The sequence below is a fragment of the Hemitrygon akajei genome, chromosome 6 (assembly GCF_048418815.1).
Source record: "Hemitrygon akajei chromosome 6, sHemAka1.3, whole genome shotgun sequence".
Taxonomy (NCBI): Eukaryota; Metazoa; Chordata; class Chondrichthyes; order Myliobatiformes; family Dasyatidae; genus Hemitrygon; species Hemitrygon akajei.
The window spans coordinates 138,615,782-138,687,870 of NC_133129.1; positions in this window are offsets into that span (position 1 = coordinate 138,615,782).

The following is a 72,089-nucleotide window of genomic DNA, read 5'->3' on the forward strand; positions in this document are numbered from 1 at the left end:
GAGTAATGAGCCAAGTACCTATCCATCAGCCCCAACTGCCCCTTCTGAGGAAATGTTTGAATTTCCCACAACTCACCTCAAAGCCAATAGAGTGCAATGTTGGCATCTTGGGGACTGTCTGAGAAGACAATGGATATTGCTAACCTACCAAATCCCCTTTCCCCACTAAATGTTTTCCTCCACATTCATTCTATTTATATTGCTGGTCTGGTTTTTCATGTTGCACAATCATAGCTTTCTACAAAATCAGGACTTTAAAATCAATAGGTGCCAATTCTATTGGTATTTCTGTGCTGGCTAAGGAGAACTTAAGGAAGAGGCGAATGTGTAGAATTTCTTTCCATTTCTCTACTATTCAATAAAATCATGACTGGTCTGCCCTCAGATCTCCACTCCACATACCTGTACACCAATAACACTTGATTCACCATTAGTTCAGCTGTCTATATCTGGCTTGGATATGCTTAAGCACTCAGCATTAATATAACTCTGGGGTAGAGGATTTCATCACCTTGGTCTTATTCTGACATAATGCCTCATAATGTCTACAGTCTCCCAGCAGAAGAAACATACTCATGGTATAAATATTCTCAAGCCCCTTCAGAATTGTCCATCTTTCAATAAAATCATCTCTCAGTCTTCTAAACTATAATCCAAAACTGTTCATGCTTTCTTCATAGATGAATCCTGATCTGATGAGCCTTCCTTACAGAAAAGGACAAAATTGAAGCAAAATGCCATGTGTGCTCTTTCCTAAGCCTTTATGCAGTTATAGCAAGGTTTTCCTACTTTTGTGCTATGTCCACTTTTGAAACAAAGACTATTACTCATTTGACTTCCTAATGATGTGCTGTATATATAAACTAACTTCCCACTTCTCGCTACTACCATTGGACAAGGAACTACAGAGGCCTTAGGTCCCAGACCAGTAGGTTCAGGAAGAGTTCTTACCATACAACTACCAGGCTCTTGAGCTGACATGAATTACTTCAATCACCATTGCTCTAAATGACCTACAGAGTCACTTTCAGGGACTCTTTAAAACTCATGTTCTCAGTATTATTTATTTGCACAGTTTGTCTTCTTTTGTACATTAGTTATGTGTCAGCCTTTGGCTGGTTATGTATAGTTTTTTTCTCGTAATTTTCGATTATATTTCTTTTTTCCTGTGAATGCCTGCAAGAAAATGAATCTCAAGATAGTATATGGTAATATATATGCACTTTGATAATAAATTTACTTTGAACTTCAAACTTAGCACTTCCTGTGTTTCCTGGACTAAATATGCTTGCATCATTTAAATGATGTCCTGCTTTTCTATATCACATACCAAAGTGAATAAAGATAATCTTAAATGCCACACTGAGTATATGGAAGTTCATTAGTCGCTGAAACGTCATACATTGAGCACATAGTCATCACACACGATCTGTAATATACTGGGGCATACTGCACTTCCCCAACTCTACTTGATTCTGGCACCATTACCTACCCATAATTCTTCTTTGTTTTGCTCTCCTCCTATATCTTTCACACACTTCTCCCTTTTCCTCAACACTAATATTCCTAAAATGGGAGAAGTGGTGCACATTTTATGATGGACAGTGAGTGGTCCCAAGTATTTGGAGTGGATATAAAATCCTGGCTAAATCTTTTCCTCACCAGAATTCCACAATAGAGCAGTTTTCATCTAACTATGATTGTAAGAGGAATCCTGACCATATTTTCCTTTCTGAACCCAAGAGACGCTGGCTCCATATAACCATATACCAATTACAGCACGGAAACAGGCCATCTCGGCCCTTCTAGTTTGTCCCACTGGCCCGCATTCAGCCCATAACCCTCCATTCCTTTCCTGTCCATATACCTATCCAATTTTACTTTAAATGACAATACCGAACCTGCCTCTACCACTTCTACTGGAAGTTCGTTCCACACAGCTACCACTCTCTGAGTAAAGAAATTCCCCCTCGTGTTACCCTTAAACTTTTGCCCCCTAACTCTCAAATCACGTCCTCTTGTTTGAATCTCCCCTACTCTCAATGGAAAAAGCCTATCCACATCAACTCGATCTATCCCCCTCATTATTTTAAATGCCTCTATCAAGTCCCCCCTCAACCTTCTATGCTCCAAAGAATAAAGACCTAACTTGTTCAGCCTTTCCCTGTAACTTAGGTGCTGAAAGCCAGGTAACATTCTAGTAAATCTTCTCTGTACTCTCTCTATTTTGTTGATATCTTTCCTATAATTCGGTGACCAGAACTGTACACAATACTCCAAATTCAGCCTTAACAATGCCTTGTACAATTTTAATATTACATCCCAATTCCTATACTCAATGCTCTGATTTATAAAGGCCAGCATACCAAAAGCTTCCTTCATCACCCTATCCACATGAGATTCCACCTTCAGGGAACTATGCACCATTATTCCTAGATCACTCTGTTCTACTGCATTCTTCAATGCCCTACCATTTACCATGTATGCCCTATTTGGTTTATTCCTACCAAAATGTAGCATCTCACACTAATCAGCATTAAACTCCATCTGCCAAACTTCAAGCTTCAACACTTGAACTGCCTCCCTGCCTGAAATTGACTAATCAGCAAAAATAACAAAAGAACATTTTCTTGCTAGAATTGTGTGTGTATTGCTGTTGAATGAGTGGATAACAGAAATTGTATTTTCAATCATTTCACATTGTTCTGGATCTCCAGAGATGCCAGCTTTGTCGTCCTGCTTTTGCAGTATTAGCAGGTAATTTATATCAGCATATATTAAAGTAATATTACAAAGTCTTGTAATTATTCCCTTAATTTGATGTACAGCCTGATATCTATTAAAGTAAGCATAAACTGTTGAAATAATCACATTTCAAATCATTAAATTAATTGATTTTGTAATTAAACAAGAAATGCTTTTATTTCATTTTGATACACTAGTCACATCCTTGTCCATGTTTAATGTAGAGCTAATTTCATTACTTTTAACAAGTATTGCCTTTGTTTAAGGGACTTCTTGATTGTTTCACACAAGCCCTTGTGCTAATTTTGGGTATGTATTGCATTTTTAGGAACATCTGCACATATTAATACTCACATTCATCATGTAATCCATGTTCTGCATTAACACATAGAAGGTGTTACAGAAAAGATAACTGACACAATGAAACAAAAACCCAGTTCATTACTGCTTGGAAGTGTTCTTAACATAAAACAGAACATTGGAGCAGGAATGAGTCTTCCAGCTGTTCAAGGGCACTCTGCAATTTATCAGTATGTGACTGATTTTTCACCCCAGTACTATTTTCTAGCACTATCAGTATATTCCTTCAAGCCCTTAACTTCCAGAAATCAATTGCTCACTGTTTGGAATGCCTGCACTTTCAGAGTCATTTGGGGGGAAAAAAATTCCAGCCACATGCTGAGTGTATGATTTATCTTCCATCTTTCCGAAAAGGCTACCTTATTTTTTCAGCTAATGTGTTGGGTTCTTGAACGATATAGGAAATTTTGATGTGATTCTCTAATTCTTCTGGATTCTTCAGAATGCAATTGTTTCACATTCAGTAAATCCTCCATTCTTAGAACAAGTCCACTGAATCTTTCTTGCACACCTCAATGTCAAGTACATCACTTCTTAGATGTGGAGACTAAAAACACCAAAGTGATTTAATTGAATCCATTTACAATTGCAATGAGCCCTGCTCCGATAAACAATCAGTCCAACTGAGAAGACGCTGGAGGTGGTGTGACATGGCATGGGTGCTTGGTTGGGAGCTGGCCTCTCTCATTAGTGCTGCACTCCAGTGCTTAAGCAGTGGAATCACAGGCTGTATTGCTGGAAGCTGTACCATCAATTTGCACGTCACTCAGGGATTAGACTATACATATGTTTTCTTGTGTAACAATGTGTGTTTTTTCCCATCTCTCACTACTTGGAATGTATGTAATGCACCTTTGCCCCAGAGGAACGCTGTCTTGTTCGACTATATCCATGTATGGTTTGAATAATAATTAAACTTGAATTAATTTGATTTGATGCTGGCTAGCATACCATTTCTCACAAACAATGCTGCAACTGCATGTTGTCTGTCAGTTGCCCTTATTTATTTATTTGCTTTGAAATACAGCACAAAACAGGACCTTTCAGCCCAATGAACAGTACCGCACAACAACCCACCCATTTACCCTAGACTAATCACAGTAAAATATACAAAGACCATCAACCTACTAACTGGTACGTCTTTGGAATGTGGGAGGAAACTGGAGCACTTGGTGGAAACCCAGGCCTTTAGAGGGAGGACGTATAAAATCTTTACAGACGGTGTCGGATTTGAACTCTGAACTCTGAGCCCCAAGCTGGGGTAATGTTGCATTACAGTGCCGCCTATATTCAAACACACCTAGATTCTCTGAACATCAATACTACCCAGCTTTTCACCATTTAACAAATTCTGTGCTTTTCTGTGTTCTGCTTCAAAGTGGTGACCTCACATTTCTTCACATTATATTCCATCTGGCATGTTCTTACCTGGTGACACAACTTGTCTATGTCTCTCTGACTCAGCTAGAGCAAAGTATTTCAGACCTAGTCATTTATGATGAGACAGGATTAATGCAGAGTCTCTTTGGGAGAGGATCTCTGGCAAAGAGCAATTGTCACAATTTAGAATTTAATATTCAGCACAAGAATCAGAAACTGAGGTCAGAAGAAGATTCTCAAGCTAAAAAAAATAGTTACAAAGCTATGAGGGCAAAATGGGTTGAAGTGTACTTAGGGAAGAGAAAATATAAAAGATAAGATACTCAAGATATTTTAAAACTCTCTACAAAAATATATTCTATAGAGCAATAAATACCTTACAAGAACTATATTCCATCTATGCTAATTAAATTGCAAAAATAAAAGACATGCAATATTTTGAAATTTGTGGTACTTCAGAAAATCGGTAGAATTACATAAGATGGCAGAGGATGACAAGAGTAAGCAGGGTAAAGATAGATTATGAAAGTAGACTAACAAGAAGTATTAAAAATTGGTATCAATACGTTCAATGCATATATAAAATGGAAAAGAGACGTTATGGAAATCTTTGGTCCACTAGAGGAAAAGATTGGGGAATTAATGATGGAAAGTAAGGAAATTGCAGAGAATATATTTCAAATTTAAAATAATATATTTAATATGTATCCAAAAGAAGACCACAACCTTGTCATAGGTTTTGGAGGCTTGCTTGCCTTAATGGCCCAGAGCGCTATGTTAACTGGAGTCAGAGCTTTATGCCTTGGCTCTTGGTGGGGTCACCCATGCCAAACAGGTCAAAGGGGAGAGGCCAAACTAAGAGTGGTCAACCGAATCTCCAAGTTCAGGGGTTCAGCTCAGGGCTATCAACTCTGACTGGTAAAACAAAATTATTACGGAAACGGCAATGAAGAATCCTTCCACATCCGAGTGTGATGGTATTCCTGAGTCTCCACCTGGAACTTGACTGACTAACAGCAGAGAAAAGCAAGCTACTAACATGATGAAGAAGGTCCTCTGCACACTGACAGAGTTGGACGACCTTCGTCTCTGCCGTAAACTCCAGTGGTATAGCTCCAGTTAAGAAAAGAGCAAAAGGGAGGGAGGAAGTCAAAACTACCTCTATTATTAGAGAAAAAGTACAAGGAAAAGTAATGTGATTACAGGCCAAGACATCCTTTGGATCTGACGGCTTGCATCATGGGGTATAGACAATAGACAATAGACAATAGGTGCAGAAGTAGACCATTCGGCCCTTCGAGCCTGCACCGCCATTTTGAGATCATGGCTGATCAATTACTATCAATACCCGGTTCCTGCCTTGTCCCCATATCCCTTGATTCCCCTATCCATAAGATACCTATCTAGCTCCTTCTTGAAAGCATCCAGAGAATTGGCCTCCACTACCTTCCGAGGCAGTGCATTCCAGACCCCCACAACTCTCTGGGAGAAGAAGTTTTTCCTTAACTCTGTCCTAAATGACCTACCCCTTATTCTCAAACCATGCCCTCTGGTACTGGACTCTCCCAGCATCTGGAACATATGTCCTGCCTCTATCTTGTCCAATCCCTTAATAATCTTATATGTTTCAATCAGATCCCCTCTCAATCTCCTTAATTCCAGCGTGTACAAGCCCAGTCTCTCTAACCTCTCTGCGTAAGACAGTCCAGACATCCCAGGAATTAACCTCGTGAATCTACGCTGCACTTCCTCTACAGCCAGGATGTCCTTCCTTAACCCTGGAGACCAAAACTGTACACAATACTCCAGGTGTGGTCTCACCAGGGCCCTGTACAAATGCAAAAGGATTTCCTTGCTCTTGTACTCAATTCCCTTTGTAATAAAGGCCAACGTTCCATTAGCCGTCTTCACTGCCTGCTGCACTTGCTCATTCACCTTCAGTGACTGATGAACAAGTACTCCGAGATCTCTTTGTATTTCTCCCTTACCCAACTCTACACCGTTCAGATAATAATCTGCCTTCCTGTTCTTACTCCCAAAGTGGATAACCTCACACTTATTCACATTAAACGCCATCTGCCAAGTATCTGCCCACTCACCCAGACTATCCAAGTCACCCTGAATTCTCCTAACATCCTCATCACATGTCACACTGCCACCCAGCTTAGTATCATCAGCAAATTTGCTGATGTTATTTTCTATGCCTTCATCCAAATCGTTAACGTAAATGGTAAACAGCTGTGGTCCCAATACCGAGCCCTGTGGCACCCCACTAGTCACCCCCTGCCATTCCGAGAAACACCCATTCACCACTACCCTTTGCTTTCTATCTGCCAACCAGTTTTCTATCCATGTCAATGCCTTCCCCCCGATGCCCTGAGCTTTGATTTTACCCACCAATCTTCTATGTGGGACCTTATCAAATGCCTTCTGAAAATCAAGGTACACTACATCCACTGGATCTCCCCCGTCTAACTTCCTGGTTACATCCTCGAAAAACTCCAACAGATTAGTCAAGCATGATTTACCCTTGGTAAATCCATGCTGGCTCGGCCCAATCCTATCACTGCTATCTAGATATGCCACTATTTCATCCTTAATAATGGACTCTAGCATCTTTCCCACCACCGATGTCAGGCTGACAGGTCGATAGTTCTCTGTTTTCTCCCTCCCTCCTTTCTTAAAAAGTGGGATAACATTAGCCATTCTCCAATCCTCAGGAACTGATCCTGAATCTAAGGAACATTGGAAAATGATTACCAATGCATCCGCAATTTCCAGGGCCACCTCCTTTAGTACCCTAGGGTGCAGACCATCTGGACCTGGGGATTTGTCAGCCTTCAGTCCCATCAGTCTTCTCATCACCGTTTCCTTCCGAATGTCAATCTGTTTCATTTCCTCTGTTACCCTATGTCCTTGGCCCATCCATACATCTGGGAGTTTGCTTGTGTCTTCCTTAGTGAAAACAGATCTAAAGTACTCATTAAATTCTTCTGCCATTTCACTGTTTCCCATAACAATTTCACCCAATTCATTCTTCAAGGGCCCAACATTGTTCTTAACTATCTTCTTTCTCTTCACATACCTAAAAAAGCTTTTGCTATCTTCCTTTATATTCCTGGCTAGCTTGCATTCGTACCTCATTTTTTCTCCCCGTATTGTCTTTTTAGTTAAGTTCTGTTGTTCCTTAAAAACTTCCCAATCATCTGTCCTCCCACTCTCTTTAGCTCTGTCATATTTCCTTTTTTTTAATGCTATGCAGTCTCTGACTTCCTTTGTCAACCACTGTGGCCCCTTTCCCCCCTTTGAATCCTTCCTTCTCTGGGGGATGAACTGATTTTGCACCTTGTGCATTATTCCCAAGAATACCTGCCATTGCTGTTCCACTGTCTTTTCTGCTAGGCTATCTGTCCAGTCAACTTTGGCCAGCTCCTCCCTCATGGCTCCATAGTTTCCCCTGTTCATCTGCAACACTGACACCTCCGATCTGCCCTTATCCTTCTCAAATTGCAGATAAAAACTTATCATATTATGATCACTACCTCCTAATGGCTCCTTTACTGCCAGATCGCTTATCAAATCCTGTTCATTACATAACACTAAATCCAGAATAGTCTTGTCCCTGGTCAGCTCTCGTACAAGCTGTTCCAAGAATGCATCCCATAGGCACTCTACAAACTCCCTCTCCTGTGGTCCAGCACCAACCTTATTCTCCCAGTTCACCTGCATGTTGAAATCCCCCATAACTACTGCAACATTACCTTTGCCACATGCCAATGTTAACTCCCAATTCAACTTGCACCCAATATCCATGCTACTGTTTGGTGGCCTGTAGACAACACCCATTAGGGTCTTTTTGCCCTTACTGTTCCTCAGTTCTATCCACACAGACTCTACTTCTCCTGATCCTATGTCCCCCCTTGCAAAGAACTGAATCTCATTCCTCACCAACAGGGCCACCCCACCCCCTCTGCCCACATTTCTGTCCCTACGATAGCACGTATACCCTTGTACATTCATTTCCCAGGTCTGATCTCCCTGCAGCCATGTCTCTGTTATCCCAACAACATCATAGTTACCCATTCGCACCTGGGCTTCAAGCTCATCCGCCTTATTTCTGATACTTCGTGCATTCAGATATAGAATTTTTAACCCATTTCTCCTCTCCCTGTTTGAATCGCTGCCTATTGTGCTTAACCCAGCTCCCCGAACTCCCATCGGGCTATACGCCCCTAGAATTTTGTTGTCCTTCCTAAATTTACTTATTCTTTCAACACATTTAACTCCATGTTCCATCAGAGCATCCTTCTGTACATGAGTCCTCCTTATCACTTGTTCCGCCCCACCTTCCTCAACTACACACTTAATATTCCGGAACCGTGTAGTCCCCACCTGTCCTTTATTCTTCCTCTCGCTATCCTCTCTCACATTCTGGATCCCCGCCCCCTGCAAATTTAGTTTAAACCCCCCCCAGGAAGCACTAGCAAACTTCCCTGCAAGAATGTTAGTACCACTCCAGTTCAGGTGTAAACCGTCCCTTTGGAACAGATCCCACCTTCCCTGGAACAAAGCCCAATTATCTACAAACCAGAAGCCCTCCCTCCTGCACCATCCTCTCAGCCAGGTATTAATCTGTATAATCTTTCTGTTCCTTGCCTCACTCGCACGTGGCACAGGTAGCAATCCTGAGATTGTTACCCTGGAGGTCCTGCTCTTCAGCTTTGCACCTAACTCCCTGAACTCCCTACGCAGGACCCCCTCACTCATCCTACCCACGTCATTGGTCCCTACATGGACCACAACATCTGGATTCTTGCCCTCCCTCTCGAGAATAACCTGCACCCGATCTGAGATTTCTCGGACCCCGGCACCAGGGAAGCAACATATCATCCGAGACTCCTGATCTTCCCCACAAAATCTCCTATCCGCCCCCCTGACTATAGAATCCCCTATCAATACCGCTCTCTTCTCTTCCCTCCTCCCCTTCCTAGTCAAGGGTCCAACCTCAGTACCAGAGACAGGACCACTGCAGCTTGTTCCTGGTAGGTCATCCCCACCAACAGTATCCAAAACGGTATACTTATTTTTGATGGGAACGGCCACAGGGGTGTGAAAGAAGCGGCTGCAAAGAAAGTTAAGATACTTATTATAATCTTTTAGTATTCCCGATACACACAGATTGGAAAACTGTTAACCTATCATCTCCTATTGAGGGAAACATAAAGGTGGAAAAAAGATAGTAAGCCTGACATTTGTCAATGGGAAAAATATGGGATTCATTATCAAGATGGTCTTAGCAAAATGTCCAGCAAATCATAATACAACTTTAGCTAAGTCAGCATTGTTTTATAAAAAGAACGATGTGTTTGGTAAATTTGAGAGGACTTTGAAGATTTGATGAGCATGGAAGAGAAAAAGAGAGCCAGAATATGCAGGAATGTTTTCTGTCCAAGTGCTGTCAATCTTTGGAAATCTTCACACAGAGAGCTGTGGTGAAACATAGAAACATAGAAAATAGGTGCAGGAGTAAGCCATTCGGCCCTTCGAGCCTGCATCACCATTCAGTATGATCGTGGCTGATCATCCAACTCAGAACCCTGTACCTGCTTTCTCTCCATACCCCCTGACCCTTTTAGCCACAAGGGCCATATCTAACTTCCTCTGAAATATAGTCAATGAACCGGCCTCAACTGTTTCCTGTGGCAGAGAATTCCACAGATTCACCACTCTCTGTGTGAAGAAGTTTTTCCTCATCTCGGTCCTAAAAGGCTTCCCCTTTATCCTTAAACTGTGACCCCTCGTTCTGGACTTCCCCAACATCGGAAACAATCTTCCTGCATCTAGCCTGTCCAATCCCTTTAGAATTTTATACGTTTCAATAAGATCCCCCCTCAATCTTCTAAATTCCAGTGAGTATAAGAATTACTGAATATAAAAAAAGGTTGATTTTTGGTCAGGCATTAGAGTGATCAAGCTGGAAAGCTGAATTGGAGGTAGTCTTAAATTTGCCGTGATCATACTGAATGGTGCAAGAGGCTCGAAGGGCTGTATTGCATACACTTTGTGGAGTTTTTTAAGTTCCTAATATAGAAACTGTAAATGTGTGACAGGTATGTTTGTCATATCTGCACATGGGCAGTACAGTTGGAGAGATGAATGAAGAAGGTGCATATATTCTAGTGGTTCTTTGCGTCACTGTGATTCACATTATTTCCCACATTGCTTGCAATTACAGTGAGAACCATATGCACAAACACATGAATTGCACTTATGTAATCCTAGGTGGTGTTGACTAGCAAGTTTTAGCATTGTGATCTGACAATGATGACAGTAATGTTTTAAAATTAGGATGGTGTGCAGCTTGGAAGGGTTCTGGCAGGTGGCTGTGTTCCTTATTGTTTGTTTTTTTTTCCCAGATGGTAGAGGCTTTTCTGGGTTTTGGAGCATTGTGCAAACTTTTTATTTATTTACTTATTTATTGACTTACACTGCAGAATAAGTCCATCCAGCCCTTTGAACCACACTGCCCAGCAACCCCCAATGTCATGCTGGCCTAATCACAGGATAATTTACAATGACCAAATAATCAATCAAGCAGTAGGTGTTTGGACTGTGGGAGAAACTGGAGCACCCAGAGAAAACTAACGTGTTCACCAGGAGAACGTACAGACTCTTTACAGGTAGAGGCAGGAACTGAACCTGGTCACCTGTACTGTAAAGCGTTGTGCTAACCATTACGCTACCGTGCTGCCAGAGTACATTGAGGCAATGATGTGCAGTTCAAAGTTCGAAGTTCGAATTGGTGGTTCAAAGTTCAGTTAGTTGGGAATTATATACATAAAGTGATGGATGGTTTGTTAGCTATTGTGGCCAGTTAGTCTTGAAAGTGCCAGGAGCTGCACTGATCCAGACAAATGGAGAATTTTCCATCATACTGCCCCAGTGGCTTCATGGTCCAGACAACCAATAAAACTGGAAAACAGAAAGGTTGGAAAAACTCTGCCAGTCAAGCAACATCAGTGGAAAGAGAAAACATTTTGGGTCAGAAATTGTTTCTCAGGAGAATCTGAGAACAGGTCCCTGACCCAAATCAGTAACAAATTTCTCTTTCCATGGATGTTGATTAGCTGGCAGAGTTCTTCCAGCATTACTCTTTTAGCTCTAGCTTCACAGTTAGCATTAGTCATTACAGTGTAATTGTACATTACAACGTTATGTAATTTAGCAGGTTTATCAACATTGTCTGAACTTTAAGGTAGGATCTGTCCTTGAAGCAGAATGTTACTCTGTATAATACACGCAGGCTTTATGAGGCTGCTTGAGTTCTATTTTCAGACGGCACCTACTTTGCCCTCACAGGTGTCATGACAGACAACGACAGATGGCTGACATGGGCGATCGAATCACGCGGATGAAACTGCATTGCTACTTTATTCTATTGTCAATGACGTCAGCTTGTGCATTTTTGCACCTTGTAGGGGAACTACAAGCTGATGAGCCTTAAATACAACCCCACAATATAAACAGCGTCCCAGGGTGTGGTCCTATTATAAACATAACACAAAAGAACACGTAACATATCGTATAAATGATATGCAAGAAATGATAGAGCTGCATGTATTTTAGCAGCCAGGGATCTAAAAATAATATAGTGATTAAACTAAAATGATTGTGATGTGTTATGTTAACAAAGAACTTTCAGACAGCTGATTGGAAACAGGTGGCCATTTTCCTCTTCAGTTCACACATACGATCTTTATTTGTCAACTCTAATGAAAAGGTAAGAAAACTGCTGTTAAAGTGAAATTTCTGTGTGATACACACAGACCATGTGAAGCTGAAGGAATGCATTCCACCAACAGTAAACAATAACCTAACTACCCTTCTGTCCCATTTTTGGAAAATTGGATGAGATCACATTCAAATTTATTTCAATCCCTATTGGATGAACTTGAATGAAATCTGAATCAAATCAGAATCTTAATAGTGTAGGTTTCCACAAATAAAGGCATCAGAGGCATTTTATGTTTAAGTCAAACCATAATAACTCACTTTTTGTAATCCAAAACACAGAACACAAAACGTGGTAAAAGTCCTTCACGTAATTATGTCATCACGTCAGACCAGTCTCTTAAAGGGAACTCGGCTCAATGTTGTTAGTTGTGAATCACGTATGCTTCCACCAACTCTACAGTCAGATGATAGCAGTTTTGTGAAAATCATATTTCTTTAACATACACAGGGTGTTTGTGCTAGGGACCGACAGTATAAATGGCAAGGGGTTGTCAAATAAGCCTGCAAGTTCCAGAGACAATAATTCTGTTTCTCCACAGATACTACCTGAATTGCAGAGTACTTGCAGCATTTTTAATTTGAGTTATTTAATTATTCAATGAACCTGTTAGTTTATGGTCATCTTCAAATACTGCTTAGAAATGTCATACTGCAGGGAATATACCTTCACACAGTGAAACTTTTGCACTGGATTGAGGTTAAATATTATTTGTTCACTTCTAGAGATTTAAACACAAATACCTAAATGCACAAAAGCCACTGATGTGCAAATAAATATATTTGCAGTTTTATGTGGCTTTCAGACTTCTCCAGATGAATTGAATGTTGTACCGTCAAAATCAGAATCAGGATTAGTAACACTGGTGTACATCATGAAAATTGTTGTTTTGTGGCAGCACTACATTGCAATGCATAATAATAAAAAACTATAAATTACAATAAGAAATATATATACAGTATATTAAAAATTAAATTTAATATGTAGTGCAAAGTGAGGGAAAAAATGTGAGGTGGTGTTCATAGATTCATTATCCATTCAGAAGTTTTATGGTGGATGGGAAGAAGCTGTTTATAAAAAGCTGAGTGTGTGTCTTCAGACTCCTGTACCTCCTTCTTGATGGTAGTAGAGAGAAGAGGGCATGTCCTGAGCGAAGGGGATCCTTAATGAGGAATTTTGAGGAATTATATTTTGAAGGTGTCCTCAATGCTGGGGAGGGTAATTCCCATGATGGAGCTGGCTGAGTTTACAACTTTCTGCAGTTTTTCCAATCCTGTGCAGTGCCCCCCCCCCCCGCTCCAGACGGTGATGCAGCCAGTTAGAATGCTCTCCATGGTACATCTGCAGAAATGTGTGACATACCAAGTCTCCTCAAATGAAATATGGCCACCGTGTGCCTTCTCTATAATTGCATCAATATGTTGGACCTGGGATAGATCTTCAGAGATGTTGACACCCTGACGAAGGGTCTCGGCCCGAAACGTCGACAGTGTTTCTCCTTATGGATGCTGCCTGGCCTGCTGTGTTCCACTAGCATTTTGTGTGTGTTGTTTGGTAAAATAATAATGTTGGGAAAATGTGGAGGAATCACTTCAGTCTGATACAAGATGCACATACACTATATTTTTCTGTGTGGCATGATCCAAGTTCATGAAAGATAACGTGTATTGAAGAGAAGAGAAACATGAGAATTGCACGAAGTCCAGGATTTTCAGTCTGAGCCCACCAAGGGGATGAGCTGTGGAATCATAATTGGAATAACAAGCTCAACATCAACCAGAACAGTGCACATCTCACTCACTGCATAAAGCCAGCATATATTGGAGTAAATCTCAGCTGCACTCTTCCATAAAAGCTTAATTAAGAAGAGAAATAAAGTCAGTATCTAAAGTATTAGACTAAAAGACTGTAAGATATAGGAGTAGAATTAGGCTATTTGGTCCATCAAGTCTGCTCCACCACTTCAGTATGGCAGACTTATTATGAGCCTGATCTAAAAGGTTATATTGCTTAGGATACACTAGGAAGCTAGTGAAATTGATTCAGAATTGGCTTGTTGATAGGAAGCAGAGGGTGATGGTGAAGGTTGATAGATCTGTAACAGAGGTCACTGAACCTCTGTTATTCATTTTTATGTAAATGATTTGGAAATGAATGCTCATGACCCGAATAGCAAGTTTGCTAATTTATTAAATTAATCTTACTAATTGCTGTTGATGGTCAACCATTACAATGAACTACAGAGTCTTCTTCAGTTACAGAGATGGGCTAAGGAATGGCAAGTGGATTTCAACGTAGATAAGTGTGGGGTGATACATTTTAATCAAAGTAGGATGCATACTATGAATAGCAAGGCACAACAGGCAAGTTTTGTAGAGCAGAGCAATCTAGGAGTACAAGTGCACAGTTTACTGAAAGCAAGCACACATGTCAACAAGATGGTGAAGAAGGCATTTAGCATGGACATTAAGTTGCAGTTATATGTTGTTGGGAAGACTGGATTTGGAGTATCGTGGACAGTTTTGGTCACTCTGTTTTAGGAAAGACATTGCCAAGCTGGAGAGGATGCTGCCTGGACTAGGGGGCCTGAGCTTTATGAAGAGATTGCTGTGCTGGATCTTTATTTCTTGGCCCGGAGGAGAATGAGGGGTGATCTCACAGAAGTTTAGAAAGAGTCCAAAGCTAGGGGCATAAATACAAGATAAGAGGAGAGAGATTATAAGAGACCTGAGAGGTAACTTCTTCACACAGACAGTGGTGAGTACCTGGAATAAGCTGCTGAATGAAGCGCTCAAGGTGGATGCTGTTGCAAACTGTAAGAGGTATTTGGATACCTATGTGGAGGGAAGGGTTTTGGAAAGTTATGGGTTGAATGTGGGCATCTGGGACTAGCTGGGGGATGCTGACGTTGACATGGACCAGTATGGCCAGATGGCCTTTTTCCATACTGTACTGCTAAATGACTCAATGAAAATGGAGCCAGTTGCACTGTGATAATGAGAATTAAAGGAACAACAATCTTAAGTGGCCATTACAGCAGATTCGTAACAATACATTTCACTCAAAGTCATCCCCTGGGGACCCAGATCGCTGATAGTTTTATATCCATATTTGACTTATGTTGCTGTTTCTCTCCTCCCGTCTTGAAAAAAGAAGCCATCACTTACCTTGTTCTCCAACCACTCGGGTGTACTGGTTCAAGGATGGGAAGACAGGAGTGAAGGAATTCACTTCATAGAGCAAGTACTTGAGTCTGTTGTAAAGGTAAATTACTTAGGAGGAACCTGCTGAGACAAAAAGATAATAGCACCAAGCAATGCAACTTGTGAGATTCTGTGGCTTTTTTTCAGTCAGCTGTCTCTTCTGATTTCTAGTTATGTGTACAGCCATCCAGTGTTGCCAGTAAGATTGCACACAACTGTTGAAAAGGCTAGTCTGATGACCTCACTGACTGGCTTGAGGATATTTATGTATCATTTTCTTAACTCTAGTTCTTTTGGGACAAGTAGTCAGTTCAACATGAGCTTTTGTTTCAATTCACTCTGTTTTTTTGTCACCAGTGAACGCAACTGGCACCAATGTTTCCCCAGAAAAAATACATGGTCTAAGATCCTTGGAAAAGAGTAATCAATACAGGGCTGGCAGGCAGGTCAAGCTGTAAGGAAGGATGTGTGTACCACCTGTCAGCCTTTGCACAGACCCAGGATGAACATCTCGCAGTTGACAGGTGATTATTGCATGTTGACTCTGCAGCTCTGTAGGAGGTCATGTTGGTAAGCCTGACGGCATACTTCTTTGTGAAAGCCTAACTCGCTGTTATGCCTGCTGGTTACTTTGAAGCACTCTAACCGCAGTAAGTCATGCTTCACATGCACATGATGAAAGAAGGCATGCCAGAGTAATAATCAGCCAGTGGAACTTGCCAAGACACCACCAGGCACACAAGCAGGAGTTGTCTAAATTCCACAAGAACAAATGTAAGAAGAGTAATCATGGGGTCCGGGGCAGCACGGGCAGATGCAGAGACATTGCATTAACATTATCAGCCTCCTTTCAGATAGAGCTCTGGGGCCGTTGGCATGATGTAAAGCAGGGAACTGTCACTCCTGTAGCCAATGAACATGACGCCATTTGTACTGGAGCTTCAGGTATTGAAAGTATCTGCCCAGGTCTGCACTTGCTTAACAGGCTTGATGACCATTTGAAGAACATCTTATGGCAGGGTTTTAATTGTGTCATTATTGCAACTATGTTCCATCTACCGGTCATCACTATTGCTCAAACCCTTCTCAACTCACCCCCTCATACTGGCTATCTCCCATTCTACTCTTTCAGTCCAGATGAAGCATCTGAGCCCAAAATGTCTGTCCATTAACCTCCATAGATGCTGCCAGACCCATTGAGTTCCTTTAGCTGTTCTTGTTTTTGCTCCAAGTCTGATCATCTGCAGTCTCTTGTGTCTCTTATTAAAAAAAACACCACTTATTCTTCCTTGCCAAACCTTCAGATGAGATTGGCTTCTTTTGCTAATTCTAAAGCATACTTCAACTCTCTCATCAAGACCAATCTCATCTCTGAGTTCTCTGTTTCTTGTACTCAGATACACAGAAAATTCTACATTTTATAAATCAACATTAATTTCCAGCTGCACCAATTTCTCTGTAATGCATTGACCAGTAGGTGGTTGAATTCAATCTTAGGCCTCTGAAGGTCATTAGGCTCACATATTGTGCTCTCCGGGACCACTACAGTGCATGAGTCACATTTGCCATTTTTATGTGTGTATATCAGATACTCTTGTATTCTAGTGACTGTGATGGATAAAGAAGATTAAAGAGAAGATTGAGATGCTTTGCCTTAGAGATTTCAGCTCTCCAGCATTAAATACACACAAGACAATTGATTGTGAAGTATGGGCACTGCTTCTTGGTTTTTCAAGTCACACTTTGGCACTCAATGAATCTCATCATCTCCCATGAAAGCATTTATCTTCCTTTAGTGTGCCTTATCAAAATGATTGAGGGTAATCTCGGGACTGGAACCCTTTGGCTGGCAAGGAGCAGCTCTGCGGAGCTGAAACTCTGAAAAGTTTTACCTAAAGTTATGTAACACCAAGATGTGTCCCAAGTCTAATATTTGAAATGTGTTGTACAATAGCAGAAATACTCCAGATTAGCACAAAGGCACAATCAAAGATCTTGGTTCACCTAATTTGTAATTACACTTAAGGTATAAAATATGAATTCTCATGGGCCAAGGACATTAAGAGAAAAGTCTGCTTTTTAAAAGATAAGTATCCTGGAATATCTGAGCTGGCCTGTGACCTGTTTTTCATGCAGAAACTATTTAGACTTCTTTAAAGAAAAAAATGTATTGCTTCTTTTAAACCTTTTCGCAGATGCACTAACATTTTTGCTTTATCCCTCCAACTCCCCCACTACAATCTCCTTTAGTTTTCATTCTCAGTACATCAATGATGTGCTGTCTTGCCTATCATTCTGTGTATATTTAATCCCTGTGCATTGAAAACAGCTTCTTTCTTGAGTTAATGATTGCTTCAGTGTGTGCCTGAGGTGATGAAGCCTGCCCTTCATGTCTCTACTAATGTCATAGACATTGATGGGCATTACACAAGGTTCAAGAGTTGGCTTTGGCAAGCTCCACTTCTCTGTAGTCCAGTGAGTGGATGACCTAAAGACATTGCACAATCTGATTCTTGCCACACTTGCAGGCCTCAGGTATTGTAGTATTGCCCATGTTGATTCTTGATTGGTCAGCTAGTGTGTCAAGAAAGACTAGGACCATCTAAGTTAATGGTTTAAAATCCTGAATGTCCATACTCAACCTATTGTAAAGATCTCCAAGTTGCCCTTGCCCTATTGGCTACCTGATGTGTTATGAGTTAGCTCCCGAGTGGCTTTGTGTTTCTCTGCTGTGGAGTAATCATGCTGAGCAGATAGGTCACTTTCTTTTAGATTGGCCACAGTGCTCCAGTTGCCTGATGGTGCTAATCTGGTAGGCACCAACCTATGTTTTATTTTGTGAGTTTGCTGTCCCCGTATGATGCAAGTATGTTCAGCTCTGAATTAACAGAGGACAAGAACTGAGGATCTAAAGGTGGGTGCATCTAAGGCTATGTCCACACTACGCCGGATAAATCCGTAACAGAAGCTTTTTCTCTTCGTTTTTACCCTCCGTCCACACTGAAACGGCGTTTTCATCCCCCAAAACTTTTCAGAAAAGCTCTCCAAAGTGTGTATTTTTGAAAACGCTGGGTTGGCCGGATCAGTGTGGCTGGGGTAACCGGAGACTTCTGAAAACGTTGTCAGACGGCAGCGCGCTATTTCATTGTTTTCTTGAATGCAACCTAACAATTTCAGAACAGGCGGCAACGAGACTGACACCAGAAGAGTTAGAAATGTACTCACCAAATACTTTGACCCATAATTTACTGAACAAATAAGTATACTCACTTTGCCCTGTTTTCTGTCCTTGCTCGTATGAAGGTGGTTTACCTATTTATGCAAGTACTTCTCTGACAATAGATGTGTAACAGCCTAATGTAACATTGTATGGAAATACAAGATAACACTGATGCAGACATGTTTTATACATTTAACAAGGTGCTTTATTAATGCAACAGAGTTAGTCAGTTTTTCAATGTTCGTCGTCAGCCAGGTCAATCTGTCCATGAACTCCGTCGGTTGCCTCCGTAAGCTCCAGTATTTGCTTTTTTTACTTTTAAGTTCTCTTGCGCGAAAGCCAACAGCTGTCCACCATTTTAAGCTTTTCTAGTCTGTAACTATACAAATGTGTACTTTTACGGCGAGATTCGACACCAAACATGTCGCTTGTTTTCAGTAGAGGTGTCCTGCGCATGCACAGGAGGAGGAGATTCGCCAAAATCTCAGTTTCAATGTGGATAGAGATATTTTGAAAAACGCATAGTGTGGATGCCTACCATTTTTACGCAAAACCGGCGTTTTCAAAATTATCTGGTCTAGTGTGGACGTAGCCTAGCATTCATTTGAATTTGCAAGCTTATTGAGAATGTTAAGTGTGATAAAACTGTGAAAATTATTGCCTCAGATGACTGTGGAAGCCAAGTTATTGGCTGATAGACTCTTGATTAGTATGAGCGCCAAAGGTTACGTGGAGAATGCAAGAGAAAGGCATTGAGAGGGATGACAATCAACCATGTTGGAATGGTGGAACAGATTTAATGGGCCAAATGGCCTAATTCTGCTCCTACAAGTAATGGTCTTTTGGTCTTATGTTACATCGGACACTGATTTTATTTCTCTTCTCTTTTAAGCTTTAGTGGGAGAGTGCAGTTCAGGTTTACTCCAATGTATGCTGGCTTTATGCAGTGTGTGAGATGTGCACTGTTCCAGCTGATGTTGAGCTTGTTATTCCAATTATGATCGCACAAGTGGAAATGGCTGACCTCTGATTTCCTTAAGTTTACTTCCAAGTTAATGAGCAACATCGTGGTCAAACTGTTTGGTCCATGAAATGGTTATGATATGCTTGATCTGGGCAAATTTTCAGTTTATGTCTGACCTGATTAGTATTTCCAGCTTCTTCCATTGCCTGTTAACTGCTGTTATCCTGCACAAATAAACTACCCTCCTGGGCAATTCCTGCTACCTAACCATTAACAACTCATTACACCAACCACTAAATTGTAAAATTGGCTGACAAATGTCCCCATTAGGCGATTTCAACTACTCCTAACACAGATATTCCCTTTGTTCTACATATTTCTTCCTTCACCTACTCTGACTAAAGTCAATCTTGCAGCTCCTTTTTTCCGCAGTTGTTATGAAGGGTTGCAGACCCAAAACATTGTCTTTCACTATTTACAGGCGGTGCAGATTTTTCCCCAATATTTTTCACTCTTTGTTCAGTTGCTGGTGTAGATAAATGTTATTATTAAAGAGCATGGTGTTGGTGCAGTTCTTTTGGTTCATCCACTGCTTTGCCATGGATTGTGTTTCCCTTTGAGTTTAATCTGAGATTGGCAATCTTCCATGTGTTTGGATCACATGGATATTGCTTTAGAACAGAGAAGAGGAGAAATCTCTTCAGCCAGAGAACTGTAAATCTTTCGAATACAAGGACATCTCTTTAGGACAGAGGTGAGGAAGATTTTCTTTAGTCAGAGGGTGGTAAAGCTGACTGAGAGTGTTGTATGCCTCTGAGAGGACAATAAAAGCCACAGGAGTGATTAGGTTTCTATCAAAGCCATTGTTTGGATATTGGGATTCATTCTGAGTTCATCTTCCTGGAAAGGTGTAATAATTACGGAGTTGTCATGATGGGAGATTTTAATTTCCCAAATATCGATTGGTATCTCCCTAGAGCGAGGGGTTTAGATGGGGTGGAATTTGTTAGGTGTGCTCAGGAAGGTTTCTTGACACAGTATGTAGATAAGCCTACAAGAGGAGAGGCTGTACTTGATCTGGTATTGGGAAACGAACCTGGTCAGGTGTCAGATCTCTCAGTGGGAGAGCATTTTGGAGATAGTGATCATAATTCTATCTCCTTTACAATGGCATTGGAGAGAGATAGGAACAGACAAGTTAGATAAGCATTTAATTGGAGTAAGGGGAATTATGGGCTATCAGGCAGGAAACTGGAGGCTTAAATTAGAAACAGATGTTCTCAGGGAAAAGTACGGAAGAAATGTGGCAAATATTCAGGGGATATTTGTGTAGAGCTCTGTACAGATATGTTCCAATGAGACAGGGAAGTTGTGGTAGGGTACAGGAACTGTGGTGTACAAAGGCTGTAATAAATCTAGTCAAGTAGAAAAGAAAAGTTTACAAAAGGTTCAGAGTGCTAGGTAATGTTAGAGATCTAGAAGATTATAAAGTTACTAGGAAGGAGCTTAAGAAGAAAATTAAGAGAGCCAGAAGGGGCCATGAGAAGGCCTTGGCAGACAGAATTAAGGAAAACCCCAAGGCATACTACAAGTATGTGAAGAACAAGAGGATAAGACGTGAAAGAATAGGACCTATCAAATACGACAGTGGGAAAGTGTGTATGGAACCAGAGGAAATAGCAGAGGTACTTAATGAATACTTTACTTCAGTATTCACAATGGAAAAGGATCTTAGTGATTGTAGTGATGACCTGCAGCAGACTCAAAAGCTTGAGCATGTAGATATTAAGAAAGAGGATGTACTGGAGCTTTTGGAAAACATCAAGTTGGATAAGTTGCCGGGTCTAGATGAGATGTACCCCAGGCTTCTGTGGGAGGCAAGGAAGGAAATTGCTGAACCTCTGGTGATGATCTTTGCATCATCAATGGGGACGGGAAAGGTTCCCAAGGATTGGAGGGTTGCAAATGTTGTTCCTTTATTTAAGAAAGGGAGTAGAGATACCTAGGAAATTATAGACCAGCGAATCTTACCTCAGTGGTTGGTAAGTTGATGGAGAAGATCCTGAGAGGCAGGATTTATGAATATTTGGAGAGGTATAATATGATTATGAGTAGTCAGTAAGGCTTTGTAAAGGGCAGGGTGTGCCTTATGAGCCTGATTGAATTTTTTGAGGATGTGACTAAACACATCGATGAGGGAAGAGTAGTAGATGTAGTGTATATGGATTTCAGCAAGTCATTGACAAGGTACCCCATGCAAGGCTTATTGAGAAACTAAGGAGGCATGGGATCCAAAGGAACATTGCTTTGTGAATCCAGAACTGGCTTGCCCACAGAAGGCAAAGAGTGGTTGTAGGCGGGTTATATTCTGCCTGGAGATCGGTCACCAGTGGAGTGCCTCAGGGATCTGTTCTGGGACCCTTACTCTTCGTGATTTTTATAAATGACCTGGATGAGTAAGTGGAGGGATGGGTTAGTAAGGTTGCTGATGACACAAAGGTTGGAGGTGTTGTGGATAATGTGGAGGGCTGTCAAAGGTTACAGCGGGACATTGTTAGGATGCAAAACTGGGCTGAGAAGTGGCAGATGGAGTTCAACCCAGATAAGTGTGAAGTGGTTCATTTTGGTAGGTCAAATACGATGGCAGAATATAGTATTAACAGTAAGACTCTTGGCAGTGTGGAGGATCAGAGGGATTTTGGGGTCCGAGTCCATAGGACGTTCAAAGCAGCTGTGCAGGTTGACTCTGTGGTTAAGAAAGCGTATGGTGTATTGGCCTTCATCAATCATGGAATAGAATTTAGGAGCCGAGAGGTAATGTTGCAGCTATATAAGACCCTGGTCAGACCCCACTTAGAGTACTGTGCTCAATTCTAGTCACCTCACTACAGGAAGGATGTGGAAGCCATAGAACGGGTGCAGAGGAGATTTACAAGAATGGTGCCTGGATTGGGGAGCATGCCTTATGAGAATAGGTTGAGTGAACTCGGCCTTTTCTCCTTGGAGCGAAGGAGGATGAGAGGTGACCTGATAGAGGTGTACAAGATGATAAGAGGCATTGATCGTGTGGATAGTCAGAGGCTTTTTCCCAGGGCTGAAATGATTGCCTGAAGAGGACACAGGTTTAAGGTGCTGGAGAGTAGGTACAGAGGAGAAGTCAGGGTTATGTTTTTTACTCAGAAAGTGGTGAGTGCGTGGAATGGGCTGCCGGCGACCGTGGTGGAGGCGGATACAATAGGATCTTTTAAGAGGCTTTTAGATGGATACATGGAGCTTAACAAAATAGAGCACTATAGGTAAGCCTAGTGATTTCTAAGGTAGGGACATGTTCGGCACAACTTTGTGGGCCAAAGGGCCTGTATTGTGCTGTAAGTTTTCTATGTTTCTATCTTTGAAATGATTCCGTTTGTCCTATTCTTCCCATTGTAGATTCCTTTCCTGCTGTTTGTTATTTTAGTAATGATTCTGATGAATATATTGGCCTGAAGTCACATCCAGCTTATTTGTGAGTAAGAAATGCATCTCTGTGCTACTCTATGGCGCATTTTGCCGCAGCTTCCTCTTCTTAAAAAATTAGATCTGACACAGGTTCGTAAGATTCCTGGCAGTGTTTGAAAATTAGCTTGAGAGATTTAATGCTACCTTCAGAGGGAATTGGATAGAGATTCTTGCAAAATAGATTAGTAATCTGGAACACAGCCATTCCATGTATATGTTCGGGTCACTGTGATGCATAAAACTATCACAGTCTAGGTGAGGCAATTAAATTACAGACTATTATCCATAGGTCAAGTAGGAAGGGACTAGGGATCATAATGGCAGGAAAAAGAAAACAGTAAGGCAAGCATTAGAAGGATACCGAGTCCCTTGGAAGAGATATACATTGGACTTTAAAGATCATCTTAAAATCAAAATGAATATTTGCTAATTAGAGGCGACTAAAGATCTGCTGGCATAGGAGATCATGGGAATGATTCCAGGAATGGAAGTGTTAACATATGAGGAGTGTTTGATGGCTCTGAGCCAGTTCTCACTGGAGTTGAGTGAGGAGGAATGAGGAGGAAATATCACTGAAGCCTGTTAAAAATTGAAAGGCCTAGACAGAGTGGACATGGAGAGGATGTTCTTATTGTGAGCAAGTCTAGGACCAGATGGCACTGCTTCAGAATAGAGGGATATCCATTTAAAACAGAGATGAGAAGGAGTTTCTTTGTCCAGAGAGTGGTGAATCAGTAGAATTCATTGCCACGGATGGCTGTGAAGGCCAAGTTATTGAGTATATTTAAAATGGTGGCTGATAGGCTCTTGGTTTGTCAAGGCATCAAAGATTAAGTGAAGAACGCAGGTGAATGGGAATGAGAGGGTTAGGGCCTGATTAGTAATGATGTAAAAGGTTATGAAGAAAGAGTAGCAGAATGGGATTGAGAATGGGAGACAGGATTGAACATCTCCTCCAGTAGTACAGGTACACCAGAAGGCTGTGTAATTAGCCCCCTCCTAGACACTAGAACACTAGAACACTACAGCACAGTACAGGCCCTTCAGCCCTCCATGTTGTGCCGACCCATATATTCCTTAAAAACAAGTACTAAACCCACACTACCCCGTAACCCTCTATTTTTCTTTCATCCATGTGCCTGTCCAAGAGGCTCTTAAACACCCCTAATGTTTTAGCCTCCACCACCATCCCTAGCAAGTCATTCCAGGCACTCACAACCCTCTGTGTTAAAAACTTACCCCTGATGTCTCCCCTAAACTTCCCTCCCTTAACTTTGTACATATGCCCTCTCCTCTAATCACTTTACACATATGACTGTGTGGCTAAGCAAAGCCCCAATACCATATTCAAGTTTGATGATGTCACCACAATTGTGGACCAAATTAGCATATAGGAGGCAGATTAAAAGTCTGGCCAAGTGGTGCCATAGCAACAACATCTTACTCACTGTCAGCAAGACGACAGAGCTGATTATTGACTTCAGGAGGAGAAAACCAGAGTCCTCATTGAGCGATCAGAGGTGGAGAGGGTCAGCAACTTTGAATTTCTTGGTGTTATCATTTCAGAGGACCTGTCCTGGACCCAGCATGTAAGTGCAATTATGAAGAAAGCGTGGCAGCACCTCTACTCCATTAGCAGTTTGTGAAGTTTTGGCATGACCTCTAAAACTTGTAGAAATATCTATAGGTGTGTAGCAGAGAATATATTGACTGGCTGCATCACAGCTTAGAATGGAAATACCAATGCCCTTTAATTGAAAATCCTACAAACTGTAGTGGATATGGTCAGGTCTATCACGGGTAAAGCTCTCCCCACCTTGAGCGCATCTACATGGAGCATTGTCGCAGGAAATCAGCCTCCATCATCAAGGACCCCACCACACAAGTCATTCTTTCTTCTTGCTGTTGCCATCAGGAATAAGGTACAGGAGCTTTAGGGATCACACCACCAGGTTCAGGAACAGTTATCACCCCTCAATCATCAAGCTCCTGAACCAAGGAGATAACTTCACTCAACTTCACTTGCTCTATCACTGGAATCTTCCCACAGCCTATGGACTCACTTTCAAGGACTCTTTATATCACATTCTCAATATTTGTCGCTTATTTATTTACTAATTATTTTTTCTTTCTTTTTATATTTGCACTTTTTGTTACCTTTTGCACGCTGGTTGCTGTCCTACTGGTCTTTCATTGATTCTAGTATGGTTATTGGATTTATTGAATCTGCCTGCAAAAAAAAATCTCATGGTTTTGTATATGGTGACATATATATACTTAGATAATAAATTTGCTTTGAACTTTGATAAAGGTATTAAATCAGCCATGATGGAATGGAGGAGTAAACTTAATGGGCCGAATAACCTTATTCTGCTCCATGTCTGATGGTCTTGTTTTTAAAGCTAGATTGAAGATAAGTTAACTTAATATATACTTTAATTCTACGATAATTGGCAAAAGGAAACTAATTAAAATCAATGATACAGCTTTATGAATTTACTCAACGTAAGTTAGACAAATTGGTTATTAAAAAGGATCTGGTGCTTTCCCTGGTGTATATGATGAATAAGCTCTACTCAGGCTCCAGCCAGGTACAGGTGTTGAGTTTAATTGACTTTCTGATGGCAAACTCTGCCACCTTTGTCAGGGATGATGACTGGGCATGTCTAGTCTGGTGGTATTTATACCCCGTCATCCATCCCTCCCGATTGGGTAATCCTCGTCCAATCAGGTTTCCTTGTTTCCAATCGAATTCTAGGACTGCAGGGGTAAAATACCACCAGACTAGACATGCCCAAGCATCATTCCTGAAGAAAATGGCAGAGTTTGTCAGTGAAACATTGGTTATAAACAATACCTGTAACTGGCTGGAAGCTGGAGAAGAATTTATTCATCAAATTGATTATTAGTTTATATGAAATACTGTAGTGCAGCAAAACAGAGGCAAAATTCAAAATGAAGTGATTCATACTTCAAACACAGAATGTATACTGGTCAAGTTGGAAGGACATCTATTTTTCATATCTATTTGTATATCTACACTGGATATACCACCAAGGACATTAAGAATCATCAATTTAACATTGCTATTCCATATTGTGCACACTTAATGAAGGCCAAAAGTATTTACTACAAATTAGTCTATTTTGCAACCTAGTGAAAGTTGTTTCCTAAGTTCTGCATGCTAAATTATGCAATATAATAGAGGGACAGTTTCCGTGGGGAAAAGAAACATTTGTATCTCATGCCACGCCTTTATCTGATTCCAAAATATTGCCTACTTTGGTTGCCGTGCTCAGACAGTGATTATAATTTAGAGATGATAGACAGAGTATCTTCCTAATCTCATTCAGAAAAAAAATTGTACTTGTGAGGTCTGCTTCAGTAATACTTAAAGTGGACCTGCTATGCAGAAACCAGGCTGTGGAATCTGCCAGAAGGAACTCATCTCAGAAAAGTTCCTTTTAAGGAACGAGTATTTCCAATAGCCCTCCTTCAGCTGACAAAGCTTCCAATATGACAAGGTCCTCAGGCAAACCATTCCATCCCATGACCTGACACTGTGGATCCCCGACACTGACCAGAGACATTCTATGTTGACCTTTACTCTAGTTACTCTAACTGACTCCTGCATAACGCTATTTCATAGAAAGGTAACATATTTACCCTGATCAATACGTAAACTTCAATTAACAACACTGAAAAGAATGCTGCCTGATCTTTAACTATTTTTTCTTGCGTAAGCTTGCAGTGCAAATTGTCTGATGAGTGTTCAGCGTTTTTTTCCAAGGCATTTCATTGACTGCTAGATATTTTGAGAGGTCCTGAAGGTGTTGTTATAGATGCAAGTCTTCCCATTTTTGTACTACTTGTAATAATCACTACTCAGTCAATATTGGTTGAACTAATGGTGTTCAAATCATATTATAGTTATCATATGCCTCCTACTGGTGAATACATGGAAGAACAACGATAAGGTGATGCAAGCTGAAGGAATCTCAGGAATGAAAAAGAAGAAAGATTAGGAGTTTCAGCAAAGATTAAATAATGAGGCAGAAAGGAACACATTTCATGTTGCTTCAATTGCCTTTTGTTGCTCATAATTTTAGAACTGCAGTTTTATAAAACTGGTGCCATTCATTAGGTTAGACAGCATCTATGAAAAGAGAAACAGTAAATGTTTCTTTCTGAACTGTGGCCTCCCCTCTATTATAATAGGCAGAACCATTGTCTGCATTGCATTTTTGCAACACTCTCGTCCTAGACAGAGCAAGAACAGAGTTTCCCTGATCCTTACCCTCCAACCCATCAGCCTCCACATTTCACGGATCATTCTTCCCCACTTTTGAAAGCTCCAATAATATTCCACCATCCGACACATATATTCTCTTTTTCCATGGTTCACTCATCTGTTACTACCTACTACTTTCAATCTTACATCAGTGTTATGGCACTTTCCCATGTATCTGCAGGAGTTGCAACATCAGTCTTCCCTTTTCACCATTCAGGGACCGAAAAGTGAAGCAGTGATTCACTTGTATTTCTTCAAATCCAGTGTAATTTAAATACAGTAAATCCAGCATTTAGTGTTCACAAAGTGGCCCACTACTTTGGAGAAACCAGATGCAGATTGGGTGATCATTTTGGCTTGAAATTTCTGTTGCTTGCCAGATTAATTTATCACCCCAGTCCAAACCTAGCCTTCCTGCCTGTGGCCACTTATTCTGTTACCAGGCCCAGCACAAACTTGAGGATGTGATGGGTATTCATTGTCCAAGGCCCACAAGCCCTTTTGCAAAACTCAGCTTTCTAACATGACAGCTGACTCTTCCAGGGATCAAAAAGTTGTTTTTGTCTATGTTAAACCTCCAAACAATATTCCTTGCTCAGCTTCTTATCATAAGCAAGAACTAGTCATCAGTTCTTAAGTAAATTGGCAGCAATAATCCGGTTAAAATTGAAGTGACAGCTTTGCAACAAACTTCACTGACTCTAGTGTGCAGGCTGCTGGCTGCTAAGAGATGCAGTGTATAAAAATGGGGTTATGTTTATTGTACCTGCATCAAACCAGATCATTCTGGCTAAGTTATTTGATTCAAGGAAGCTTGCAGACCAGACTGATACAATCATTTTGCAAATCAAATAGCTGATCTTTCAATAGTTGGGAGATTTGTTTTCTCTGAGAGTCACAGCATTCATTGTGGGTGCTTCAGATCTCTGTCACCAGAAGCTTTTAAACCATCTGTGTGAAGTCACCAAGTAGCAAAAAGCAAGGGATCTGTATAAATGTGAGAGAGAACTCAAGTTTGTTGGGAGAGGTCAGGAATGAGAAGAAGAATGTCAGAAAAACAATGTGACTAGAATCCATTCCTTTGCCTTTGATTTCTGAGACAGATGGCGTGTTCATCTATAACTTGTCAGTGTGTCTTGTTAAGGTTTGTATCTATGTTTTGGAAATCCTTTATGTTTTAGAAATAATTTAGAACTTGGAAATCTTTTATTCAATAAGAAACTTCTGTGAACTTTAATTCTGTTTTCAGAATATTATCTAAACTTAAATGTGCATATATAAAAATAAATGAGCCGTTCTTAAACTACTTTGTTAGCTGGAAGTATTTCCTCCTTGGTTGGGAGAGGCCCTGACAGCTCAAATAGTGGATATTGGCTGCTAAAATCACTGTGAAGGATAAACAGGAAGTGATCTAGCCTTTAAGGAGTAGCTGGCTATAGTGTAACCATTTAGTGAGGACACACATAACTGACTATATCAGATAGGGCTTAAGTTCTTCATTTGAGTTTGGAACTTTTCAGACAGTAAAACCAAACGTCATCACAAGGAACAAAACCTCATTTACCATCTGGGGATATGGCAGCCTTCAATATCAAGTTATCTAATTTCAGGTAATTTGCTCTTTTTTTCTTCTGCCTGTGTCAGAACTTGCTATTTCTGCTTGTCACCATTTTGACCTGCCGGGCATACCCCACAGCCTTACTATTACCAAGAATTTACACAAAGAAGCATAATGCGCTTTTAAACTGCACTGCTGGCCCCACCAGCATACTCAGCCTCTTCCTATTAAAGATATACCATTTGCATTACAGCTTGATAAGCAGACTTGCTCTGCTCAAGAGTTTGTGGGCAGAGCTCAGTCCATCACGAAAACCAGCCTCTCCTCCAGGGACTCTGTCTAGACTGCCCACAACCTTAGAAAACAGGTAACTAGAATCAGGGACCTCCCAGCCCAGACATTTTCTTTATTCCCTTCTTCCAAGGGACAAAGCATAAAAAAGCAAGCAAATACACACCACCAGGTTCAGAGACATAGACACATAGAAAACCTACAGCGCACTACAGGCCCTTCAGCCCACAAAGTTGTGCCGAACATGTCCCTACCTTAGAAATTACTAGGCTTATCCATAGTCCTCTATTTTTCTAAGCTCCATGTACCTATCCAAAAGACTCTTAAAAGACACTATTGTATCCGCCTCCACCACTGTTGCTGGCAGCCCATTCCATGCACTCACCACTCTCTGCGCAAAAAACTTACCTCTGACATCTCCTCTGTATCTACTCCCCATCTCCTTAAACCTGTGTCCTCTTGTGGCATCCACTTCAGCCCTTGGAAAAAGCCTCTGACTATCCACACGATCAATGCTTCTCATCATCTTATACACCTCTTTCAGGTCACCTCTCATTCTCCGTCGCTCCAAGGAGAAAAGGCTGAGTTCACTCAACCAGTCCTCATAAGGCATGCACCCCAATCCAGGCAACATCCTTGTAAGTTTCCTCTGCACCCTTTCTATCGCTTCCACATCCTTCCTGTAGTGAGGTGACCAGAACTGAGCACAGTACTCCAAGTGGGGTCTGACCAGGGTCCTATATAGCTGCAACATTACCTCTCGGCTCCTAAATTCAATTCCATGATTGATGAAGGCCAATACACCATATGCCTTCTTAACCACAGAGTCAACCTGCACAGCTGCTTTGAGCGTCCTATGGACTCAGACCCCAAAATCCCTCTGATCCTCCACACTGCCAAGAGTCTTACTGTTAATACTATATTCTGCCATCGTATTTGACCTACCAAAATGAACCATCTCACACTTATCTGGGTTGAACTCCATCTGCCACTTCTCAGCCAAGTTTTGCATCCTATCAATGTCCCACTGTAACCTCTGACAGCCCTCCACACTAACCACAACACCCCCAACCTTTAATCCTACTGCTACAGCCTCTAGTATAATAAAATAAGAACTCTTGACGCTGTAATCTACCACATCGTGGCATTGCACTTTATCGTTCACCTGCACTGAACTTTCTCTGTAAATGTAACACTATTCTAGTATCACGGGTTCTTTATGTACAATCTCACTATTCTTATGCTTTGAAATGATGTGTACAGATGCAATGTAAAGCAAGGTGTGCATCCAGTACATAATAACAAATCAGCAATGACCTGTTAGCAACTATTCCTGTTCTACTCATTTCCTTCCACCCCCCCCCCCCCCCACCTCGCCTGCTTCTGAAAACTAACTTGTTTTCTCTCTTTCCTAGTTCTGATGAGCGTTTTTGGATCTGAAGTGATAACAGTTTCTCTTTCAACATATGCTGGCTGACTTGCTGAGTTTTCCCAGTATTTTCTGATTTTATTTCAGTTTTCCAGTATCTGCAGTTTGCTTTTGATTTTCAATAACATTCAGCAATTGATAGCAGTAATAGAACCACGCCAACAGGACATAATATAATGTCTGATAGACCGCAGTTGCCACATACCTGTTTCCAGATGTTAAGTTACTCAAGTGAATAATTGTGCAAAGTGTTGAAGCATTAAGTAAAACCCCTTTCCCAGTTTATTGCAGGGATGCCAATGAAGAGTTGAAAGTTGGTAAGAAGACTTACCTGATCCATTTATTTCAGGGAGCAGAGGTAAGCCTGTCAGTTAAGAAAATGATCAAAAGATCCTCAGCTTCTTACTTAGTTTCTCCACTCCCACTCACCCCACTTCTTCCTCACCCGGTTTCACCTATCACCTGCCATCTCCCAACCTCTTCCCCTGCCCTCACCTTCCTATTCGGCTTCTGTCCTCTTCCTTTCCAGTCCCGATGAAGGGTCTTCACCCAAAATGTCAACGGTCCATTCCCTCTGTATATCATGCCTGACTTGCTGAGTTCCTCCAGCATTTAAGACCGTAAGATATAGGAGCATAATTAGGCCATTTGGCCCATTGAGTCTGCTCTGCCAATTCATCATGGCTGATCTAATTTTCCTCTCATCTCCTGCCTTCTCCTCATATCCCTTCATGCCCTGATCAATCAAGAATCTATCAACCTCTGACTTAAATATACATACAGACATGGCTTCCACACTGCCTGTGGCCACGAATTCCATAGATTCACTGCTCACTGGTTAAAGAAATTCCTTCTTATTGCTGTTCTAAAAGGACATCCCTCTATACTGATCCCTCTGTCCTTAGATTCTCCCACCATAGGAAACATCTTCTTGTCATCCACTCTATCAAGGCCTTTCTCCATTCAATAGGTTTCAATGAGGTCACCCATCATTCTTCTGAATTCCAATGAATACAGGCCCAGAACCATTAAACACTCTTTATATGACAAGCTGTTTTCTATGTGTTTTGTGTGTGTTGCTCAAGGTTTCCAGAGTCTGCAGAATATCATGTGTTTCTAATCTTATGGTGTGTTTCTTTAGGAAAGTTCTATGTTATAAGGCTGCTGTTAAAGTGACACCAATGGCAGATCATATCTCCTCTGGAATATTTGTGCAACATTTATTCAGGCTTCATGTCACTGATTACTGATGGAGTCTTACACATAGAGTCCATAGATCATTGGAAGATAAAATGCCACAGAAAATGTCAAACTTTTTGACATTAACATAACTTTCACCATTATTGCAATCCTACCTTCATAACAACATTGCTCTTGAGTACCGGTTAGAAGATGCCCGTGATTATTGGCTCTGCATTCACCTGACTAGAATAAAGAGAAACAGAGGTGAAAACTTTGTATTATCATCTTTACCACACTAAAAGTAAGTACTAGTTTTTGACATGCACCAGCAGAAGATTTACACGAATTATTTCAGTACTGTATATAAGAAGCTTACCTGTGTTTAAAAGTCAAATAGGGGTAAGCTAAGCCAGAGGCTTAGGCATAGATATGTGTATTGCAGCAGTGAGGTACGTAAAGATCTCTGGTTCATTTTCTTATCTTCCCAGCAGTAGATTAGTTGGGAATTTGTAATCACCTTCAATTCTTCAGGACTAGGGAAAGGTAAAAATCGGTTTGGATTCCAATTCCTGATACTATCCAGATATTCCAGCCGAAAGTGAGGAGACACGAATGGCACCATTCTAATTAACTGCAAATATTATAGTGTGAGATTTTAACTCTGAAACTAATAACTAATATCAATCTTCTGAATTCATTGCTGGTCTCCCGCACAAAACTAGTAAGTTTTAATTGAAACCTTCTCTCAACATAGAGTTGCAGAGCCATGACAGAGAAAGCTATTTGGCCTGTGGAGTCTGTGCTGACTCACTGTAGAGCAATCTCCTCTGTTTCTATGTACCTTGTAAATTATTCTCACTCAGGTTCATAACTTATTCTCTTTCCAAAACTTCCATTTCCACCACCCCAACAGGCAGTGAGTTCTGGATCATAACTATTCTGTATGCAAATAAATTTTTTTTCTCTCTCAACATCTGTAAATCTTTTGACTATTGCTTTAAAATGCATTATTTAGTTCTGACTTCATTGGGACCTAATTTATTTGAGTAGAGCTGGAAAGGAGAAGTTGATTCTGTGCTTTACAAACTGCACAGGCTCCAGTCCACCAACTGTTTTATTTTTAAAATTCTCATTGCTTGTTCATAATATCCCACAGGTTTGCTCCTTGCCCTCTCAGTAACCCTAGGGGGATTACAGCAACACTGCTACATCATGATATTGAACTGCACGGATTAGACTTGTGTTCTCTTGAATTTAAAATTCTTCTTTGAATATTCACTCTAGGATGTTGCCAGTACTAACCAACATTCATTGCACATTCATAATTATGCCCTAAGTTTATTTGCTTACCAGACTATTTAAGAGATCATTAGAAGTAATGTGTATCAGAAACTATGTGCTCTCATATAAGATCTCCTTCCAGCAGATTTGATTTTCCTAAAGGGCGTGAGTGAATCAGATGGGCTTACACATGATCATTACCAATACCATCTTTCTCAATCCAGATTATGTTTAATTGAAGTTAACTCAGTAATATAGCTGCAGAAACTCTGGCATGATCCGTCTAAACAGCAGCAAAGTCGGGCAACCAGCAAAGTCCATGCCTCACCATGCCAGAGATCTGGGTTTAGCCTAGACATTGGGAGCTGTCTGAGTGACATGCGCACATTTCCTCGTGACAATTTGGATTTCCCCTGAATGCTCTGGTTCCCTCCAACAGCCCAAAGACAGGCTAATTTGTAGGTTATTTGGTCACTGTGAGAATCGCATTAATGGGTAGCAGGAAAATCAGGAGCCGTTGATGGGAATGTGAGAGAAGGTAGATTACAGGGATACGAACAAGACCTGACATAGATTTGATGCGCTGAATACCCTCTTTCAGTGTTGTACAGAAATGTGAATAAAATATGGTGAGGTCTGGATTAATAGGCCCAGTTTCTGTATATAATCTGGTGAGGTAACCATTACACTCACATTCCCAAAAAAGATAATGATTAAAAATACATGTGTCTTGATGAGGCTGTTTATTTTTTTTGTAATTCAAATTTTTTTAAATCTTTTTATTAATTTTAAGAAAAACATAAGTTGAATATGAATACAAAACATTTGAGAGTACATAATTAATAGTTTAAATAGACAATCAGATATATAATAATCAATATATAAGGCCCCCCAAACTCATAGTATTAATGTAAAAGAATCGAAAAAGAGAAAAAAAAACCCAAAAAAAACTAAAAGAAAACTTTTAAAAAAACTAACCAACATGGGCAATTGCATAATGTTAAATACATACAGTAGTGCCGATAACTCCGAACCTCCGTCCAAATAATTAAGGATAATAACAGTAAGGTTTAGGATCAGACCATTTAACTCATATGAAAATGTTGAATAAATGGTCTCCAAGTTTCCTCAAATTTAACTGAAGAATCAAAAACCACACTTCTAATTTTTTCTAAACTCAAACAAGAAATAGTTTGAGAAAACCACTGAAATACAGTTGGAGGGTTAATTTCTTTCCAATTCAGTAAAATAGATCTTCTAGCCATTAAGGTAACAAGTAATTCAAATTTTTTATTATTATTTATTCTTATTTTACAAAGCAGCACAGCATATCATAGAGCAGATACAGTACAGCATATTTACACAGCCATCCCATGACAGGAAAACAAATAAAACTTAGAAACAGAAATAATTCTAATTTAAGATTAAATTAACATACAACCAAAATTGATCCTACGCGTCTTGCACTTTTCCTTCACTGTTAATTTTTCCCAATATGTGTTCATATGATGAAATCTTAATCATTTCCTCAGTCCATTCCTTCACAGTGGGACATATGGGTTTTTTCCAGTTTTGCAATATAATTCCTGCAGTTGTGATGAGACCCACCTTTAAAATAGTAAATTTGTCATTGTTTACATTAGGTATCATCGTCCTATCACCCAGGAGACAAAGCCGTAGGCACAAGGGCAGTGTAGAACCCGACTAATTCCCCAACAAGTCAAGAACTTTACACCAAAATGGACGAACCATGGAACATTCCCAAATCATGTGAAAATATGTGCCCAGCTCATTTTCACATTTCCAGCATAAATTATTATCAACAATCCCCATTTTGTAGAGTCTAGTTGGCATCCAATAATATCTGTGTACTATCTTATACTGAATAAATTTCCTTCTCGCTTCCCTAATATGCCTACTCACATTTGATAAAATATTTGACCACTCATTATCTTCAATATCGCTTCCAAGATCCTTCTGCCATACTGCTTTGAGATTGTTACACAGTTCACCCACAGAGTGCATGAACATTTTATAAAACACTAATGCTTTATGAACTTCCTGTGGTAGTGTAAAGTACACAGTTAAAGGGTTACTTTGTGGGCCACCATTCTTGAATATGCTACTAACGCAATGTCTTATTTGTAAATACTTCCAAAAATTCCCTTTATCTACAAAGTTATTTTTCCTCTGCAGATAAAATAGGTAAGGAGAGATTATTTTTTCTACTGGGAATCCAGATCAAAAGTGTATAATCTTAAAATCAGATTTGAACCATTCACAGGTAGTTTTCCAAGAAAACATCTACTCACACTAAGGGGTTTTGAAACAGAATTGTGTATTTCCCAGAAAAACTGTGGAAACTAGGCCAATTAAAAGTCTCAAAACTTCCTCTGGCCAAACCCTAATCTTGGAATTTATTTCGTAAGCCTTTCCACTTTTCTTCTTATGGTTCCTTTATTTAGTTCTGAGACACACCCATTACATTTGATCCTTTAGTCCAGGTTCAATTCGTGGCTTATCACACTGCTAAAAACTGACTTCAGATAATTTACTATTGACCTTTCCACATGAAGGCAGATGTTGTAATACCACTCCTTTCAGGAGCAACTTGAGACTTAATTCCAAAAAAGAGATTTACTATTGCATTTTTAATTTCTGTGTGCTGGGAGAAGTAGCAACAGTGCTCCTCACATCCTAGACCATCTCCGTGTCTTTAGACAACTTGATATCAAGGCCAAGAAAGCTTACCTTTCAATTCACGTGGAAAAGAAAGTTAAATGCTTGCATAACAGGCAAACAGTCCAGCACAATCCATTTTACATTAGTGTCATACTGTGGTAAACTATGTGTATACCTGTCTGGACACGCCCCTCTGCTGACTGCTCCTGTGGCTCCTCCCACAGACCCCTGTATAAAGGCGATTGGAGGCACTGCTCCTCCCTCAGTCTCCAAGATGTTGTGGTCAAGTTCGCAGCTAATAAAAGCCTATCTTTTGCCTCCCGTCTCCGAGAGTTATTGATGGTGCATCACATACATTAAATAAGTCTCCAGAGAGTGTTTATTAAAGACATTGATGGTTAGACTCTATCCAATCCTGCTAACAATTTGAGGCTGACTAACTCAACAAAAACTAAAGATTTAACTTGGACATTCTGCCATGTATAGGTTAGCTACCCTCTGATTATCATTATGCTACATTGCACAACTTCTCCACATTTGGCTGTATTCCCTGCAGAATAAAGCATCCCACAAAGTAACCCAGAAACAGTTTTTGAAAATTTTGAACGTAGAACTAAATTTAATAGTACTCACAATGACTGTGAGTATAAATGAAGAATGACTCACTTTGCTACTACTTTTCTTCATCTTAATTCTTTTGTCTTAATAATTGATCATTACTACTTCAAATTTCTGAACTTCTTCCTATTTCATTATATCTAGCTATTGTAATACAGCTTCCCAAAAAAGTCAATTCACCTGTTTACAAAGTCACAAATTATAAATCACATCTGAAAATAATTTATTTGTGATCACTAGGCATGGTGATTGTCACAGGGACTCAGATCTGCTATTGCCTCAGAAGAATTTTATGAAACAAAGTCATCCTTTCCTTAGATAGCTTTAGTTTCCATAGCTACCTGATGGACATGTCTTTTAAAACTCTGCTTTATATGAACTACTCTCTGTAATGAAGAAACAGTAGGATAAGCATCTCAGTCAATTTTAAATCTGGACATAAGAGCCCTATTAGAGACTGATCAGGCTGTGCAATCACCACTCGGTTTATTGATTGCTTTTCTGGAGATCAAAATCATCAAAAAAACCTTTTGAACTTAAATAATTAATGTTTCCACAATGTAAGATATGTATGTAAGAGGAAAGATTTAGAAAATCGCTGCATTATCCAAATGGATAACAGCACTCTGTACTGAGCACTTAAAGTCTGTAATTAAGCTATGTGAATATTCTTGAATTAAAGCTTAATGCATTGATGAGGACTGACTGCTTTTGTAATGGTGTTACATTTCCAACCCCTTAGAACAACAGTGCCATTGTGCAAAGTCATGGGCTAGAAATTCTATCACCCTGCACGTTTTTTAAGCGCAATGTGGGGTAAGGCATTTAGAATAGAGATGAGGAGAAATTTATTCACTCAGAGGACTTCCGACTTTCAAATTCAATCCAGCATAGATGTAGAGGACGAGTCACTAAACACATCTAAAAAGGAGGCAGAACAATTCCTGGATGCAAAAGAGATCAGTTGGAACTTGTCTTGCATCCACACCACACCTGAGGTGATCAACCACTTCAAGTTTTGTTGGAGCATCAGGCAAACATCAGTTGAGTACTTTCAAGAACCATTCCTCCTCCCCTTATTTCATAGAGTCATAAAGAGGTACAGCAAGGAAACAGGGCCTTCAGTCCATCAAACGAATACTGACTATTAACAGCCAATTTTCACTAAGCCTTGCTTTTATTCTTGCAACATCCTTATCAATTTCCCCTAGATTCCATAAACTCTTCTACACAACAGCATCACTTTACAACAGCCAATTAGCCTAACAACCCACTTTGAGATGTGGAAGGCACCAGTCACGGGAAGAACATGTAAACTGCACACAGCATCTGAAGTCAGGATTGTTCCAACGTCTCTGCAGATGTGTCACTGTGCTGTTGCCCAAGATTCTATAGAAGCCAGTATCCTATCTCTGTTTCTTGAAGGAGAAATGCATTTGGGCAAAAAAGGGTTTTTTTTTTCTGGTGCCCAGAAAACTCTCAGTCTCCATGCATAAGCAGAGGACCTTGACTGGCTGGATTGTCCACAGCAGAACTGGTGTCTCACCAGGAACTGACACAGCAGATGCTCTAGTTAGTTCCTGTTCTGGCTGTAGCTAACAAGTGTCAGGTATCCCACCACATGTCCGTATTCTACCCTCCCCATAACAAGAGCCAGATTACAACTGGGGAAGGAAGTTTTAAATGCTATCATGCAACATCTTCCTTTTTCTTCTTGGGCTCCAGTTGCAGGGGACATCTCAGTGAAACAGTCCACAGTTCCCATAGGTTTCAAGGCAGCCACTATCATCCTAGAACCCAAGAGAGCAACATTAACCTGCCTTAACGACTACCATTCAGTGCACTGACCCCAAAATAATGAATTGCTTTGAAAGGGTGTCCATGCATTCATCAAATCTTCCTGCTACATTGGACCAATTCCAGTTCACTTATCAGTCAAATCGGTCCATAGCCTCCACACTCCATATGACGCATCATGTCCTATCTGGATAATTGTGTCTCATATGTCAGGATGCTGTTTATTAGTTTCAGCTTGGCATTGAACATTATCATCCCTCAGAAGCTGGTGAGTAAACCGTCCTTGTTGGGTGTCAACACTTTACTCCTTAACTGGATCTTGGACTTTTTGACAGAAAGACCACAGTCAGTCTGTGTAAGCCGAAGCATCTCTAGCTCCATCACGTTGAGCCCAGGTGCTTCAGGACTAGGTGCTCAGCGTGCTGCTGCTCACACTGCTGACACATGACTGTATTGCTAGATCCAGTTCAAACTGTATCATGTTTGCCGATGACACAATAGTGGTTGGCCTCATCAAATAACGACGCTCACAGAGAGGGGGTGGAGTGGCTGGTAGAATGGTGCAAGCACAACAATTTGACTCTCAATGTGGACTAAGTCAAGGAGTTGAGAGTGGACTTTAGGAAGGTGCAGGCTGACCACTCCTCACTGCACAGAACTGGATCTTCCATGGAGAAAGTTAGGAGCACTAGGTTTCTGGGAGTGCACATAATGGGTGATCTCACCTGATCTGTCAACACCACCTCTTAAGTCAAGAAAGCACAGTGGCGTCTCCACTTCCTGAGGAGATTGAGGTGAGTAAGGCTTCCTCCCCCACATTCTAACCAATTTTTACAGGAACACCATCATGAGTGCTCTGATCAGTTGCTCAACTGTCTGAGAGGATCAAGGAAACTGAGATACTCAAGGATATGAAGACTAAAGCCTGTAGAGTGAAGTGTGGCAATTTCTTACTTATTGCCCATTGTGTCACTGATGTTTAGGGCAGCAATGGAGGTCCTCCATCTCTGGTGGTGTTCTGGGCTCCCTTCATTGTATCATTAGCTTGGATTTCACTACTGTCAGTCAATCAAGTTCTGGGTAGAGACTCAGGTATAGCATCACACTTAGATGTAGAAGGATTATTTATTGCTGTTTCTGTAACAACTTTGTTTTACTAGACAGGGTTGTTAATTAGCCCTGTGCTGATCCCCCAAACCTGGAGGACCAATGGACCACTTTTAGTCTGGCCTGTTCTCTTTGACCTGTTATGCATAGGTGACCTTACCAAGAGCCGAAGCACAAAGTCCCAGCTCCAGCCAACTTAGCTCTCTGGGTCATCAATGCACACAAGCCTCCAAACCAAAACAAGATATCCTCTTGGATGCTAGTGTGGGAATAAATGGTTGGGTACTGGTGATTAGCTGTACTCTGTTGGGGTTGGTGTTGGGACCACTTCTTTTCACATTATATGTCAATGACTTGGATGATGGATTTGCTGTCTTTGTGGGTAAGTTTGAGGAAGAATCAAAGATAGGCAGATAGTGTTAAGGAAGCAAAGAGTCTACAGAAGGTCTTTGATTGATTAGGAGAATGGAGAAAGAAATGGTTGATGGAATACAGTGTAGGGAAGTGTATGGTGATGCACCTTGCTAGAAGGAATAAAGGCATAGAATATTTTCTAAACAGGGAGCAAGTTCAAAAAGCAGAGGTACAAAAAGGTACAAAGGAACTTGGGAGTCCTCGAGCAGGATTCTTGAAAAGTTAACATGGGACTTCAGTCGGTGGTAAGGAAGGCAGGTGTAATATTAGTATACATTTCGAGAGGACTAGAATTTAACAGCAAGGATGTAATGCTGAGGCTTTGTAAAACATTGATCAAATTGCACTTGGAGTAGCATGAGCACCTTTAGTCCTGAATCTAAGAAAGGATATGCTGGCATTGGAGAGAGTCAGGAGAACACTAATGAGAATGATCCAAGGAATGAAAGGGTTAACATATGAGGACCGTTTGATGGCTTTGTGTCTGTACAGGTTTGAGTTCAGTAGAATTAAGAGGGAGGGGGCAGATCTCACTGAAATCCATTGAATGTAGGTAGACATCGGAATATGCAGAGAACCGAGGGATATGGATTAAGCGATGAGATTAATTGCATTTAATACGATAGCCAGTATATATATTGTGGGCTGAAGGGCCTTGTTCCTGTGCTGTACCGTTCTATTTTCTATGTTCATATTCATCATTTTTATTTTGCTTTACTGGACAGATACAATGCTTCTGAATATATTCCCAAGAGGGTAAAGCAACAGACAAATATTTAGTAATGAAAGGCAGAAAGTACTTTCAGAATATTAACCACAATCACATGCCCTAAAAAACTTAATTGGTTTCTTATTCTCAGTGATATTGCAAAATATTGAGAAAACTTATTAACAATATTTCATGAAACATACTCCTGTTAGTGTTGAAACAAAGAGAAAGCCATAAACAAACTACAAAAAGTTTGTTTGAAATTTGTAGATTAAATGCCCTTATTTTCTCTTTTATACAGTGATTTCCTAATCCTCCAGAGAATAATTGAAAGAGATGCATAATACAAGCTGGCAGAGTCACCTACAGGTCCAATAGAAGTTTGGAGACAGCAGTTCCCTGAGCCACTGCATTAAAAAGAAACATGATAGGAACTTCCCCAGCTCCAACCAGTGATTGACAGAGAAAGAGAGAGATGGTTGTGAAGTTTTTGATTGAATCACAACGAAGAAACGTAAATGCAAGTAGATCAAAGGAAGAAGAAATCAGACTGAAAACATAAAATAAACTAAACAGATAAGTCTGGAAGTAAAAATGTAGTGCCTGAAAAAAAACAACAAATATCTTTGATAACAAAATTTTTCAAGAGGCATTTGAAATCACTTATTAAACTGAAGATAGATGCAAATTAAAGCATGGAAGTGTGCTCATTTTTACATTGAGGGTTCAAAATTATGCTTTATTGCAAAAATTAGGACAATATTCATTTTGTACTTAGCCCTCTTTTTGCTGCATTAGTCCAGCTGATTTGGGGGCAAGGACAGTTCTGAGGCTTGTGCGGAGAATGTGATACATTCAGCACTGTTAGAGACTGATGGCACACATGGCAGGATCAGATACTTGAAAATTCCTTTGCCTATCTTCTCAACGTATTGCATTATTATACTTACAACAGTTTTGTATTCAAGTTCTTGCTTCTTGACTCTGGGTATGCACTTACTGAGCTGTGTTGAGCTTCTGTTTTGAAATCTGTACTTGGATAGCTTCCTGGATTTCTATGGATCGATGATATGCTTGACTTAACTAGTTGCATTCACTATGGCAATCAGCCCCATGAGTTCTTTTGCGTTTCTTAGGAACAGCAGGTGGTTTTTATATTGTGCAGTCTAACTTCAACTGATGTTAACCACTCTTGAAATTTTAATATGACTTTGTTCATTTCATATGAAAGCAGAGAACTGAGTGGGCATGGGTTACTTTTGCATTGTGATAACCATTTTTCAAACTGTTTTTCATAACAACATACTGTAGAAGGAAACTGTTCAGCCCACTGAGTTTATGTTGTGTTTCAATGCATTTCCAACACTCCTTATCCTTCATTAACTAGCTGTAACATATTCTCATTCATATTCTCATTGACACTATTTGATGAATCAGTCAGGTTTAATATCATTAAACATAGACATCAGACATAGGAGCAGAATTAGGCCATTCAGCCCATTAAATCTGCTCCACCTTTCCATCTTAGCTGATTTAGTATCCCTCTCAACCCCCATTTTCCTATCTTACCCCTCATAAACTTTGATACCCTGATTAATCAAGAAGTTATCAACCACCACGTTGAATATACCCAAAGACTTGGCATGCAGATCCATCTGTGACAATAAATTCTATGGATTCACCACCATCTGGTTAAAGAAAATTTTCCTCATCTTTGTTCTAACTGGACATCCCTCAATTCAGAGGCTGTGCCCTTTAGTCCTGGACTGCCTCACTATAGAAAACATCCTCTTGAGATCCATTCTATCTCAGCCTTTCAATATTCGATAATTTTCATTGACATCCCTCTTCATTCTTCCAAACTCCACTAGTACAGGTTTAGAACCATCAAATATGCCTCATATGTTAATCCTTTCATTCCTAGTATGATTCACGTGAAGCTCCTCTGGACTGTTTCCAATGCCAGCACATCTTTTCTTAGATAAGGGACCCAAACCTGCTCACAATACTCCAAGTGTGGTCTGACTAATGCTTTATAAGTCCCCAGCATGAAATCCTTGCCTTTATATTTTTGCCTTCTCAGAATTAATGCTAACATTATATTTGCCTTCCTTACCACTGACTCATGATGTTAGTTAACCTTTAGGAAATCCTGTACCAGGACTCCCACATATCTTTGCACCTCTGATGTTTAAATTATCTCCTCACATAGAAAAGAGTCCACACCTTTGTTCCTTCTGCCAAAGAGCATGACCATGCACTTCCCTACATTATATTCCTTCTGCTATTTCTTTTGCCCATTCTCTTAATCTGTCTAAGTCCTTCTGCAAATTTCCTGCTTCCTCAACAATACCTGCACCTCCATCTATCTTTGCTTCATCCACAAACTTGGCCACAAAACCATCTATTCCTTCATCAAAATCATTGACATACAGTTTAACATGTAAAGAAGATGTTCCAGCACCAACCCCTGTGACATACAGTCACTGGCTGCCAACCAGAAAAGGTTCTCGTTATTCCCAGTCTTTGCCTCCTGCAAGTTAGCCAATCTTCTATTCATGCTAGTGCCTTTCCTGTAATATCATAGGTTCTTATCTTGTCAAAGGCCTTCTGAAAACCCAAATAAACAACCACCACCAACTCTCCTTTGTCTATCCTGCCTGTTATTTTCTCAAAGAATTCCAACAGATTTGTCAGGCAAGATTTCCTCTTTTGAAAACCATACTGACTTTGACTTATTTTATCATGTGCCTCCAAGTAACCCAAAGCCTCATCCTTTAATAATACACTCCAACATCTTTCCAACCACTAAATCAGGCTGACTGGCCTAGAATAATCTTTATTTTTTTCTGCCTCCTTCCTTTCTTAAGAAGTGGTATGTAATTTGCAATTTTCCAGTTCTCAAGAACCATTCAAGAATCTAATTATTCTTGAAAGATCATTATTAATGCTTCCACAATCTCTTCATCTACCTCTTTCAGAGCCCTGGAGTGTAGTCTATCTGCTTAAGGTAACTTATCTACCTTCAGACTTTTCAGCTTTCTAAGCATCTTCTTCTTAGTTATAGCAATGACACTCACTTCTGCCCCAAGACATTCCCGCATTCCTGGCATTCTGTTAGTGCCTTCCACAGTGAAGACTGATGCAAAATAATTATTACATTCGTCCACCATTCCTGTGTTTTCAACTACTACCTCTCCAGGGTCAATTTTTAGTCTCATCTCTCTTCTTCTCTCATCTTTCTTTTACTGTTTACATACAGTAGCTGAAAAAAAAACTTTTTGTATCCTCTTTTATATTATTGGCTAAATTTGCCTTCATATTTCATCTTTTCACTCTTTATGGTTTTTAGTTGCATTCTGTTGTTTTTTAAAAGCTTTCCAATCCTCTACCTTCCTAACTTTTGCTGCACAGTCTTATATGTGCTCCCTTTTGCTTTTATGCTTTCTTTGACTTCCCTTGATGGCAACACATATCACTTGCATTTTTCATGACATTTATTGTTTAGCAGCAGCAGTACATTGCAATACATAATAAAAAAAACTATACACTCCAATAAGAGGAATAAATAAATAACATACAGCAAATACTGGAGGAACTCCGCAGGTCAGGCAACATCTATGGAAATAAACAAGCAGTCGAAGTTTCAGGCTGAGACCCCTCTTCTCAACTGGAAAGGAAGGGAGAAAGTGCCGGAGTAAAAAGATGGGAGCAGGTGAAGGAGAGGCTAGCTAGAAGGTGATAGGTGAAGCCAAGTGGGTAGGAAAGGTAAAGGAGAGGAAGGAATCTGATAGAAGAAGAGAGTGGATCATAGGAGAAACAGAAGGAGAAGGGGACCCAGAGGAGGTGAAAGGCAGGTGAGAAGAGGTAAGAGATCAGCGTAGGAATAGAAGAAAAGGGAAGGGTTAGGGATTATTTTTTACTGGAGGGAGAAATCGATAGTCATGCTATTTGATTGGAGGCTACCCATTTGGAATATAAGGTGTTGCTCCTCCACCCTGAGGGTGGCCTCATCTTGGCACAAGAGAAGGCCATGGACCGACATGTCTGAATGGGAATGGGAATCAGAATTAAAATGTTGGGCTACTGGGAAGCTCTGCAGTTGGCAGATGGAGCAGAGATGCTCGACAAAGCATCCCCAATTAATGACTGATCTCACCAGTGTAGAGGAGGGAACACTAGACACAATAGACGACCCCAGTAGATTTGCAGGTGAAGTGCTGCCTCACCTGGAAGGATTGTGGAGAATGATGAGTTGGATGTGGAGGCTCATGGGATGATAGCTAAGGACAAGAGGACACCTATCGCTGTTGAGGCACCAGGAAGATATGGTGAGTGCGTACGTTCAGGAAATGAAGAAGATGGGGGTGATGGTAGCATCAATGATGGAGGAAGGGAAAATCTGATTTTTAAAGGAGGACAACTCCGATGTTCTGGAAAGAAAAGCCGCTTCCTGGAACAGATGTGGCAGGAACGAAGGAACTGAGGAAATAGAATAGCATTTTTACAAGAGACCAGGTGGGAAGGGATATAGTCAAGATAAACATGGGTTGATAAAATATGTTGGTCGACAGTTTGTCTCCAGAGCTGTATCAATTAAATAAGTAGTGCAGAAAAAAAGAGCAAAACAGATAATGAGGTGCTGTTCAGGAGTCTATTGTCCATTCGGAAATCTGATGGTGGAACATGAACATGTAACAGTGAATGTGTGTGTTCACACTCCTGTATCTCCTTCTTGATGGTAGCAATAAGAAGAGGGCATGTCCTGGATGTTTGGGCTCATTTATGATGGCTGCCTTCTTTTTGACATATTGCCTTTTGAAGGTGTCCTCAGTGCTTGGGGCGGGGGCTAGTGCCCATGATGGAATTCACAATTTCCTGCAGTTATTTTTTATCCTGTGCAGTAGCCCCTCCACACCAGATGGTGACGCAACCAGTCAGAATTCTCTCCAAGGTACATCTGTAGACGTTTGTGAGAGTGTTTGATGACATATCAAGTCTGCTCAAATTCCCAATGAAATATAGCCGCTGTTGTGCCTTCTTTGTAATTGCATCAATATGTTGGGCCCAGAATACATCTTCAGAGATGTTGACACCCAGGGACTTGAAACTGCTCACCCTTTCCACTGCTGATCCACCAATGAGGGGACTACTGTGTGTACCTTGACTTCCTACCATCAGCCCACAAGAGAGGTAAATTACAGTTGTCAAATATCTTTCAAGGCCTCATTGAGATGTGGGAGGAAACTAGGGAAAACACATGAGATCAAAGCGTGATCATGTAAAAACTAGCAAGACAACAGAGATTAGGACGGGACCAGGCTTGCTGGAACTGTGAGGCAGTAGCACTCTGCTGCTCCATTATGCCATGATGTTTTTCCACATTAAGTCACGATGACACACAGTATCCGCGCAGGAGTTAGCTTGCTCTTGTGCATCTCTACACTAGCTGTTATACTTAGCAATATTAAACAACAGCCTTGATTGTCTGTTTAGCTTTGTGTAAAATTCCCATAGAAAAACATCCTTTGGACTAGCTGATGCGCTGACCTTAAATAATCCAACTTTCCTCCAATGCTGTTTGACTGGATGAGCAATAATTTGGCCTTAGACTGATCTAATATGGACAGATAGAAATACCCTTGCTCCTAGCAAAATAGCTCTATGCTCCAGTTCTTCCGTTTTCATCTGAACAGGAATCTGTTCCTCAGGAGAAAGTGCAGCAACATATTTATCTCATTCTCATCTAATACTTTTATTCTGAATAAGAAACTATGAGAGAGGTATTCTCCATTTTCTCCATATGAATTCCTGTATAATTCTTTTTCACAATAACATCTAGCCAGTAGGGACCATGCTACGGTATCTACTGTGTTCATGTTCTGATAAATGATGCTCTATGTGAAGAACATGCAAATTCCTTTCTCATTGAACCTGTTGGTCTTATTGGCGTAAAACAATATTAATGTTTTGTGTGTGAGGTGATGAGAATAAATCTAATAAGTAGTTCATATTTGTAATCAAAGTAATTTATATTTTGAATTCCAGGTTACTGAAACCAAAGTTATTTTGAAATCCTTTGCATACCTCAACTTCTTCAGCTTGATCTTTATGTCGGACAAGAAAACGAAGCAAACATTAACCATATAAAAATATGGCTCAAGTTTCCTAGTTAGTAGGAAGCTTGGAGATTACATAAATGTTGCTTTTCCTTCCAGCTCTGTCAGTGTGGATATTAATGAATTCTTAAATGGGAAGTGACTAAGTGAGTAAAACCTTTGTAAGCATAGCATACAGATTCAAGACACGGGGTTGGGGGTGGGTGGGTGGGGGTTAAAGTTGGCACTGCAGCATTAAGAACTAGGCATCTTAATCAGTTCAAAACCAGAATGACCACAAATATCCCAATCTCCAGTCCTCAGTGTTCTATAAGCATTCATAATAGTACTTGTTCTTGAAAGGAACATAAAATTCAAATGTCTAACACTATTTTTGACTTCCCAGCTCTTACCCTGCTGGATTTGGTAAGTGGCAGATCCAGTGTTACAACTCTTTTTCTCCTGAATAAGCAGGGGTCTATATTGTTACACATTGTATGTATGACAAAGCTAACAATGCAGTTTAATGAAGTATATCTCTTAAGGTGTTATGCTCAGATCATGCAGCACAGATGGATGCCATTTTGCCCTGTGTGCAGATATCTGCTCTTTGTGAGGTTAATCCTGCTCCCGTACTCATTTCATATTGCATAGATTTAAAAGAAAATTCAAATACATAACTAATTTCTTTCAGATATTCCTATCTACTTATACTATCCTCAAAGGGAAACATGAAACATCATTGCAATTCACTGTTCTCTGATTCCTTTGACAATTACCCTCATTTCTTGTTCTTACTGATCCATTTAACAGTGAAAACTGATTCTCCTTATTGATGAAAAGGACAGCTTGGTGGTGCAGCAAGTAAGACTGTTGCCTCAGCCATGCCAGAGTCTCAGACTCAATCCTTTGCTCAAGTGTTGCCAGTGTGGACTTTGCACATTCTCCCAGTAGCTGTGTGGGCTTCCTCTGCATGCTCAAGTCTCCTTCCACATTCCAAAGAAATGGAGGTTGTTAGGTTAAATGGCCACAGTAAATTGCCCATGGTGTGTAGGTAGTTGGTAGAATCTGGAGGGAGAATGTGGAGGAAAAAACTTAGATTGATGCAGGATTGATGTCGAGTAAATTGTGGTTGATGGTCAATGCACACTTAAAACATTTCATGATCTGAGGAGAACCATTATGGGTTCTTTTTCTCTCCATATAACATATAACTAAAATATCTCCACATATCATGTAAATGTCTCATCCAAGCATCCAAGTCATGTTTAATTAAAATTCAGATTTCAACATAAATACAGTTTCATTTTAAAATCTTTATCTCTAAGTATTCAAAGTGAAACTCAGCTATTTTATATGAGATATCTTGGCCATTAATGCCTGTATTCCCAGTTTGTTCCCTGTATTGAATAAAAGCCTCACATTGACAAAGCACATCAGTTTTTTTTATATCTAGGGCCAAAATCAAATTGGATTTTACACTTGAAGGCATCTGGATTGGAATTCTAAATCTGTTTTCAAGCAATTGAATTTGGGCCCATCTAGGTCAACTCAGATTTGATAATATTGATGTGTGGAGCTGTACAATATTCTTTTGGACATGTTCAACACCAGTTTTTCTCTGTATCAGACTAGTCAATGGGCATAATTTCCCCTTCAGCATTTATCTGAGTAATGCTTGGCACTTCGCCATGTTTGTTGTTTGAAAGATTCAAAATAAATTTATTATGAAAGTACATATACATCACCATATATAACCCTGAAATTCATTTTCTTGCAGGCATACTCAATAATTCCAATAACCATAACAGAATCAATGAAAGACTGTACCAACTGGGCATACAGCCAGAGTGGAAAAGACAACTAACTGTGACAATACAAAAAGAATGATGTAAATAATAACTATAATGATAATAACAATAAAGTAAGTAATAAATATCAAGAACTGTGATGAAAACTCCTTGGAAGTAAGTCCATTGGCTGTGGGAAGATTTCAGTGATGGGGAAATTGAAGTTAAGTGTATTTATCTCCTTGATTCAAGATTTTAATCGCTGAGAGGTAATAACTGTTCCTGAACCTGGTGGTGTGGGTCCCGAGGTACCTGTACATTCTTCCTGATGGCAGCAGTGAGAAGAGAGCATGACCTAGGTGGTGAGGGTCCCTGAAGATAGATGCTGCTTTCCTGCGACAACACTCCATGTAGATGTGCTCACAGGTGGGGAGGGCTTTACCCATAATGGACTGGCCATATCCACTACTTTTGCTTAGATTTTCCATGTAAGAGCATTGGTGCTTCTGTACCAGGCTGTGATGCAGTCAGTCAGTATACTCTCCACCACACATCTGTAGGATTGTCAAAGTTTTCAATGTTATGCATAATCTTCGCAAACTCCTAAGGAAGTAGAGGTGCTGCTGTATCATAATTGTACTAATGTGCTAGGCTCAGAACAGGTCTTCTGAAAATGATAACACCATTGCTGATCTTCTCCACCTCTGATCCCTTGATGAGGACTGGTTAACGGACCTCTGGTTTCCTCTTCCTGAAGTCAATAATCAGCTCCTTGTCTTGTCGAATTAGACAATAAGACTATAAGATATAGGAGCAAAAGTAGGCCTTTCGGCACATCAAGGCTGCTCCGCCATTCAATCATGGGCTGATTCAACTCTTCCAGTCATCCCCACTTCCCTGCTTTCACCCTATACCCTTTGATGCCATGGCTAATCAAGAACCTATCAGTCTCTGCCTTAAATACACCCAATGACTTGGCCTCCACAGCTGCCTGTGGCAACAAATTCCACAGATTTACCACCCTCTGACTAAAGTAATTTCTCCGCATCTCAGTTCTAAAATGATGTCCTTCAATCCTGAAGTTGTACCCTTGAGTAAGAGGTTGTTATTGTGGCACCACTCAGCCATATTTTCAATCTCTCTTTTGTATGCTGGTTTGTCACCACCTTTGACTCTGCCAATGGCAGTGTCATTAGCCAGCAAACTTGAATATGGCATTAGAACTGTGCTTAGAATGGACAGCATTTGAGTTTTTGGTATTGATGTTTGGGGGATAATGAGTTTAACAACACTTTTACATTGGAGCACCGCAGAGTTTACCATGAAGCAGCCAGCTTCAAATTTTTCCTTTTCTGAATCAGCAGTTCAGTTCATCCTGTGTACCGAGAAGACTTTGGGCCTGATCACGGTATATGTCATGCTGGGAGTAAATCATGTCTTGATACAACACAGAACACAAGGTTTTCTCATTTCCCTTTGATACAGCAATCTTGCCCTCAGATCCTTAATTTTGTTCTCCAGCGATAGCATATATGCTAACAAGATACTGGGTAGATGGGATCTTTTTCCTCTGTGTTTCAGCCTGGCTTGGAGTCACTCCCTCCTGCCTTGCTTTCAGTCAAGGCGATGAACCATTGTCCAGTTAAATAAGCCGTACTTACTTGCCTGAGAATTAAGTCCGCCGAGTCCTTCTGAAGATGATAAAATATGTACTACATTACTTAAACGGAAATTACATGCTGCAGATTGGAATGAGAGTTATTCAAAAGAGGTATATTTAGAAGTACTGTATGTAGCCTGCAGACATCACTGTGGTTCACTGGCACCATGTTGCACATTCATGCAGTCAGGATGAATGCACACCTCTGGCTCTACTTCATTAGGAGCTTTACAGGACATGATTTGTCACTTAAACATTTCGATAGTTGTATAGTGGAGAGCATTCTGACTGATGGCATCATTGACTGGTATGGAGACTGCACAGGATTGTAGACTAAGCCAACTCCATTATGGGCACAGCCATTCCTACAATCAAAGACATACAGTCATAGAGTAATAGAACACTAGAACATAGAAATGGGCCTTTCAGCCCATCTAGTCCATGACAAACCATGACTGTCTAGTCTCATCGGCCTGCACCTGGATCATAACCCCTCCCATCCATATACCTATTCAAATTTCTCTTAAATATTGAAATTAAACCTGTATACACTGCTTGTGTTGGCAGCTTATTCCACATTCTCTCCATCCTCTGAGTGAAGACCTTCTTCCTCCTGCTCCCCTTGAATTTTTCACCTTTCACCCTTAACCCATGAGCTCAACTTCTGGTCTCAACCAACCTCAATAGAAAAAGCCTGCTTGAATTTTACCTACTTATACTACTCATAATTTTGTATACATTTGTTACATCTCCCCTCCATCTTCTGCTTTCTAGGGAATAAATTCTTAACCTATTCAAACTTTCCCTATAACTTTGGTCATCAAGTTCTGACAACATCCTGGTAAACTTTCTCTGCACTCTTTCAATTTTATTTACATCTTACCTATAAGTAGGTAGCTAAAACTGCATGCAATTCTCCAAATTATGTATCACTAAGGTTATACAATTTCAGCATAACATCCTAACTCCTGTACTGAATACATTGATTTATGAAGACCAATGTGCCAAGAGCTTTCTTTATGATACTACTTACCTGTAACACCACTTTCAAGGAATTATGAATCTGTATTCCCAGATCCCTCTGTTCTACCACACTCCTCAGTGCCCTACCAATCATCATGTAAGACCTATCCTAGCAGGTACTCCTAAAGTGCACCACCTCACACTTGTCCTGCATTAAAGATCATCTTCCCGCTTTTAGCCCATTTTTCCACCTTGTTGAGATCCTGCTGCAAGCTTTGATAATCTTCCTTGCTGTCTACTATACCCTCAATCTTGGTGCAATCCAGCAATTGGTTGATCCAGTTTACTACATTATCATCTAGTTAGTTGATATAGATGACAATCAACAACAGGCCCAGCACCAATCCCATGGCACACCACCAGTCAGAGCCCTCCAGTCAGAGAAGCAATTATCTACTACCACTCACTTGTTTCTCCCATGAAGCTATTGTCTAATGCAATTTACCACCTCATCTTGAATGCCAAGTGAGTAAACCTTCTTGACCAATGAGGGACCTAGCCAAGGCTTTGCTAAAGCCCATGTAGACAACATCTACTGCCTTGGCTTCATCATCTTCCTTGGAAACCTTCTCAAAAAGCTGTATAAGATTAGTTAGACTTGACCTACTATGCACAAAGCCATGAGACTATCATTAATCAGTCCATGTCTATTCAAGCACTTATATATTCAATTCCTTAAAATACCTTCTAATAACTTTCCCACTACTGATATCAGGCTTACAGGCCTATAAAATCTTGGCTTGTTCTCAGAGCTTTTTTAAACAATGGAACAACTTTAGTTATCCACCATTCCTCTAGCACCTCACTCGTGGCTAAGGATGTTTTAAGTATCTCTGCTAGGGCCCCTGCACTAGCCTTCCACAGGGTCCAAGGGAATACCTGGTCAGGCCCTGGGGATTTATTCACCCTAATTTGCCGCAAGACAGCAAGCATGTCCTCCTCTGTAATCTGCATAGGGTCTTTGACCTTGCTGCTGCTTTGCCATACTTCTATATACTGTGTCCATCTTCCAGTATATAAAGATGTAAAAATCCATTTAAGATTTCTCCCACCTCTTTGAGCTCCACACAATGATTACCACTCTGATCTTCCAGAGGACCGATTTTGTCCTTTCTTATCCTTTTGCTCTTAATATATCTGTAGAAGCCTTCGGGGTTCTCTTTCACCTTGCCTGCAAGAGCATCCACATCTTTTCCTTTAACCCTCCCGATTTCCCTCGTTAGTGTTCTCTTGTATTTCTTCTATCCATAAGCACCTCATTTGTTCCTACCTGCCTATACCCCTGAAAAAAACGTCTTAATCAGGACTTCAATAGCTCTTAAAAATCTGTTTCCTGAACCTGCTATCCTTGCTTTATATTGAGAATCAGAATCAGAATTAGAATCAGGTCTATTACCACCAGCATGTGATGTGAAATTTGTTAATTTAGTATCAGCAGTTCAATGCAATACATAATATAGAAAAATAAATAAATAATGAAAAAATAATAAAGAAGTAAATCAATTACAGTACACATATATTGAATAGATTAAAAAATGTGAAATAAAAACAGGATTACTGTATATTAAAAAAGTGAGGTAGTGTCCAAGGGTTCAATGTCCATTTGGGAAGGGAAGAAGCTGTTCCTGAATCGCTGGGTGTGTACATTCAGGCTTTTGTACCTCCTACTTGATGGTAACAGTGAGAAAAATACATGCCCTGGTTGCTGGAGGTCCTTAATAATGAACACTGCCTTAATGAGACACCCCTCCCTGAAGATGTCCTGGCTACTTTGTAGGCTAGTACCCAAGATGGAGCTGACTAGATTTACAAAACTCTGCAGCTTCTTTCTATCAGTCCTGTGCAGTAGCTTCTCCATACCAGACAGTGATGCAGCCTGCCAGAATGCTCTCCATGGTACATCTATAGAAGTTTTTGAGTGTATTTGTTGACATATCAAATCTCTTCAAACTCCTAAAAAAGTATAGTCACTGTCCTGTCTTCTTTATATCTGCATCAATATGTTGGGACCAGATTAGGTCCTCAGAGATCTTGACAGTCCAGGAACTTGAAACTGCTCACTCTCTCCACTTCTGATCCCTCTGTGAGGATTGGTATGTGTTCCTTCATCTTGCCCTTCCTGAAGTCCACAATCAGCTCTTCCGTCTCACTGATGTTGAATGCCAGGTTGTTGCTGTGACACCACTCCACTAGTTAGCATATCTCACTCCTGTATACCCTCTTGTCACCATCTGAGATTCTACGAACAATGGTTGTATCATCAGCAAATTTATAGATGTTATTTGAGCTATGCCTAGCCACACAGTCATGTGTATATAGAGAGTAGAGCAGTGGGCTAAGCACACACCCCTGAGGTATGGCAGTGTTGATCGTCAGTGAGGATGATATGTTATCACCAATCTGCACAGATTGTGGTCTTCTGGTTAGGAATTTGAGGATCCAATTGCAGAGGGAGGTACAGAAGCCCAGGTTCTGCAACTTCCCAAGCAGTATTGTGGGAATGATGGTATTAAATGCTGAGCTATAGTCAATGAACAGCATCTTGACATAGGTGTTTGTGTTGTCCAGGTGGTCTAAGGCCATGCGGACAGCCATTGAGATCGTATCTACCGTTGACCTGTTGTGGAACATACAAGCTGTACACTCTCAAAATTTCACTTTTGAAGGCCTTCCACTTACCAAATACACCTTTACCAGAATACAACCTGCCTCAATCCACACTAGCAGATCCTTTCTGATACCATCAAAATTCTCGTTATACCATCAGAGAGGAGATACAAAAGCCTGAAGACCAACACTCAATATATTAGGAACAGCATCTTCTCCTCCACCATCAGCTTTCTGAATTTTCTGTGAACCCATGAAAACTACCACATTAGTCCTTTTATCACACCGTTTAACTTATCTTCATAGTTCATAGAGTTTTATGCCTTTGCACTTTACTGCTGCTATATAATAAATATCACATTATATAAGCCAGTAATAATAAAAGTGATGCTAATTCTGATTCAAATTCTGATTGCGAAAAAATATCACAAAACTCTAGGACAGAGGAGAGAACCAGGGAAATAGTTTTCACAGCTATATTGAAAGTGGAGGTTGATAATTGTTTTGATTAGTAATGGCATCACAGGTTATGGGGAGGAGGCAGGAGATTTGGGTTGAGATTGAAAATAAATCAACCATGACTGAGTGGTGGAGCAGACTTGATGTACCAAATACTCTAATTCTAGCACTATTTTATGGTCTTATCATTGAGAAAGGTAATTACTGAGGGACAGTAGGGTTTCCATTTACCCAGATTAGAGAGAGAATGGGGAAGTCTTTCTCAAGGATACTTACACCTTGATCAAGGGTATATCTGGAGGTCATACAAGTATCATTGGACCATTTTTCTGTCTTATCAGTAGAGGTCTTCACAGTATCATCTCTTTATAACTGCTGCAGTTCTATAGAGGTTGTAACCAAAGATTTTCTTCGGGATATCTCATCTGATGAACTTGAATTCTGTATTGCGAACTGGGGTGGGGGATTGGGGAGGTGGTGGGGGTATATACTCTCAATGTCATCCTGTATCTATGGAAAATCAAGGGGCATAACTGAATGTCCATTCCATCTCCACAATATTATCAAAGACAAATTCAGCATAGCTCTGTGCACTTTATGCAGCCAACTGGGAGATGCCAGATGTGCCTCGTGTGGTGTTTTGTGAGAATCCAGAGGCAGTTGTTGAGGGTAGTGCTCATTAGCACTCGATAAAGTATGGCTCACGGCTAGAGAAAGATACAGTTCATCTAGATTTGTTGTATTTGTTAGTCAGCTTCTTTAGAACAATTGCTTATCCAAATGGTCTGTTGCACCCCTTTTTTTCTCTCTTGTCTTTCTCTTCTGTTCCCTTCCAGTGGGAGGTATGAAGGAATCTGTGAGAATTGAATATTTAATATTGCTTGCATGAGAACTTAGAAAATGGGAGCAGGGATCAGCCTCTGATTAACAGAGTCCATTCTGGGATGTTCTGGGGTAATCTTTACATTACTCCCATTCTCGAGCCACATAAATGGCAGGAGGAAAAAAAACTATCCCAATCTGCAGTTTATTCAAAGACTGCATGATTACTATGGCAGAAAGTTTCTGAGTTCCATGATTCTGTCAGAAAAATACTCTCGTTATTTCACTTCTGTGTAGTTGACCCTTTATTTTGATATTATGACCCAAGGTCCAGATTGTTCAACAGGACTCTGGATCTACTCTGTAGTTTTCCTCTAAGAAATACATTAATTTATACAATCCATTGAGGTCATCTCACATTCTGAATGCCAGAGAATATATGTAATTCATTCTGTTCTCTGCAACAGGCAGCACTATCATCACAGTAGCATTATCTACATCAGATATACCTCAGAATGAGGACATAACCTCCTCCACAATACTGCTATGCAGCCTTACAAAGTCATTGGATATCAATGGTGAGGAATTCATTGATCACAATTTCACTAGAAATCAAAGAAATGGGATTAGTTTATTTTGCTGGAGAAGGTCATTGTCTAACTTTGTATGGCACAAGTATTTTTTTTCTTGGGGTGAACCCAAGCATAGATGTCAACCAGGTATTGTTGAATGCAGCTCTGTCTGGACTGCTTCATTATTTATGAATAGAACCATTCAATCATTGGCTTCTGTCCTTGTGAAGAAAGTCATTGGTAAAACAATTGGTATTTGATTGGCAAGGAAGTTTAAGGGGTAAAATGATTGGCCTTCATTTATCAAAGCCATCTTCTCTCGTGCAGAATATAGCTAGTTGATGTCAGAGTTGTTAACATCAGTCACAAGGAAAATATTAAAAGTTATTACTGAAGAATTTACAGGAAAACACTCAAAAGTCGGGTTATCAGGCTTTGTGAAAATGAAATCATGTTTTACCAATGAATTGGAGCTCTTTGAGGAAAAGGGAGAACTAATACAGTATCTAAATGCCCAAAGGCATCAAAGATTGTTGCAGAAAATAAAAGCTCATGGTGCAGTATGTAAGAGTGATTGAAGATCAGCTGGCTAAAAGGAAAGAGACAAGACATAAATGGTCAGCATGTTGTCATGATGACACAAATATAGAGTGTAAGTTATCAAGAGTACATAAAGAGGCTACAAGAGCTCACAAGTGAGTGGCCAGCGATCTGGCAAGTGGAGTAAATTGTGAGAAAATGTAGTTGAAGCTAAGTTTTGTTATATCGGTGATTTCATGAGGAGACCAAAGAATATCACACACTTGTTGAAGATGGCATTGTGAATGCCTTCACCTGCATCGAGTACTGAAATCTTGTACTATTATGATGGATGCTATCACTGGTGAATTAATTGCCTGTCATTCATAATTGGATGTGACAAGACTGTAGAGTTGTTCTCTGAGCAGTCGGCTGATTGATTCATAGATCTTCCTACGGAACATATGGCTGCAATTCGGGTTCGATATAGTCCTTTCCTTTAGCTTTACCAGATGAACTTGATTAGCAATTTCAATTTTAGGTGCACCTTGTGATGCTCCTGGCATACATTTATCTGCTTCTCACTGAGCCAAGATAGGTCACTTGTTTTGAGAGTAATCCTAGATTAATGTCGATGCCTTGCTGTAAGGATACACATTCTGGTGGTATACTGTTTCATTTTGTGCATGTTCACAAGTCCCCTTGAATCATTTATGTTTCATTGATCTGTTCTGCATTTATTGCATTTAGTATGGCAGCTGTGGCACACATTGAGTAAGTGAGCCTGTGTTGTAAATTCGCACTTGACTGCTTGTACTAAATATGCAATAGATCATGTAAAATGAATAACATCAGCGATCCTGACTTTGGAAAGTGTTTAATGCACAGCTGCCATTATATTCCACATTAAGCATTAGTGATTTTGATAAAGTTATAAGCTTTTGTCTCCATGTGTGCAATGTGGTAGAAACTCCTGCCAATAGCACCGTGGGTAAAGGCAAATCTGACCGGCCAAGTGAGAATATGGGTTTTTCCTTTTTGACCATTTTGTCACAATTTATTACACATTTGATCTGGCAAGTACTCAGCTTGTGTGATACTTTAGAGGCATCTTTGTTGACAGATATTGATTGGATTCTCTTTGTCCCTTTTGGCCTCAGTTCTTCGTCCAAAGAATACTTACAATAACAAACCAATAAATGAGTTATTTACACCATTGTGAGGACTCTTTGACATTGAGGAACTTTCGACGTCTGCCATTTTTAAGGTTGAAACAAGTTACTGCATACAGCATGCTCATTGAGGTTGCAATTTGACATACTATATAAACAATGACTTCTCTTCAAGTTCATTAGACCTATTTACAATCCAAATTAGAAATGCTGAAGTTTTGCTATTAGTACCAATTTAAAATCGGTTAAAAAGAATGATGACCAACCAAAACATGATTTGTCACTTCTCAGCTTATTTCTGATTTTTGACACATTGATATTTTAGAGTAAACACTGATTGTGTTATCAAGGGGAATCTGCAGGGAACAGTTACTGAACCTAACAGCTTGACAGAGATAATCATTTTGTAATTTGCAGCAATGGTCATTAACCCAGATAGCTTCAGCAGTCCGATTATTTCTGCAGTACATGTTAATTTATCTCTTCAGTCTAATTCCCCACTCATCTGACAACACTGATAGAACTTTATTAATGCTCAAACTTTAATTTATAATATTTCACTCTGCCCTAAAGAACCATAGGAAAGTAGTGAGGGAGAATGGTGATCATGCTTTAATTTTCAAATTGCCTTCAGTACATCTGTTCTGCCACCTTCCAGAGAATGAGGCAGACAGTATTTAGGCAGGGATACATTCAGAAGTCTCCACAACAATATTTGTCATGTATTTGTGTATATTTTGACCTTTGCAGGTTGCTGTTAAGCTTTCCCATGTGTTACGTACTGAACATAATGTGAGAGGGTATTCTAGGTAGATAACTTACTAGTAATATAAACAGCAAAACATTTGTTCCTCACCTCTCCATCTCTCGTGTGTGTTATTCATGGCCACCCGGCTTCCCAGTATCACAAACATAACACATAGTGATGAGGTGACAAGTCCTCACGCGATATTTATTGTTTTGTTCCCTTTGGCTAGAGAGGTCCACGTACAACTCTGGTGGTGTGCTGTTGTGTTATGCAGGTGAGTGAAAAGAAGATACCTTGAGAGAATGGCCACAGGAAGCGTAATGAGTAAAGAATCTGAGGGGAGCGATCGAAAACGGGATGGCTAACTAAAACAAATAAGAAAGAGGGGGAGAGAGAGAAAGAGAGACATATTAAACCAGTTAACTTCTCTGGACCGTGATTGTGCTTGAAAATGGTGCCAATGTTTCAAAGTATGGGGCAGTATGAGAAAATGACAGAACAATGGAGTTCACATACTGAAGGATTTGAATATTTTGCACTGGCAAATCAAATTTTGGATGATATTCATGTTCTAATCTTTCTGACTGTGATGGGTGCAAAAACATTGAATTTATTATGCAATCTATAGCAACCTGCTAAGTCTGGCAATAACCCTAATTTCCAGAAGGTGTTCGTTAAGGTGCCACATAAAATAATTATCCATAAAATAAGGATGTATAGAGTTGGGGATGATACGTTAGCACAGATAGAGGATTGGTTAACTAATAGAAAGCAGAGAGTTGGGATACATGGGTGCCTCTCTGGTTGGCAATCAGTGGTGAGCGGTGTGCCGCAGGGGTCAGTGCTGGGCCCGCAAATGTTCACAATATACATTTACGATCTGGAAGAGGGGACCAAGTGTAGTGTACTTAAGTTTGCTGATGACACTAAGTTGAGTGGAAAACCAAATTGTGTAGAGGATACGGAGAGTCTGCAGAGAGATATAGATAGGCTAAATGAGTAGGCAAGGAGCTGGCAGATGGAGGACAATGTCACTCTGCCATTTCCTCATTACCCAATATCAATTCCCTCTTCTTCACCCCCAAGGGACCTACGTTCACCTTAGCCACCCTTTTCTGCTGTATATAATTATAAAAACTTTACTATCCATTTTTATATTTTGTGCTACTTAACTTTCTTAATCCATCTTCCCTTTCTTTATTGCTTACTTAGTGTTTATTTGTTGCTTTTTAAAGTTTTCCCAATCTTCCAGTTTCCCACTATTCTTGGCGACTTTGTATACACAAGGATTTAGTTTGATGCCTTCCTTTGTTTCCTTAGTTATCGATGGTTGGCTCTCCCCACCCTTACTGTCCTCGCTTTTAACTAGGATATAGTTTTGTTGAGCACTGTGAAAAATCTCTTTGAAAACCTTCCACTGTTCTTCAACCATTCCATCATATAGCCTGTGTTCCCAGTCTACCCTATCCAACTCCTCCTCGTCCCATTGTAATCTCCCTTGTTTAGGCATAATACGTTGGTTTTAGATCAAACTATTGCACCCTCCATTTGTATGAGAAACTCAGTCACACTGTGATCACTCTTTCCAAGAGGATCCCTAACTACAAGATTGCTAATTTTACTTATCTTATTGCACAGGACCAGATCCAAGCTGGCATGTTCCCTTGTAGGTTCAGTAACACGCTGTTCAAGAAAGCCATCACATATGCATTCTATGAAGTCCTCCTCAAGACTGCCTCAACCAACCTGATTCACCCAATCTATGTGCAAGTTAAAGCCCTCCACAATAACTGTTGTTCCATTTTTACCCTCCTCAGATATTTCTCAATTTATTTCCTGTGCCACTGTAATGTTACTCTTTGGTAGCCTATAAATAACTCCCACCAGTGATTTTTTTTCCCTTTACTGTTTCTAATCTCTACCCAGTTGGATCCAACATTCTGCTCCTTAGATCTTATCTCTCACTATCTCTCTGATCTCATCCTTAATTAAGAGCACTACCCTACCTCCCTATCCTTCTGTTTTACCTGATATCCTTGGATATTTAATTCCCAATCCTCTCCATTCTGTAACTACATTTCTGTAATGGCTACTAAATCATACCCCTTTTTATTGATTTGTGCCACAAGTTCAATGACTTTGTTGTGAATACTATGGGCATTCAGATAAAGTTCCCCTACACTCATTGTGCCTTTAAAATCCAGTAATCTTTGTCTCTTTTGCACTTGACTTTTCTGCACTCCACTCTTACTTTTCTCTTTTTTAACTTTTGCTTTTACTTTACCTTTTTCAACACTTTTCTCTCACTTTATCTATACTTCTGCAATCTGTTGAACCCAGACCCCTGCTATTTGTGTTTCAGGACACAAAGACAACTACTGGCTGACCCTGCTGCTTCATTGAGCCACAGAAAGGATGAAGGTGGACATGGGGTGCAGCAGTATTGCTGGTATCAGACACAGGTTACAAGGAGACATTGCAGAATCACACCTCAGAAGAGGCAAGGTTGATTTTAAAGACTTACACTGGTGAGGTTGTTCCAGTGAGGGGAGTGGTACATGTTACAGCAGAGATTAACAAACAGAGAAAGAGACTTCCACTGTAAATTTGTTAAAGGTAGCTTGCCAGTGCTTCTGGGCCGCTCATGGTTGGAGCATTTCAAACTGAACTGGCAAGAAGTGCACTTGATTGTGGGATCACTGGTCTACAAGAGTTGAAGAAACATGCAGAAGTATTCAGTGAAGAACTGGGCAATATAAAAGGAATAGAAGAAAGCTGGTTGTTAAGCCTGACATGACATCCAAATGCCTGAAGGCAAGACATGTTCCATACCCCTCAAACCAAAGGCAGAGGCTCAGTTGGAATGACTGCTCTAGAGTAAGATATTGGAACCAGTGTGTGTAAAGAAATGGACAAGTCCAGTAGGTTGCTATCCTAAAGAGGGATGGGTCTTTAAGGCTTTGTGGAGGATTTCAGGTAACCATTAATCCAGTTCTTACGGCTGAACAATACCCTCGTGTCTTTATTGATGACCCTTTTGCAGGATTGGCCAGAGGACAGACACTTAGCAAGATTGACTTGTGTCAAATGTACTTGAAGATACAGCTGGAGCCAGGACTGCTGGCCATAGTGACTCACAAAGGAATATTCCCACCATTTTTCAATGAGCAATGGACCAGCTCCTGAGTGGGTTGACAGGTTTGCAGTGATGGTTGGATGACATACTCATTACTGGGAAAAAAATAGTGGGAGCACATGAAAACCTGGATACTATGCTCCAAAGATTCAAGGAACATGGGTGAAAGGTCCGGAAGGATAAGTGTGAGTACTTTCGAACTTGGAATGAATATTTGGGCCATGTGATTAACAACTTAGAGCTTCTTATGCACCTCCAATATTGAAGGCTTCATCACCACAGAATGTCAATTAAGATCTTTCTTAAGACTACTAGCATACATAACATGATTCTTCTTAACCTAACTAGCATGCTGACACCACTGTATGAGCTTTTAAATAAATCAACAGACTGACAGTGGACAAATCCCTGTGAAGAAGCTTTTAAAAAGCCACAATAGCTTTATCACAATCTGAAGCACTCACACACTTCAGCCTATCATTGCCCATACAGTTGGACTGCAATGCATCACCCTGTAGTTTGGGGCATTATCTCATAGATCAGGCGAAGAGCATCGAGGACATTAATGCAAGGCAGAAAGCCACTATGCTCAGATTGAGTGAAAGCACTTGCAATTATCCTTGGAGTTAAGAATTTCTCTTTGGTCGACGATTTACACCATTGACTGATGATCGCCCCCTTAACATAGTTGGTCCACACGTGGGCATTCCTTCCCTGGCTGCCAGTCGAATGCAAAACTGGGCTCTGTTAGTATCTGCACATCAGTGCGATATAAAGTAGAGGAGGTGCAAGCACCTTTTGAATGCTAGTGGACTATTCAGACTCCCCTTAGCTGATCCAGCTCTGAAAGAGATCTTTTACTTCAAGGAAGCACCTACAGCCCTATTAACTGTGGCACACATCTGGAAGCTCACTCATACTGACCCTGTTCTATCTAAACTGGTAGACATGGTAACTCAAGAATAGTAAGGAGAGCCATAGAACTGAAACCTTACCTGGCTTGATAGAAGAAGCTCACAGCCCAAACAGGATGTTTACTGTGGGGCTACTGTATTGTCATTCCCCCACCATTAAAGCTTGAAGACTTACATACAGATCAATGACATCGTGTACTTGAAAGAAATCACACACAGCTACTTCTGTGGCCAGGACTGGATGTAACCATTGAAGAGAGGGCCAAAGAATGCCCACGTTGTCAGCGAGTGAGAAATGTTCCTCGGCTTGTTCCTTTGCAGCCATGGGAATGGCCTGAAGAACTATGGTAGAAGATTCACATAGATTTTGCAGGTCCTGAAGAAGGCCATGTGCTCTTGGTCATAGTGGACACACCCAGCGAGTGGCCTGAGGTTGCTCTCATGAAGAGCACTACATATGAAAAGTGCATTGAGGAATTACATTGCATCTTTACCCACTTCGGACTTCCTCAACAGCTTGTAAGTAGCAAGGCCTACAACTGTTGTCCGAAGAGTTCAGGAAGTAAACAGTATTCATCACATCAAGTCAGCACCATAATATCCAGCCACTAATGGTCTTGATGAATGCTTCATACAGACAATGAAACAAGACCGCAAGACTCCGGTGGGAAGTGAATCCTCAGCCAGCATCTTACCACTTTCTCGCCGATAGACTGCAACATTGCTGACTCCACCATCAAAATGGCTCCAGCCATTGCACTGGTGAAAAGAAAATATTGCACCTGGCTTGACCTGCTTAGGCCTCCAAACACAAAACCAATTGTGCTAAATGAACAGAAAACCCAAGCGGAGAGACATGTCAAAGGGAGGTAGAGAAGTTTCACAGCAGGACAGAGAGTATTTGCCTGGAGCTACATCTTTGGAACAAAGTGAATAGCTGTGACAGTTGTGGCCCAGACTGCTCCAGTGCCATATACAGTGGAAACTAGAAATCACAACATCTGGAGAAGGCAAGTCAATTAGCTATTGCCCATTTATGAGGTTACAGAAAAACAATGCAAACTGACCAGTCCATATCAAGTTGTAGAAATAGGACAGGGTTCTGAGACAATGACTGCAGAACCTCCAGTAAGATCAAATTACACAGCCAATACTCTCCCATCACCTATTGTCACTCACAGGAACAAGCGGCTGCCAGACATATTGAATCTCTAGTTTAGTGACTAACCCTCAGCACACACAGCAGAACAATCCCTATGATTATGTCTGGGAATAAAAGCAGTCTACCTTCTTTCCCTAGTTTAGGGAAAAATGTTTTTTTTGTTGTTGGTTGAAGTTGATGATTATTCCATTGAATGTTAATAGTTCAGTAGCTGGTTTGTAAATGGGAAAGGGGAGAAATATTTAATATAAGTGGGGAGGGATATGTTATATATTCATGTATATTTTGACTCTAAACAGATTGTTATCAAGCTTCTATGTGTGTTGCATACTATTGCATATCAGTTTTTGTATGTGAATCCAGATAATGAATGGCAGCAGATAATTTTCAAAGGAATATCATCTTTTAATATCATGAATATTATGTGGGCTTCACAGCTGAACAGGTGAGAAGACAGCTGAAACGTCTCCACCCAAGCAAGGCTGCAGGCCCGGATGGTGTCAGCCCCAGGGTGCTCAAAGCCTGTGCCCTCCAGCTATGTGGAGTACTTCACCATGTCTTACCTGAGCCTGAGTCTCCAGAGGGTTCCTGTGCTGTGGAAGATGTCCAGCCTTGTCCCTATACCGAAGATACCGCACCCCAGTGGCTCCAATGACTACAGACCGGTGGCATTGACCTCCCACATCATGAAGACCCTGGAGAGACTTGTTCTAGAGCATCTCCGGCCTATGGTTAGGCCACACCTAGACCCCCTCCAGTTCGCCTACCCTAGGAGTTGAGGATGCCATCATCTTCCTGCTGAACCGTATCTACGCCCACCTGGACAAGCCGGTGAGCACTGTGAGGGTCATGTTTTCTGACTTCTCCAGTGCGTTCAACACCATCCGCCCTGCTCTGCTGGGTGAGAAGCTGACAGTGATGCAGGTGGATGCTTCCCTGGTGTCATGGATTATTGATTACCTGACTGGCAGACCACAGTACGTGTTCTTGCAACACTGTGTGTCAGACAGAGGGGTCAGCAGCACTGGGGACTGTCCTGTCTCCCTTCCTCTTCACCATCTACACCTCTGACTTCAACTACTGCACAGAGTCTTGCCATCTTCAGAAATGTTCTGATGACTCTGCCATAGTTGGATGCATCAGCAATGGAGATGAGGCTGAGTACAGGGCTATGGTGGGAAACTTTGTCACATGGTGTGAGCAGAATCATCTGTGGACATGGTGGACATGGTGGAGGATTACAAATACCTGGGGATACGAATTGACAATAAACTGGACTGGTCAAAGAACACTGAGACTGTCAAGGGTCACAGCTGTCTCTACTTCCTGTGGAGACTGAGGTCTTTTAACATCTGCCGGACGATGCTGAGGATGTTCTATGAGTCTGTGGTGGCCAGTGCTATCATGTTTGCTGTTGTGTGCTGGGGCAGCAGGCTGAGGGTAGCAGACACCAACAGAATCAACAAACTCATTCGTAAGGCCAGTGATGTTGTGGAGGTGGAACTGGACTCTCTGACGGTGGTGTCTGAAAAGAGAATGCTGTCCAACTTGCATGCCATCTTGGACAATGTCTCCCATCTACTCCATAATGAACTGGTTAGGCACAGGATTACATTCAGCCAGAGACTCATTCCACCGAGATGCAACACTGAGCATCATAGGAAGTCATTCCTGCCTGTGGCCATCAAACTTTACAACTCCTCCCTTGGAGTGTCAGACACCGTGAGTCAATAGGCTGGTCCTGGACTTATTTCCACTTGGCATAATTTACCTATTATTATTTAATTATTTACAGTTTTATATTGCTATATTTCTACACTATTCTTGGTCGGTGCAACTGTAACGAAACCCAATTTCCCTTGGGATCAATAAAGTATGTCTGTCTGTCTTAATCTGATAGATCATATTCAGAATCAACACAGATCTATTTTCTAGACTCATTGAACTAAAAGCAAAATGTTCAGGTACTATATTTTTTTGCCATTCTTAGAACTTCTCTCCAACCCCACCACCTCCATTGCCCTGCCTGAGACTGGTTCATAGTTCAGGTCAACATTTCTTAATTTCATTTTAGATGGTAGTTGTGTCCAAAGTAAAAACTGTCAATAAATAAAAGACCTGCATATCCACTTCAAGCTCAATAATGCTTATAGTGTTTATCACTGGATTATTGTAATTGCTTACGGATCCTTCACATGGAGAATTAGTGGTAATGTAATTATTCAATTTGTATAGGTTTCTGGCTGAGAGGCGGATGATCGACATCCAAAAGCATGACAAATGATGAACTGATTCAAACAAGAATGGACAGGCTGTTAAACCAATAGTTTCAAACTGAGTCAACGTCAATTAAAATCACAAGTTGAGTCCAAATAAGGGAGGTTATTGGCCCAACTGCTCATTCATCAATGGAAAAAAAATTCAGTCCCTCTAATTTATCGTTCATTTTGTACAAATATTAGCTTAATATCTATTATCCTATTACTCTTCATGATAAACGTTCTTCCCCTGATGTTAGTTTAAATTGAATGAACATCAGGAAAAACCTGGTTTAAACATTCTGGTTAAGATGGCACTGGAGAAACACAGCAACACCTCACAGGAAGCAAACAAATCTACAAACCACTGTATTAATCACACTTCTTCTGGACAATGATCACTATAATCAATAGCCTGTAACTTCCTCTTCGTAGCTGAGCTTTTGAATCACCTGTATGACCTAGCATTTTTGTAGTGTGAACTGAAATCTCAAAGGTTCAGAAGGGCTGCGATGTGGCATGTACGGACTAAATTGGGCCAGACAGTGAGGAACTAGTCAATGTTTGGTGATTGTCTGAGCGGTCTTGGAGCCAATTTAAAGTAGCAGATATGAGGTGAGGTAAGGTAGAGTCATGAAATTTTATATTTTGTTGCAGCAGTACAGTGCAAGGCATAAACAATTACTATAAGTTACAAAATAAAATAAGTGAATAATACACAACAGGAATACTGAGGTAGTGCTCAGGGGTTCATGGTTCATTTAAAAATCTGATGGCAGAGAGGAAGAAACAGTTCCTAAAATCAGGAGTGTGCATCTTTGGCCTCCTATTGTTGTGTATTCAATATTTCAGTAATAATTGAATAATATTGTAAATATATTGTTTGGTTAAGCATTCTTTGTTTAAATAATTCATTATTGGTTATATGTAAGAAGTATGTGAATGGCATACATCATGATGCCATCACATCATGTGTGAGCGTTTCACTAAAAGGAAAGAAAACAAGGTTTCCCAGTTTCTGTTTTCTTTTTGATTAGTTTCTCATGTTACAAAACATAACAATGATGATAAAGAGGTTTTAAAATGAACCCGATACAACTACCTACCTGCTGAAGCGCAGCATGTTTTTCTTTGGAAGGGGGAAAGAGATGCACAAGTTTACAAAAAAACACAAAAATCAGATGAAATTAGCAAGCAACAAGTACACCCATGGGTTCATAGACAGTAAATACGGGGTGATAATCATAAATAAATAAACAACAGAAAAGGCTGTCTACATCAGAAAGATAGATGTGTTTGATTGCACAACAGATAACTGGTTGATGCTAACTGAATGAATTGAGTAGCAGCATTTTGAAGCAAATGAAATAGTCAATGAAAAACAAGTGCCAGTATTGCTAAGTGCAATGGGTGAAAAAAACATACAGTATTCAAGAATATTTACAACCTAAGCTATTGTTGATTGTAGAATGCTTTAGTTTTCATAAGCAGAATCAAAAGGAAGTGGAGTCCATTCCAATGTATGTGGCTGAATGGAAGAAATTGTTTGAGCATTCTCAGTTCATTGATGAGTTTAATGATGCATTGAGAGATCATTTTGTGGAATCTTACAATAAAGCATTTAAACATGGCTCCTAACTGAAGCATAACTTACATTTAAAAGTGTAGTTGAAATCACTGTATCAATAGAAAGAACAGCCAGAGATGTAAATTGAGTTGCAGTCAGGAATGAAAGTGAGTGTGAACAAAATTGCAACATCTAAAGAGAAACCAACCTGCATGTACAATTGCATTACCATTGTGGCATGGGCTCCTATACACTAGACCAATGTAAGTTTAAATGTGAAACTTGCAGAAATTGCAATAGAATGGGACACATACAAAGAGCATGTCAGGTAATAGACAATAGACAATAGATGCAGGAGTAGGCCGTTTGGCCCTTTGAGCCAGCACGTCATTCAATGTGATCATGGCTGATCATCCACAATCAGTACCCCGTTCCTGCCTTCTCCCCGTATCCCTTGACTCCGCTGTCTTTAAGAGCTCTATCTAACTCTTTCTTGAAAGCATCCAGAGAATTGGCCTCCACTGCCATCTGAGGCAGAGTATTCCATAGATCCACAACTCACTGGGTGAAAAAGTTTTTCCTCAACTCTGTTCTAAATGGCCTACCCCTTATTCTTAAACTGTGGCCTCTGGTTCTGGACTCCCCCAACATTGGGAACATGTTTCCTGCCTCTAGCATGTCCAATCCCTTAATAATCTTAAATGTTTCAATCAGATGCCCACTCATCCTTCTAAGGTAGACAAAAATAAATGGACTGCACAGGGAAGAGAAAATGTTAAAAAAGTCAAGTTGTAGTTTCAAAAAGAGCACTAAACTTCATGTTGTTAATCAAAGCTCTGGTAATGATGAGAGTGATACAGTACTGAGTAGCCTTGAAATTTACAAAGAGAAAACAAAGCAGAGACAAGCAACAAGGCTTACACCAGAAGTCAATGGCAAATTAATTAAAATGGAATTGGACATTTGCTCGGCTGTTTCAGTCTTTGCACAAAATAAGTTTAAATGGCATTTCAAAGATACTGAACTGAAGCCTGCCAAAATTCAACTAAGAATTTATACTGGAGAAAATCTAACTCCTGTGGGAATGGCATTTGTAACAGTGAAATACAACAACCAACCAGCCACATTGGGCTTGTATGTGGTAATAAAACAAGAGTGCCAGCATTGTGAGGCTGTACTAGCTGAGACAACTACAGTCTGGTTGGAGATCCATCCACCGGTTGCATGCTATGTCGCCTGCAATAGAGTGAACTGAAAGTGGATTAAGAAGGGTCTTGGAATAATGCCTCAGCAGTGTTCAAGGATGGCATTGGAAAACTCAAACATGTCAAAATAGGGTTAAATGAAAATGCCACACCCAAGTTTTTCAAAGCCTATCTAGTTCATTATACATCTACGATAAAGTAGCCAGTGAGCTAGATTGCATGGAGGCTGAAAGAATACTTTCCTAGTCTGAGTGAAGCCAATGGGCAACACCAGTGTTCCCAGTAGTCAAGAAGAATGGGTCTGTCTGGTCTGTAGTGATTTCAAGGTTGTGTGTGGGTGGGAGTATTTGCTCACATGGTGTGTGTGAAGCGTCTAGTGCAGTAGTGTAGTAGTGCTTGTAGTTAGTGCATGTTGCATGCTGTATGCCGCATAGTACTCTTTGTTTGCAACTCTCTGCTTACAGCTATTGCCACTGGCTAGCCTTCTTAACAGAGGGTGAAAAGAGGAGCCAAGTGTGTAAGCCTCCTCCTGCCAGTACAGAGCCTCTCCACCACCAAGACTCCTGCAGTGTCTCTGCGGGGCCACACTCAGAAACTGGGTATCTTAAGGTCCCAGGCTAAGCTACAGGGGATCTCAAGGCAGCAGTGGGCTCCAGAGATGTGGCGTGCAGCCCCACCACTGTGTGGACACACCCTGGTGCCCGTCAACCACTGTCCCAGCTATGGGTAAATAGCCCCACTGCCTTGTGGTAAGTCTGCTGAGACAAGACTAAGGGAGCACACCCTGACAGAAAAGCAATGCACTGGCGGCACACAATAGGCGGGCCTTAACAGACCAAGGACCCGGCAGCCTTCTGCAGCCAAGATGTGGGACCGGTTGTCCTGGGATCAACCTCATCATGCTGAAGATAGCGCTACTGGGGATGGTGCACCCCTGTGGCACTTTAATATCTTCCTTGCCCAGGTCTCCACCTCTGACCACAGTGAACAATACCAGGACCTTACATATGGTTGAAATCTGACGGCGATGGGGCATCTGGCAATGGGAGCAGGTACGAATGGACTGGGAGCTCCTAGTCAGAACCCTGCACGGCAGCGGCATACTGTATTTGGTCGCTAGCAGCTGGGACTGAGTTGCAACTGTTTTCGGCAGATCCCTGTGTGGCTGAGCAGCCCTACTTAGGGACCGCACTGCTCACCCCAATTGGGGAAGGGCCTAGAAAAGGTGGCCTAAAAATTGCCCATTAATTCACTCACCTGGATAGGCTACTGCACTTATCGGGCTATTCCACTACTGCGGTTGAAATAAGAAACAACACAACTTAAAACTGGCAACATGGAATGTAAGACTCTCCTGGACTTGTATGGCATCTCTGACAGACCTCACTGGAGAACAGCCTTGATCGCTGCTGAGCTGAGGTGCTACAACATTGACATTGCTGCCCTGAGGGAGACCAGGCTCCTGGATGAAGGCTCTTTAACAGAGGTAGGGATGGGTTACACCTTCTTCTGGAAAGGTTCCCCCCAGGTGGACAACATCTCCACGGAGTAGGATTGGCCATCAAGAACACCTTTCTACCAAGTCTCACAGAAACACCTGTTGGCATTAGTGAAAGACTAATGACCCTCCGTATCCCCCGGCAAAGAAACGTTATGCCAGGCTTGGTGCCTATGCACCAACTTTGGCATCTGAGAATGAGGCCAAGGAATGCTTTTATCATACATTGGATGAAGCTCTTTGCCAGATCCCTAAGAATGATAAGATCCTTTTGCTTGGGGACTTCAACGCTGGGGTGGGACAGAACAACAGGATATGGAGTGGAGTGCTAGGTAGGCATGGTATTGGCAAGGTCAATGCAAATGGCATGAGGCTACTTACTCTTTGCTCTGAGCATAACCTTACCATAACCAACACCATCTTCCAGCAGAAGGCAAAATATAAGACCTAGTGGATAAACATTGGCACATGATCGACTTCATCATTGTGAGACGTAGTGACATCAAGGATGTTCTCATCACCCATGCCATGAGAGGTGCAGAGTGCTGGACTGACCATCGTATGATTGTGGCCAAGCTCCACAGGAAAGTGTGTCCCCCCTTGCGGCTGCAAAAACCTAATAAAAAGCAACTAAATTGCAACTGCCTGAGAAACACAGAAGCAAGAAGTGAGTTTCGCAACATCCTAGCTGAGAAACTAAGGGAGCTGAAACCTTGTTTGAGATCAGATAATACCATGGAACAACAGTGGACCTGTATCAGCTCTGCGCTCTATGAGGCAGCAGCCCAATCCTTTGGTCATAACAGCAGAAATCACCAAGACTGGTTTGACGATAACTCAAATACTTGCTAAAAGACATGCACAAAGCACACCGGGCAACTTTAGATAACCCTTCATCCATCAGCGTCCGGCAGCTTGCAGGAAAGTGCAAAATGTAATATGGGCCATACAAAATGAGTAGTGGACTGAAAAAGTACATGAAATCCAGTCCTTTGTCGATAATAATAACATGCATAATTTTTATAATGCTGTCAAAACCATCTACGGCCCAATAAATTGATGTGTTACTCCCCTGAAAACAGCAGAGGAATCAGAATACCATTCTGCTGAGGTGGGCCGAGCATTTTAACACCCTGCTTAATCAGGATTCTGATGCAGACCCCACCATCCGGGACAAACTGCCTGAACTTCCTCCTATCCATGACCTCAGTCTGCCACTAACCTTCCAAAAGGTTCTATCAGCTGTCCATTCCCTTAGGAACAACAAGTCCCCTGGCACAGACAATATCCCTGCTGAGTTACTGAAGAACGGAGGGTACATGTGTATGTGCTCCCTCTACCAGTACACCACCAAGGACTGGACTGATGAGAACATCCCACAGCAATGAAGAAATGCAAACATCGTTGTCATTTATAAGAACAAGGGTGACAAGGCCATCTGCAGCAATAGTAGGGGCATATCACTTCTTTCTGTTGCTGGAAAGGTCCTGGCTAAGGTGATGCTTCAGAGGCTCATCAGCAACATCACCGAGTCAATGCTGCCTGAATCGTAGTGTGGATTTAGGAAGAACAGGAGCATGATCGACATGATCTTCACAGCCCGGCAGCTTCAGGAAAAGTGCCGGGAACAACATCAAGACCTGTTTATGGCCTTTGTCGACCTCTCCAAAGCATTCGACACTGTGCAAAGAGAGCTCTTATGGGATGTCCTCCTCAGGTTTGGCTGTCCCAATAAATTTGTTAACATCCTCCACCAGTTCCACGATGAGATAACTGCTCAGGTGACCATAGGAGGACAGGAGTCTGAGCCCTTCCTTGTACACACAGGGGTGAGGCAGGGGTGTGTGCTCGCGCCAGTACTCTAACATCTTCCTCTTGTGTGTTACCAAGCTTCTCCACAATGAGATTGAAGACAGCAGCGGTGTGGCAGTGGACGTCAGATTAGATGGCAATCTCTTTAACATCAGGAGGCTCCACGCAACCACCAAACTCCGTAGAGAACGGGTCCTGGAGCTGCAGTATGCAGATGACTGTGCTCTTGTGACCCACACTCCAGAGGATCTTCAGACTGTCCTTGCTGTGGCTGTGAGAGCGTACAGCAGGATGGAACTAACTATCAATACCACCAAGACAGAAGTCGTTTGACAGTGGAGTACCAGTGTCCCACCCACCCTACCTACCTTCACTGTTGGGTGATGAAAAGCTGTCAGTAGTGCCATCTTTCAAATATCTGGGGAGCATTCTCTCTGAGGATAGCAGCTTTGACAATGACATCCAGAGCCACATTAAACAGGTATCAACAACACGAGTGAATCTGCCGATGCTGGAAATAAATAAAAACACAAAATGCTGGCAGAA